The 72,089-nt window shown below is 45.2% G+C and overlaps 1 protein-coding gene across 1 annotated transcript; it reads right to left on the reverse strand.

Annotated features, from left to right (window-relative positions):
* Nucleotides 1-717: 717 nt before the first annotated feature.
* On the reverse strand, nucleotides 718-57,951 carry LOC142761773 (monocarboxylate transporter 1-like). The gene is made up of 4 exons (XM_075888213.1): nucleotides 57,710-57,951; nucleotides 27,668-27,811; nucleotides 16,829-17,363; nucleotides 718-970 (listed from the first exon to the last, which is right to left on the reverse strand). The coding sequence occupies exons 1-4, from the start codon at nucleotides 57,927-57,929 to the stop codon at nucleotides 718-720; spliced, it is 1,152 nt and encodes a 383-aa protein (XP_075744328.1). The 5' UTR covers nucleotides 57,930-57,951.
* Between the last annotated feature and the right edge of the window lie 14,138 nt (nucleotides 57,952-72,089).

Here is a 72,089-nt window from a genome sequence, read left to right on the forward strand (position 1 = left end):
TACGACACAAGAGGACGTTATTTTTAAAAAAATGCAATTGATCGAAGGCGAGGTTTATGAAAACAGGATGGACGTCACACGTACGGAAGGAGAGAGACGATCGCGCGACTACGATCGCGTGTTCTTCGGCGGCGCTTTATAGTAATAAAAGCGCCATTTTGGCGCACGCGCATATTCAGAGGCTTGGCGACGGAGGATAGACAAGGATGCTGAGTAGCTTGCGCGCAGGGCGGTGGCAGCTCGTGCTAGAAGAAGGGACCCCGACGTACGGGCACGCGAGGCGAAAACGTGCCGCGAAGCCGTGCGGCGGCGTCACGCAGACCCTGCAGTGCGACAACAGGAGGCCGATGCGACGCGGGATTGGCGTGCGGACCCAGCCATACGTGAAGCTGCACGGAAGCGGCTTGAAGTGGATCTTCAAAATTTATTGAATAAATATATACAGTGTTTGTCACATCTTCGATGATCTAGTGGGCGATAATTATGGATGGTTCACGGTTTAGCGATAAAACCCTCCAGCGCTTCGCCCAAATCAACATCATCGTTCACTACATGGACATGCGGTGCTTTTCTTTTCTTGTCTCTTCTCTCAGTTACGCCACACGCAGGACAAGGTTACACTAAAAGGATCTTCGCTTCTGAAACGCAGTCCTAGTGAGCGTCTTACGAGTTGATGTTCTCGCTGTCACGCCCAAGACAGAGCCTGGTGCCAATGGCTTAAGCCTTGCGATCGTCCAGGTACTCAACAGCAAACAGCGACTGCCATAGCTCGTTGGCGGTAGGGCCAGTGATGCGCCCGGGTTGTGCCCAGGCCTGGAGTGAAGTCGGGCGCCATCCCGGTAGAATTTTAGAAATGACCTGTTGCCTGGTTCCAGAGTACAGCAGGCAGTACCAGATAAGGTGCGCCAGGTCCTGTCGGGGGTCGCTCTGACTGCAGATGCCAATAGTTGGGGTGCCCAGGTCTCGATATCTGTGAAAACGCTGCACAAGGAAGAGGGTAAGGAGAGTTCCCATCTGTATCTGTCGCAACAATTTCTGTTGCCGCGCGTACCAGCGCTTGAAGGAAGTGGAGGTATATCCGAAGGGTTAGATACATCGAGAAGATAGTTCAACCGGTAGCGCTTTACTTGGGCTGTTGCTTCCATGGCATCGTGCCAATCACTGTGTTAAATTTTTTCTGGTGCGCTGCGCAATATGTGTTCGGGCGGTTTCGACAGCGTGGACAGTAGCCATGCGCGCACCAGTCGATGTGGCCACTCGTTTCATTCTTTATCCATGTGTCACAGAAGCCAATGCAAATCATGCACTTGTTCCCACAGACGACGCACGTAAAAACGTAGTTGTTAACGACGAGAGTGGTAGTGCGATAGAGCTTGCGAGCGCGAAATGCCTCTTGGGAGTCATAAATACTCTGTAGAAAATTTTCTTCTCACTTGGTAAGATCTGAGTGGCGTAATAAGCATGTTTGGCAAAATCAAGGATAGCATATAGTTCGTCCGTAGATGTATAAACAACGCTAAGCGCTATGTGCAGCTTGGTCTCTATTTCGGCGTCCTCTAGGTTGGTCCATGCCCTATATAGCGAACATCGGTGGCTATTCTTGTTGCCCGATGAATGCGTCCACGTACACTATTTAGCAGGGGCTATAGGGGTGGTTGGTATATACAGTTGTTATATACCTACCGCTCAAGAGGAAGGCATATAGCAACTGCAACTTGCCAGTACTTGCCTACGGAGCAGAAACTTGGAGCCTTACAAAGAGGGTTCAGCTTGAATTGAGGGTGACGCAGCGAGCAGTGGAAAGGAAAATAATAGGTGTACCCTTAGGAGATAAGGAGAGATCGGAGTGGATCAGGAAACCAACCGGGGTTAAGGATATAGTTGAAATCAAGAATGGCGAATGAACACTGACAAAGCATCTAGCACGTAGGCAGAATAAACGTTGGTCCTTAAGTGTCACAGACTGAATTCCCAGAGAAATCAAGCGGGTTACGGGGAGAGAAAAGGTTGGGTGGGCAGATGAGATTAAGAAGTTTGTCAGTATGAAGGGGCAGCAGCTAGTACAATACCGAGTCCACTAGCGGGACATGGCAGATGCCTTTGTCCTGCAGCGGACGTAGTCAGGCTGATGATGATGATCATGATGGTGATGATGATGATGGTGATGGTGATGATGATGATGATGGTGGTGGTGGTGGTGGTGGTGGTGGTGGTGGTGGTGGTGGTGGTGAGGGGGGGTTGCTACTGTGTATTTCCTGCGCGTATTTTTCGCGGCTTGGGGCGTGCGCCTGCTTCCTTGCCGAATGTTCCTTTCCCATCTTCTTGAGCAGAGGTTTGGGGTCTGCAATTTGTAAGTGGTACACTCAGCTGAACTTCTATTGGTTGCTCACGTGTGGGACTTAACGGCAACATGGGTAGTCTTTATTAGAGTATCAAAACACATACTAAGTGATGTATTACGCAAAATAAAAGAAAGCTATTTCATTGGTGTGAAAGGCCATCGTTGCCATTGGACAACAAAGCAGTTTGTGCGCAAAAAAAATGTCCCAGATAAAGCCAGAATTCTTACTTAGTGCATATGAAGCTCCCGCAAAATTCCAGTGTCATAGGCACCAACTGCATTTTTGTATGTGTTTGGCTTATTGCATGAAAAGGCAGGCTATTTTAAAATGTAGATTTCTAACAACTTGGCAGTAAAACAGCGCCGCAAACAAGAACAGACGAGACGAGAAGAAGGATTGACTGATATATGGAGTTTAACGTCCCAAAACCATAATATGATTATGAGAGACGCTGTAGTGGTGGGCTCCGGAAATTTCGACCACGTGGGGTTCTTTACGGTGCACCCAAATCTGAGTACACGGGCCTGACAACATTTCCGCCTCCATCGAAAATGCAGCCGCCGCAGCCGGGATTCGAACCCGCAACCTGCGCGTCAGCAGCCGAGTACCTTAGCCACTAGACCACCGCTGCGGGGCACGAGAAGAAGGAGACGTACATGAGTCGTACAGGTTACCACGTGATGCACTGCCCTATCTCGTGTAATTTAAGCTTCCTTCTTCTGTTTATTCAAGTGAAGGCAGCATTTATTATGTGCAAACACTAAATAACTTTGAATTGTTAGTCTGGCTTTTATTACGTGTCCTACTCGCACCGTCTGTTATTGTATCCGGTGCTGTTTTACTACACATACGAATTACCTAGCCCGAAATTGCCTCTTGATAACAACTTGGCTTTTAGACATGGCTACAGTACACTTAAGTACATTTAGGCACAGTACATTTTTTGTTCTCATAAATGCACTTCCATTGAAAAAAAATTATTGAAATTTTGCAAGCGTTCTTGCGAACCTTTTTTTATATCAAAACTTTACATAGACAAAATAGCTATACGCGGAGTTACCAGCAAACTCCATCACATGTATATCTGTGGGCAGATCTCGTTTCAGCGTAAAAAAAAGTTTTTAAAGTTGATGTTCATGTTTATTTGTTGTGTCTTATTCCAGAACGTTATGCAGCAAACACCAGATGCTCACTCTGAACTCTAATTTCACTGTCACGTAAATCGAGCTTTTCTTAAGCCCGGAAGTATCATTTTCATTGGCCCAGCCCTTTTCTGATGAATACGAATCAATATTTCTGGGCATATCTTAAAACGAAACGGAGTGTTTTTCAGTTGTGTGTGTGTGTGTGTGTGTTGTGTGTGTTGTGTGTGTGCGTGTGTGTGTGTGTGTGTGTGTGTGTTTGAGTGTGCGCACGTGTGTCTGTGTGTATGTGCGCTTGTGTCTGAGTGTGCGTGCGTTTCGCTGTGAGGTTGCACTAAGGATTTGTGCTAATGCACGGAGAAACGTACAATAAACGACCGCATTTGCTGTAAATCACCAGTTGTTGAGAATTGCGTAACGATGCCAACAGCAACATATATAACAACAACACCAGAAGCGATAATTAGATATGAAGCGCTGGTTTTCGCGAGGATGGTAGCCCTGGACACTGCTACAATAACTTATAAGCGGATGACACGTGACTATATTTGATGTTAAGTCGATGTGACGGCTCTACGTATGTAGTGTTATAAAATTGGAAAGCCCACAGCTGACGTTTCAGGAACATTGTGGTCTATTTGACCAGCAGTTCTCAGACCTGGCGTGCCTCTGTGGGAAAGCACTTGATATCCACGCTGAATGCTAGGGTTCTATTCCAGCTAGGACAATGACATTTATTGTTAGCGCTCACACGGTTAACGCTGCCTATGTCCTCTTTTTCTTAACAATAAAGCGTTCAAATTGCCTATGCGTGCTGTCACCGTTTCTGGTAGATATAAAATGTCATACACCTGTGGCACATACCCACTGTTTCTTAGGAATGTGTTTGACGACGTGCGCGAAGGGATTGTGAGTGACATCATGCATGTCATGACCAGTAAGTCGTATTTGCCAAAACATTTTACCCTCCCGTAGTACTTCTGGTGCTTCTCTAGTTAAGTGGGTGATCATGATAGCACCGACACGTAAGCGGATAGATAGATATTGGCGTCGTCTGGATTTTTATTACAGGGATAAGGATGGGGAGGTGGTAAGGAAGCGCTACATCGCGGTTGATGGAGGGGGAAGCGATCATGTAACATCCTCATGGCGCGTGCGGCCTGATGGTGTTAGATAGATAGATAGATAGATAGATAGATAGATAGATAGATAGATAGATAGATAGATAGATAGATAGATAGATAGATAGATAGATAGATAGATAGATAGATAGATAGATAGATAGATAGATAGATAGATAGATAGATAGATAGATAGATAGATAGATAGATAGATAGATAGATAGATAGATAGATAGATAGATAGATATGCTCAATGTCGCTGAAGTTCGCCAAAAAATGCTTCGCATTTAAGAGAGAAAACACGATGCTAGGTATGTAGGATCACACAAAACGAGACAAGCACCAGTTGAGTAGAGAGAATAGCTGATTGTGTTCAAGTCCGATTTTATTGCGAGGCATAATTGTTCCATGGTGAGATATCTCAGCACCCCATTTTGAGAATTACACTATTTATTTGTAATAGCAACTTCCCTTTTACGCATAGTATATATATATGAGGAACACCGCAGTGGAGGGTTTCGAAATTTTCTTACATGGGGCTCTTCAAAACGTACCTTAATTTAGGTACACGGGCCGCTACTACTTCGCCTCAATCAAAATGCAACCACGACGACCGGTGTGGCACCCGTGATTTTTCTGTCAGCGGCCGAGCACCATAGTCCCTGCACCACCGCAGGAGCTCTTCGATGGCTCGCGCAAAAGCGTTCATGGTATTTCCGTGTGGCCTGCGTTCTTTGGTGAGTTCTACGTTCCACCGAGTACAGGAGTTCACGGATGAAGTCGTTTGATGGGGCTTTGTCGGAGCGCCCTGGCAATTTACAGAGAGGTGAATAATTTTCTGTATTAATTTGTTGTCTTCCCCAACCTCACAGTTGTATTTCGCATAAACACAAACGTAACGATCTATTTTAAGCAGATATCTTCTGTTTGCATATCTTTGGATTGAGCAGGCAACCACGACTTACCAACGTGCTGTCTAGTTAATGAGGCCAGTTCCACTCACAACCCCTAAATCTGGAGATTCAGATGATTAAAATTTTCAATGCTGCGTTTAAGCATATGAACGCAGAATAAATCAAAATCGTTTCTTAATTTATAGGAGCCCTATTCCTACTGCGAGATTGGGAGCTTTTTTGACTTCATTGTCTTGATAACTAAATGTCCAGCAAACAAAGCAAAAGAGACCATCAGTGCACCAGCCATGACGAAGAAGAGGTCGTCGTAGAAGCCCCACATGTCCCGAAATAAGCCTGCAAAGAAAAGAAACAACAACCGTGAGCTTCACTTGTGGACCGAGTATAAACGTTTTTTAACCTAAGGGTTGAGCGTAATGTGTCAAGCGAATTTTCTTTTCGGGAACGTCATTGAACGCGTCAGCGAGGGTTTGCTATAACTTATAACGTATCATGTACGACAGTTAATATAGCATATAGTCACTACGATCGCAAGGTTGAAGATACTATATTACTTTTGCACATTTGGCATGTTTTGGCGACCATCGGCTATTCATTATATTATGATTTCTCAGTAATATGAAGTGCCTGCTTTCGATTCGGACCATCTCAATGTATTTAATATTCAGCTTATTAGTTTAGAACTTCATCCAGGTAGAATAAGGTCCTTAATATGCTTCGGCTTGCTTATAATTATGAATTTTAAAAACGTTTGTGCCTAGAAGTCTATGTAAATGACTGACTTTGGGCATTAAGGAGGTGAAATATTTATTTAGGCTTACTAGGTCAGTCAATGAGATATCTTCTGTCCTGCTTTTCTGACTGTGCCACTAATATGTTCATTGCTCCTTGAATTTGAGTGGTTACCAAAGCTTCCGCTGGCATCAGTGTTCGGATAATAATTACCGCGCCTTTCGTGTCTATTCACAAAGGCAAAGTAATGAATCTGAGTGAAAGACGTCAGTGACATGTTTGTGCAGTCGTAACCCGCTCACTTCGAAAAAAATATCATAAAATATACAGGGTGTGCTAGCTGCCAAAGACTAAGACGGTGAAGAATTACAGCATCCCAATTATTGCGAAAGCTGAGTAGTTGCGTAGCACAGACACCCCAGCGATTGCAGTTCGTAGAGATCAGGCTGCTGCGTTTACCGAAGTGTCGATGACGGCAGTGTTTGAGGTTGTAATGTATGCAAGATTTCCTCGGTATGAATAAAATGTTGTGAGGTAGATTTTCAAAGTTCTTGTGCGACATATGCGCTCATTTTTACTGCGTTTTATGAACTGCCCATTTGTTACGGCAGTTGAGATACGTGTCCCCTGCAGTGTGTTTCTTCAGATTGCGGTTGTTTCCCCCATCAGATGTATAGCGACGCAGTACCGGCCCAGATTGGGGGGGGGGGGGGACGACATCCACTAACTTGGCGAGGTTGTGGCACCCTCTCTCACTGCACGGGAATCAGTCTAACGTTTTGCCCCGCCGCGGTGGTCTAGTGGCTAAGGTACTCGGCTGCTGACCCGCAGGTCGCGGGTTTGAATGCCGGCTGCGGCGGCTGCATTTCTGATGGAGGCGGAAATGTTGGCACGTGTGCTCAGATTTGGGTGCACGTTAAAGAACCCCAGGTTGTCGAAATTTCCGGAGCCCTCCACTACGGCGTCTCTCATAATTATATGATGGTTTTGGGACGTTATACCCCACAAATCAATCATTGATCAATCAGTCCAACGTTTTCAGACGTTTTGGAGATTTTGGGTTCTATAAAGTGTTGGTTGTTTCTGTGATTGGTATTATTTTAGACCTTTTTTCGTTTATTTTAACCTGGTTTTGAGCATTGCCAGTCTTGTTGCCTGTATTGAGCGCTTTACTGCGATTGTGATCACGCCGCATGTGATGTATGGATGGATGGCAAGACAAGCCTATGAAGGGATCCGCACCTAAAAGAGAATAGCAAAGGAAACCTATCATATACACAACAGCTGCAACAGTGATTGTAAACGTGCCTATGGGAGATATCTGAGCGGGAGATACATATCAGCCAAAAAGGGAGGACGTCAGGACCGCACATTAGATAATTTTAGTTTAGCGTTAGTGGGATAGCGAGAGTTACAGGAATGGTGATACTGTGCCACAAGCGTTCATTGCAGACAGCAAGTTTAAATATAGCGGTGTAGTGAATTCATGACCGAGCTGTGACTGCAGCGTGACCTACCAGACGATGAATGCTTGAAAAAATTAAAATAAAAAACTGAAAATGCTCGCTTGTATCTCTGCATGCGACTTTTCATATATTAGTAAAGGTAAATAAAGAAAATGCGCACCAGAAGCGAAACCCTATATGCTGCTGATCTATTTATACTGACATTCTTGTTAGGACTAGGGCCGTTCAAATTAGAAAATGTTCTCACAAACTCCAATTACTTATGAAAATTTGGTGGCTGAATCTGCAAGCGAATTCCTTTAACACCGTCCTTGAAAATCCTTCAAAAGCAACGCCAACTTAGTTCGATGCGGCCGTGAACCCATATAATATTTACGTGTCCTACGTAAACCACCCAAGCGCGGTTGCGCTAAATCTGACAAAATAGTGTTTCTAATATAAATGCTACGGTTTGTCTAGTGCATGGCTCATGCGTATTTTGTTCCCGCTAATCCACTAAGTTCGTTAAACTATTACTGCTTATTTGTGACTGACTCATCACTGACTAACAACTGGAGATTTAAGATCACATCAGCGCACCGCGCCTGACCATCCTTTGGGACCCTAGGTGTCAGTGGCGTAAGCCCACGCCAGGGAAGCTGAATACGGCGACCTCCGGATGTGAGGTCGCTGTCACGCGAACCAACAAACGCCCTCCACTGCTGCCTTACAACGAAACGTTAAAGCCTGTTTCTGAAACCGCCAACAGAACGTCCACTGCCATTACCGTTTCAGTCGACTGTTATCCGGCGACTGCGCTTGTCGACACGGGATCTGATTATTTAGTGATGAGTGCTTCATTGGCCACCCGTCTACACAAGGTGCAGACAGCGTGGTACGGCCCTCAACTAATCACCGCTGGGGGACACCTCGTATACCCTATGAAAAGGTGCACCGCCGGGCTGGAGATTTCTGCGTCGGCTTTTGTGGCGTCATTCATTGTACTGCCCAACTGTTCTCGGCCGATCATTTGGGCATGGGTATTCTGCAAATATATGGAGCGATAATTAATCTGCGTGATTTTTTTGTCAGTTTCGCCAGCTGTGTTTCCCCAGGTTTCAAGATCAATAACGAACATCGTGGCGTGGCCTTACGCGTAGTCGATGATTGTGTCAGGATGCCATCTCGCAGCAGTATCTTCGTGCTTGTTGAGTGTTTACTGGGACAGTCAGTTACGAACATCGCCGGAGGTAACCTCACGTTATTGCTTGATCGGGAAATTGTCATTGATTGAAGTTTCGTTCAACTCCGAAATGACCAGACTGCGTTTTTAGTTATGAACTTCAGTGGCGAATACAGGCATTTAGCGAAACGTACACCCATACCTTACTATACGTACTACGAAACGTACAACCGTAGGGATTGGACGAGATGGACGCCTTCCCTCTGATTACGACCATGTCGACTGAGAACAGCTGTGAAATTTACGTGACCAGTCGCCTCAACGTTAATCACCAGTTAGAACAGCCTAAGAGGGCAAGGCTCCTCAGTCTCCTCTCATCATTTAGTGACTGTTTAGCCACAACGTCGAGAGGCTGGCAGACCCCTCTAATGAAGGACAGAATCATCACTGAGCCCAACTTCCGACTCATGCGCCAACATGCTTACCGCGAATCGCAGAAAGAGCAAGATGTCATCCGTCATCAGGTGAAACAAATGCTCGACGACGACGTAATTCAACCATTGACGAGTCCTTGGGCGTCACCAGCTGTTCTGGTTAAAAAACATAATTCACTACGATTCTGCGTAGACTACTGCAAACTGAACAAGATAACAAAAAATTGTATATCCTCTTCTACGCATCGACGACTCCTTTGATCGCCTGCGACACGCCTGTTACTTCTCCTCCATTGATCTCCGTAGCAGATATTAGCAGATTCAAGTAGATGAACGGGACCAAGAAAAAACAGCGTTTATAACACCTGACGGTCTCTATGAAGTTGGAGTTCTCCCTTTTGGCTTGTGCTTCACTCTAACCATATTTTAACAATTTATGGGCACAGTTCTATCTGACTTCAAGTGGCACTCGTGCTTAGTGTGCTTAGACGACACAGTCGTCTTCTCTGCGACTTTTGAACAGCACATTGAGCCGCTTGAGGCGGCTCTTCTGGCTATTCGCACCGCCGACCTGTCTTTGAAACCGGGAAAGTGTTCTTTTGGATATGAGGAACTCAAATTTTCTGGCCATAATCTCAGCAGCAGTGGTGTTCACCCAAACCCTGAGAAGTAGAAGGCTATAGCAGTTGCTTTACTCTCGATACCAAAGACAAAGCTTGGTGTACGCCGCTTTCTGAGCCTTTGTGCTTAATACCGCCGCTTTGTGCCAAGTTTTGTTGAAGATCACTGACCCTCTACAAACACTCGTCGAAGACGACGTCGCTTTCGTCTGTGGTCCCAAAGAAACCGACGCTTTTCGCGACCTTAAGCAACGCCTACAAACGCCGCCGATCCTTGGTCACTTCGACACCAAAGCAGCACAGAAGTCCTCACTGACGCGAGTAACCTTGGCCTCGAAGCTATTCTCGTGCAATATCAAGATGGCGTGGAACGCGTCATTACCTACGCTAGCCGCACGTTGTCATCTGTGGAGAAGAACAACTCGACGACTGAAAAGAGTGTCTGGCGGTTGTATGGATCATAACGAAATTCAGGCTCTACTTGTACGGACGCCCTTTCCGAATCGTCAGTGACCACCAATCTCTTTGCTGGCTAGCCAATCTTAAAGATCCTTCGGGCCGTCTTGCAAAATGGAGCCTTCGGTTACAAGAATTCGATGTAACGGCGGTTTGCAAGTATCGCCGGGAACACACCGACGCTGACTGTCTTTCCCGCGCACCCGTCGATATCGCTGCAGAAGGAAAGAATGAAGACTACTGTTCTCGCATCCATAACTGTGGCTGAGCGGTAACGCAAAGACTTGAAACTGCAATCACAGATCGAATACCTGGAGGGACGTAGCCCAGAATCCCCGCGTCAGTTTGCACGTGACTTTGTCATCTTTCTGTCTACGCCAGGACATCCTCTACAAGCGCAACTTTCATCCAACAAAAACTGTTTATTTTCTCGTCGTTTCTACTGCTCTCCGCGATGGTATTTTGCGTGCTTGTCATGACGAGCCTTCGTTAGGACATCTTGGCTCTGCGCGAACTCTAGCGTGGATTAAGGGCAAATACTACTGGCGGAAACTTACGAAAGCCGCCCGGCAGTACGTCAAGACATGCACATTATGCCAGTGCTGCAAAAAGTCAACGACGAAACCAGCCGGTCTGTTTCAGCTTTTACGACCCCCTAACGCACCTTTTGAAAAGGTCAGGATGGATTTACTTGGCCCATTTTCTAAGTCTACGGCTGGTAACCACTGGATTGTGGCAGCCACCGACCACTTGACCAGATACTGCGAAACACAAGCCGCCCAGCGAGCAACTGCTTCCGACGTGACTAACTTGTTTATCAAGAACATCGTTCTCGGCCACGGTGCTCCCGCTGTCGTTATCACAGGTCGTGGTACTGCTTTTATGGCGCAGTTGTTCCAAAAGATCCTGTTGCTGAGCGGAACGATGCACCGAACAGCAACTGCGTATCACCCACAGACTAACGGGTTAACCGAACACCTCTTTATAAAACGATTGCAGGTATGCTTTCAACATATGTCACCAAGGATAGAGAAAACCACCAGCTTCGCTCATTTTCATCTAGTTTACGGCCGCGGCGTCACCGCAATGCTTGACATCATGCTGCAACCAACTGTGCCGGACATGGATACCCCGGATGCATATGTCTTTGTTCAGCGTGCCGAAGACGCCCGGCACCATGCGCGCTTTCGCATTTTATCGCGGCAAAATCAAGATGCTCACCGGTACAACATCCACCACAGAGTAGAACCACCGCAGATATACGAACCAGCTGACCTGGTCTGGGTTTCAACAAGGGCGCTCAAAGAAATTATGTCGGTACTTCGGACCCTACCGAGTTCTTCATCACCTCGGGGAATTCAACTATGAAGTTGCCCCAGCAGACACATGCACCGTTCTCGCAGACCACGCTAATCAGAAGTGGTTTCCGTTTCCAGGATCAAGCCCTACTATTTGCATTGACTTCAAGTTACGAACTTTGTGATGTGGCACTTCCCTTCAAAGCAATTGTACACTTTTTTCTCGCTTCTTTTTTTTCAACTCGCCCTTTTTCTTCTGTTTTCCAGAGCCGCGTCAGTTATGCGATCCTTCTTTTCTTTTCTTTTCTTGGGGGAGAGGGTAGTGCCACGCTGTGTCGATGGCAGAAGAAGAGAGCGAAGAAGTTGGTGGCTGCTGTGGCGGAGTAAACAGTCGTTCACTTCAAGTTCCTGTCTATCCTTTTTTCTCGCGACAATATAGATGAAGTCTTTGATCCTACATCTATAAAATCCGACGAGCTGTACCAAAGATCAGACTTCAACGACGAAGGTTGCTTTCGAAGCTTCAGTTCTCATGTGAACGCTATTTCGTTTTCTGGGCACAGTTTTCCCCTATAAAGTGCTTCACCTTTGCCTGCTTAATTAGTATTTCACTGCGGCACAAGCACCCGAGAACACAATGCAATGCGCTTCCTCCCCATAACAATATTGTTACGATGAAATGAATTTGTTTACAAGGTGAAAATTCAGAAATGCGTAGCAAAGCGCAAGAGACAAGAAGGTCATCTCCACATCGGCTCACTGCTCGCGCGCCCTTCTACCTCCTCGTCTTCGCTTCGGTGAACCCCTACAGCATGACAATTTTATTCACAATAATAACACAGGTTTGATTAGTCTTGGGGTTTCACGTCCCAAAACCAAGTTATGCTTGTGAGAGACGCCGTAGAGCAGTACTCCAGAAAAATCACAACATATCCACGAGGTGAATGATGAAGAGTGGGGCGAAGCAGGCGGATGGATGAATGGACGCATGGACAGGAGCCCAGACGCACGGACGGACGCACGGAAGCACAGATGGACGCTTCGCCCACTCATCATAATTCACTACGTGTATATGCTGTGACACCGTTTGAAACCTTGAAACTGGCTACCACTATGACGACGAAGACACGGTATGTCTGTCTGCACGTCCGTCCATCCGTCGATCTAGTGAACACTACATTACCATCATCTCGCATCTTTTCATGATATATTTCTCATGTACAAGTACCACCATCTAGCGGACATTCTAAAGTATGAAAGAGAAGTGGCTAGTACAACGACGGCACGGGACATACTACCCATGGCGTAGGAAGCTTCGGCCCTAGAACTTTTATCACCTGGGATTCTTTAACGTGCACCTACATCTAAGTAGACTGGCGTCGTGCATTTTCGCCTGCATCGTGAAGGTGGCCGCCGAAGCCGGTATGCGATGCTGTGACCTCCGGGTCATTAAATTTTTGCATTTACGAGTGCGATATAGCTTTTCTTATTCAAGTTCTTAATTCAAGGCTTTTTTATTATGGAGAGGTCTCAATATGCAGTGTCCGACGTCTCAAAGGCAGTGCGGACACGCTGGTGTCTTTCAAGCTTGCATGGCTTCATATGTTCGTCTGTCTCTTCCAAGCTGCGTACCCTGTACATCTGCAGTCTAATTATAAGTGATTTCCATAATCAAATGCACATTGACAAGATATCGTCGTTGCGCCGGTGCACTACTGGCACATTCGAACTGCAACACTTACGCGTGCATCTGCGTCCCTCATAATCATATCGAGGCTTCGGCAAGCAAAACCATGACATGCATGTATTTTAAATCGACGGTTTTAGATCGTATAGTAATCTCACCATTTGGCCGTTAAGCAACTTCTTAAAGCAGGAGAAGTGAGCGCATTATTTCCTTCCGGGCGTTTATCGTCTTTGCGGCACCATTCATGACACGAGCAGTGTGCTCACGTGACCTCAATACCTAATGAGCTCTCGACTGGTCAATATACGAACGATATTTGTTGTGAATTGATTCGTACCTTGAAGTGCGAATCGATTGAAGTGCGCTCTCTCGCATGACTATCATGCTCGATAAACTGATTGCACTTCAATTTTTTTTGCATTTGTTACTGCGCAAGCTGAAATAACAGCATGATGTCGAAATCCTGACTGGCTCAACACTTTGTGTTGACTTTCTGCGTGTTTTCTGATTTCATTGGTTTGTGGAGTTTAACGTCCCATACCATGATATCATTATGAGAGACGCCGTAGTGGAGGGCTTCAAAAGTTTTGACCCCCTGGGGTTCTTTAACTTGAACCCAAATCTGAGGAAACGGGCCTACAACATGTCCGCCTCTATTGTAAATACAGCCGCCGCATCCGGAATTCGATCCCGTGACCTGCGAGTCAGCAGCCGAGTACCTTAACCACTAGATCACAACGGTGGGGCTTTGTGTTTTCTGAAAAAAAACAAGTGGCGAGAAAGTGTTAGCGCTTGTAGGAATCGCAGTGAAGGTGAGAAGTTACTGTAGTCTCTTTCAACTAGGTGATCCGAAAACGGTCAGGAAGGAAGATGGAAGGAAGGAAGGAAGATGTCAGATGTAAGATGGAAAGTTACATTGAAAAAATCCGCAAACGGGGGTTGTGTTCTCGAGCCGCCGTTTTGAAGTGTCAACGTGCCTACTTCAAGGCTAGAGCTGGTCTTGAAGAAGACGAGTCCACTCGTCGAAACGGGGCCTCCAGCACACAACCCCTGTTTACGGATACTTCCACCTTTGACCTCGGTGTGGTTTAAGGGTCTCTCAAGGGGTCATATGGTAGACAGGGTTATAAATAGCTTCAAAACATTTCCTACATGAGGGTTGGCCACCTCCGGCATGCAGGGCAGTATTGCCCGTTTTCCGCCATGACATTAGAGGCAGGCTTTTCCTACCCATGCCACTTCCTAGCCGAAGGCTGACGTGGCAGTATTGGCTTCAAACAGTGTGTATTTTGTAACTTGTATTTGCAAAGTGGAACTTTCTGCCATGCATGCGGAAACAACGCGTGATACCTATTTGTTTCTTCTCATTTCTTCTTGTTTTTTTTTAATTTGTTGTTTTAGGGGCGAAGCTCCTTAGGGCGTGGGCTGTGCGTCCCCTGTAGCCTGTATGTAGCCACCTCTAGTTTAGTTCTTGCAGTGTTCACTAGATGGCGGTACCGTCCCCTGTATGTAACCACCTCTAGTTTAGTTCTTGCAGTGTTCACTAGATGGCGGTACCGTCTCCTGTATGTAGCCACGTCTCGTTTAGTTCTTGTAGTGTTTACTAGATGGTGGTACTTGTAGCTGATGATGAAACGATGCAAGATGTTATAAACTAGAAAGCGGTACTTGTAGTTGATGAAAGACGCGAGATCTTATAAAATAGGAATGATGTCACATATGGCGCGTGTCATTGGTTGAAGGCAATCGTTCGATTTAGTGCGGCGACGTACGCTAGGGGGAGCGATGTAATAAAATCGAGTGGGCAAAATGTACAGATGATTCATGGTTTACCAGGTTTACCTCCGGAGCTTCGCCCACTCATCATCATTCACTTCGTGGATATGGCGAAATTTTTGTCAATTCGCGCAGCCCCTGCTACGCTGGCTTCATGCAACTCAACCCTACACCTCAAAATATTGGCCACCGCTGCCCTAGATTAACATCATTTTTGCAAAAAAATATATCCTATGCAAAACTACAATACTCTTTCATGTCATCATTTCCAGTGTAGTTTCTTTCTTCGTTCCAACGTCCTTAAAAAGCTTTTGTTTTGAGTAATAACACGAGTACAACCGAATGTCATGTGTTTGCTTTTCAGCCTGTCGTGTACCTACCTCGTTCAGTACTAATTTGGGAGAAGAAAGACGTTTTGCCGTGAGCGTTCTCGGAGAACGTTTACGCAAAATCTACTGATGCATCGAGAACTCGGTTAGTGTCAGAGAAGTGCAATTATTTCAGCTTCCTTACCTGCACCACCTTAATATAGTTTTCCGGCTTAGCAAGTCGACAGATGCGAACGGCGCTAGAGAAGCAAAGCTTATGAAAAGGTATGGAGCTTAACTCGGCTAAGTCCAGTTTGCTACCCTACACGTGGGAGAGGATAATGAGAGAGTACAAGAAATAAAAAGAGAGGAGGAGATGGGCATTGCACGCCACATACACACCACATTCTCAAAATGTGTTCAACTGCAACAGACATCTGTACCTTGCAGCAGGGGCATAGGCAGAAATTTTTTTGGGAAGGGGGAAACATTTTCAACCTGATGCAGGGGCCCGACAGGGATGTTGGTCGAGCTCTATTTTGTGCGCTGGAAGGGTTGGGGCACAGGCCCAGTGCCATACCCTGGTTACGCCGCTGCCACATTTTTAGCGGCTTGAGGTGTACACACCCTCCTAAAAACATTTTAGCAAAGCTCATACGCTTTTAAGGTCGGCGAAATGATATTTACCTATTAGGGTGGGTGTCGTGAACGACCCTACTGCCGCAGCGGCAGACATGAAGCCTAGAGCGATAGGCAGGTTGTCTTCTCCAGCTGCAGTAGACAAACTTTCCGAGAGGCCAACATTGATATAACCGCAAGGTAGACCCAAGGCCAGCGCGATGATCCAAAAGTCTATCTTCTTTGTTAGAAGCGTTAGGCTAGCGGCGAGCACCGAGGCTACGAGGTATGAGCTGGCCAAAAGCACAGGAGTTGAGAGTACGTTGCAGTCACTAAGGAGTGGGATGACAAGCCTACACAAAGCGTCTGTCACCGAGAAAAAATTGAGTACATGGAATGCGTCACCTTGGTCCACTCCGCTATCTACACAATAGTCTACGATCACTGTAAGGTATGTATCCAGGAAAAAGCAGTAAGCCCAGAAAGAATACGCGATCATATAAAATTGAGGTGTTCTGGCCACATGTGCAGCGCTTTTACAAATAGTCGTCCATCTTGACAACCATGAGCCTGTTTCGATTGAACTTCGCCTCTGAAAGTCATTTAGTTTCACGGGATCGACTTCCGCGCTTTTTCTGAACGGAATCAGTGCTGGAAGTGAAGACGTCATTATGTCATGAAGCTGTCCAAGGCTTTTTTGACTAAGCGTATTTGTCTTGCATGGCCATGTCCCAAATTGCGGATCGCTTGACCTTGGGCGAGAACTTGAGATTCCAAATGCAGTATTGCTGTTAATACCGTCTTTTATTATCCTGCTCGTTTCCGTTCCTCCCACGCCAGGGATCCTAAAGGATTTGCTGCTCCTCAGAATAGAACTGCGGCGTAAGTGGTCGTCTGAATTGCTTCGCGAGAGACTTTCCACACTTTGGCAAATTGTGGGTGGGGAGCCGTCTTTGTCGGTGTGATGCGCTCTTGACGATGGCGATAATTTGGACTTTGTCGTTGATACATTGGTCTCCGACTGTCGCCACGTTTCTTCTGTGGAACGGCGAAGGCCAGTGCGAAGCAGGAGTCCGAGTACAGGAATGTTAAGCATGTATGCTCCCGTGAGCAGGAGTGTGCCGCGTAGTCCGTGCTCCTCGAGAGTGTAGTTGAATATTGCGGGAAATATGAATGACGCCGCAGGAGCCCCTGTCATCACGACACCCAGTGCGAGTCCTCGCCATGACGAGAAGTAGTCCGCGAGACCGACCACGCTGCAATTGAAGATTATTCCTTGTCCAGTACCTGCAAAAGACAAGAACTTGCCATAAGAACTACTGCACCGTCTGCTTGCTGCAGGATGTAGAAGAATGAGGGAATATCACTTCATTGTGAGCGATCTGTAGTTATGCATGACAGCGCATTATTTCCACAATAACGTGTTTATCATTTCTGGCCGTGGTTTTTTTTTACTTTTTTAGTCAATTCGCGCAATATGTGCACCACGTGCTCCTGTTTGACCTCTGTGAAGCAGCCCATTGAAGAGTGAGGTGGCCAGGTTTTCTTCAATCTACTCAATGCGGCTTTTTATACCTGGTAATCCCCGCAACTTTCTTCTGAGTAAACTCGAATGTAAGTCATGCATGAGTTCGCATGTTTTCGGAAAGTACCACTAATCTAGAATGTTAGAAGCAAAGAGAGAGAGAGAGAGAGAGAAAGATGTGAATAATTCCTTTTCTAAGTATGACGACGCGTGAATTTGCATCATGACAATGGTACTCTCCTGCTTGTAACAGCACATTCCACAATTTTTGTACAATTTGCATTAAATGATATTCACGTTCTGTACGCATGACCTGTTTTGATTTGCTTGGTGCCGGAAGCTACGTATGCATAGAAACATACTCGATTCTACGGAGACGAGGAGACGCAAGGGGGGTACGAGCCCCCCTCCGATCCCCACCGAACAAAGTTTGCGGATTGTAAGGCTTCCTTTTTCCCCTTTTGATATTACTTATTGCCGGCTACATGCTGGGAAATGAAGAACTGAGGCACAACTTTCTTTCCACATAGAAATCAGGTAATCCTGTCATTACATTTGCCCTACAATTCTGCTGTGGGCAATGTCCACCGCGTTTACGTCCTCGGCGGTGCAAGCTGCGGGGGCTACCTGTGCGACACTTTCACGTTCGCGCTGCAGCATTTCGGAGGAGGCTGCCGCTGAACAGAGGCTTTATAACGCTACAGCATTCTGCCATGCTTTCATGTTGCTTTGCGTGGCTTGAAATTGACATAATCGGAGACGCAAATATGGGCGAAAACCAGAAACATTTTATTAACCAATCAAACTCTCTTCTCGTTTGAGGAAAATCAGTTTTATTTCATCGAATGTGAGTAGCGACGCGGCTGCTTAATATAGTTGCTGTGAGTTGATGAGTGGGCAGACGTGCTGACTGTGTCGGTTTGGCCGAGTCAGAAGAGCTAAAAAAAAGGAAGGGGGGGGCTTTGCGTTTTAGTGTCTAATTTATTTGCTTTTCTTTCCTTGTTATAAGGTAGCAATCGCAACGTCTTGTAACAAGGGGATAAAGGGCACATTTTGAAGCAGCTTTTCGCGCAGCTTGATCTGCTGGATCAGGAGTATGATCAGGTTCCACGGTTTTCAGGACTACGAATTTTTAGAATGGTGACATGCGAATACTTGCCTCTGCTAATAATAATGCTTATTTAAGTCTCAACAAGGATGAGTTGACTGACTTGCATGCGTGCACAAACAGCTCAACATCGTTAGGCTACAACTAAACAAATTTGATGCATACGCTCACGCATCCATTTCGCCAGCTGCTACAAGTAGCCTCTACCATTGTGCTTGGCGGGCCTTCTTGTCTAATGATCAGAATTAGTCACTCTGCAGCTATTTTAAGTACGTTTATGCATTGTTCAGCATAGCAACGCGCTTTTTAGTCTCTGCGTGCAATCTTCACTCTACCGCCGAGTCGTCGGAGATTTGCGACGTCGTGAAACAAGCAGGTGACTTTATGGCACGCCCAATTTTTCTGAGAATAGCGACGGACGAATGACCTACACTATGCCATATTTAAATTCAAACAACACGGCTCATGCACACAGAAGCTGCTGTGTGCATGACGCAGAAAGTTTGAGCAATCATAACAACTAACGACCTAAATGGAAGGAAAACTATGTGGGCTAGTTGAACATCATAATCGTCCACACTTCTTCAGCGAGAAACATGAGACTGCATTACTTGTATAGCATATTCACCCGCGAACACTGTCCAAATAAATACAAGCCACACTAGTGCATATTTTGTGCAAAGAAATAACGAGGCAAAGGATCATGATGAAACGGTGTGCTGTCAATCGCAAGAGGGCAACAAAGGTTACCTGATGTATATATTCCTAGTCATTCACTACCTACGTGAAAGCCTTCTGGATGTGATTTTCATTTAAAGAAAGCTGTTCAAACTGCATTCGAAGAAACCAAATTCTACCAATTATCCAGTTCAATGAACAAATTTTCATTTACCGGCAGTTACCCTTATAGGGTTAAAGGCTGCGATCAACTCGAATAAAAGAAGTTTTGATGGCTCTATTTACGAAGTTTTTTTTTGCAGAAACGATTGAGCCAATACAACTATTCAGGTAATTTTTTTTTACGCAAATGGTTTTTTTTTTGCTGGTGCGTGCTGTAACTCAACACAATTAAAATGGCCAAGGCATGGTCACCCAACAATTTTCGTTTTTCAGGAAAAACTAGAGGCAGGCGGTCTATAGGTCGTAAAAGAACATTTTGGGCAAAAACAAGCCTGATGAGTGGCCGGGTGTAAACACCGCCCATCGCAGGCGACTGCCATTTTTCTATGGCGCGTGTGTCATCATGACGTGAAAGCAGTGCAGCCATCGCCTTCTGCTGAATTTCCAGCCGTTTCAAACTGTTTCATTTCAATTCAAAGCTGAAGTAAGCAAAAAACATCTCAATTTGAAGCACTCGCTGACATGAACCAATATCATTTGCCGTAATACAGCTGCTCGCTCAGCCAACACCTTGTAACGTCATGGTTCGAGAGTGCATCAGTGTAGCCCGACTCACAGGCCAATGGCGTACTTATAATAATAATGAATTCTAAGTCGAGTGCTTTTGTCAAATGAGCTGAAACGTTGCTACCTTATTTGTGAATGTGAAACGATTAACCAACTTAACACGCAATATGATCAAACTTTGGGTACCATAGTTCTTTTAAATGATTGAGCCAAACTATTCATGGCATTACTTTTTATTTTGATGAGGTTGCTCGGCACAGTCGACCGCTATTTTTCACATGAAATGCCTTTCAGTGGCGACGGCTTGTTGCTTCTGAATATACTCCCACAGTAACGCAGCAATCGCTTTCTTAATTTATTTGTCTAGGCGACATATGACACTGACGAACTTGCCGTGCTTGGTGGCACGTTGACTGCCCTCATTCTCCCTGTGTTTGAATATTGGGAGCCTTTTGTAGCCTCACGCAGTCACGTATGTGTATACCACATCTCTATAGCCCGGAAATGGGAGAAATTCATGCTCGGGCATCAATACTTCCCGGTCTTTATAAACGTTTCAACTTGTTCTCTGAACCATTGTTTAAATATTTACGCGTGGTCCTTTAAACAACATTTTTTCACTTTTTTGCATTTGCTCTCAATTACTACGCGGGGGATGGTGCTATAAAAGGGTATCAAAACGGCGTAAATGTCGTAAATTTATTTTTTATAAAGCTGAGCCTTCGACCAGAAAATGTTTTCAAAAATATGATTGACAGACATGAGAACACTTGAAGAATATCAGACAGTAATAAACCTCGATGTTGCGCCAAACGCTCTTATTACACTGCGTGAACATCCGTATTTCGCATTTACTAGGCTTCGAGTCAACCCCTCAATGATATCTTCCTTCTGATCACTATAAAAATGGCTCCTTGGACGCCACCACACATCAAACAGGCAACTAAGTTGCTGAAGCGTTGTTGTCTATAGGCTTTGACAGAGCATCTCTGACTGAGGCAGATGGCACTAAGATACTATACATACTCTGAGTCAAGTGATTGAGCTTGACAACCCTGCCGCATCCGTTCTTTCATACAAGGGCTTGTACCTATTATCATCACTGAAACACTGTTGTTAGATGTTTTATTGGCTTGCCATCAAGAAGTCCATGTGTGAACGACGAGAGTTCATGCGGCATCGAACTGATCAGAATGGGAAATCGATATTGAGATTGAACTTTTGTTTTCAGTAGCACCAGATGCGGCTGATATATTGGCCTTCCCGCGATGGCCCACGTGCTCGTGAAAGACGGATGAATCGGAAAATGTCGTTCATGACTGAACTGATAAGCTGTTTATTCCTGCATACGGCACAAGGCAAAAAATAATGCGACTTGTTTGAACCCGAAAGTACGCTGGCAACCGGTCTTTATACTTGTTCACACCCACTCTATTTTGTTCTATTGCTGCATTTCTAAAGCGAAGCTATCTTGCTATATAAATTATCTGGTACCTATTATGCTCTGTATATTACCTATCGTCTATCAAAGAGAATGGCAGCTGCGGTAGCTCAACTGGCAGAGAATTTCACGCGTTATCGGCCGGTTTTCGGTTTGGTCCTTGCAAGCGGCTAGTGGTATTTTCGTCTATGGCAATTTGGTTACAATTTCATGATATTTACAATATTACAGTTGGACCTGTATTTTCCTCTAAATGCGCATATATATTCTTTCTTTTCATTACGCTGTACATAAAAAAAGGAAATGAACCCTGACCGATTCCCTTCCAACATTTTTTCCGTGAAAGATGATTTTTTTCGAAACGCTTAGAGAAAGATTGACTACAGAAATAATCCACTTGACAAATAGAATGCCAGTATGTGGGACAATTGCTGCTTTTTCATTCTCTTCTTACTTCATTAAAAGCATTATGATTGAATATTGTGCTCAGGCAACTATGAAGAACTTCCGGACCTAACACGTGGCGTGAAAGCGAAGTGGGCGCTTTATATATGGATCTGCCACCTAGAGTTTTCGCCAAGCAGTAATGACAGTAGCAGGACCACGGCAGATTTCTAAAACATACTCATAATGTAATATCGGGAGACACTATTAGTTCAACGCCTTCAGTTAATGTTCTGGAATCTTTGGAAGTAACAGCGCAAAGTCAGAGACCAGATATTAAGGCAGTGTAAATTCGCAATGAAACACATAGGTGGGGAGTTCACCAATGCAATGTTTGCAAAACATCCATCGAAAATAGTTGTCAATGTCACTAAATGAGGGAGCAGTCGTTAAATTCTTGCATTATTCAAATACACAGCTGAAACTATGAATATGTAAAAGAAATGTGATAAATACCACGCAGCATGCGACGCAACAAGAAATGACATATTAAATGTCATAAGAAATAGGAAGACAGCACAGTTAAATAGAGCACAAAAATTCGCCAGATGCCATGTCTTGCCAAAGTTTCATTTATTCAAAATGTTCAACTAGTAACCACCATGATAGATCCTCCTCTTTGAGCCAAAAATTACGATTTCTATGGACGTCAAGAACGATGCCAAACCCCATCATCACTTTAAGACGCCCCCTAAGACGTCGTCGTGCCGCCATGTATTGCCCAAAATTTATGACGTCATCATGACGTTACATAACATGACATCAAAAGATCACGCGATCGCATGCCATCGCCACTTGGTCAAACTTGCGCCGACAACGGAGGCAGTTTGAAACAAGCTCGGCTGCAGAATTTTCGCAATGTCTACAATCGTCGAGGCCGCACTGGACCACGTTAGCTGCAGAAAGCAATTAGAATGGGCGGGGTACGATTGATACACCGTTTGAAAAAAGTAGAGCGAATTGGATCGCGCCTTTGAATCGTCTTCGGGGAATGCATTGAAGCCCCTGGAAGTTTGTTTGTTTTAGTTATCATTACATGGTGTTCTGATTGCCTGCTTAAGGGATACAGTTGTGACCTCGTAGACGTGGGGCTACACTTGGACTTGCACATTAACAGCAACATATACAAAGAAATATTGGGCGTTAATAGAGGCCGGCTACCTTTTATGCGGGCGCCAAACACGATAGTAATGATGTTAGTCTAGTCACAGACGTGTGCTTCGTCACCCGCAATGCGCTGCACTTACGCACGCGCTCTGACGATCACACACGGAAACAACCCTCTTTCCTCTTTATGCGAGAGTTCACAGGGCGCTACGGAACGTCATAATCTAGAGGTCACCTCAGTCGATTACTGCGACGCAATGGTAGTGGAGCCTAGACGCGCGGAAAAGCTGTTCCTGCTTCCTGCGCTGGTCCCTGGATGGGCAAAGAAGGCACCTCCTGTTGCCCGGAGCTTCGCTGGATCATTTCTGACGCAGGCGCTGATCGGAGGTCTCCGAGGCCTGCGTCTAATCACATCAAGGACCCGTGTGGTACCACTAAAGGTGCTGTGTCTGATTGATTGATTTGTGGGGTTTAACGTCCCAAAACCACCATATGATTATGAGAGACGCCGTAGTGGAGTGCTCCGGAAATTTCGACCACCTGGGGTTCTTTAACGTGCACCCAAATCTGAGCCCACGGGCCTACAACATTTCCGCCTCCATCGGAAATGCAGCCGCCGCAGCCGGGAATCGAGCCCGCGACCTGCGGGTCAGCAGCCGAGTACCTTAGCCACTAGACCACTGCGGCGGTGCAAAGGTGCTGTGTCTAGTTTGTTGTAGGCTTCAGTCAGCCAAATATCAGGCGTCGACTTCTTCAGTAGACTGCGAGGTCATAGGTTGTCTGCATGAACATACCACTCTTCGCTTCCCGTATGGACCAAACAGATGGAAATACTGACGCGCCCGAGCACGATTGCTTCCAGCCAATTTTTCTGACCCGGCCTTGAGCCATTCACAAAAAGAAGCTATCTTTCCACGAATTCTCGCCATTTTCCTCGGGTTTCCTTTGCCGTATCATTCCTCCTGTCTAACGTCTCTCACATTCGTTGTTCAAGTTCGGCGTGTAGAAGGCTTAGCCATGTCCGAGGCTTCCGCGACATAAAAACAGCAGGGCTGGTGTTTCCCCTTTTGTTCCAGTTGGCGCATTCCTGCACGTGAAGATGAATTGACCAATACGATGGTGGAGTGACTACGGTTCACCAGTTTGTTTTTCCTCTAAAACTTGTTTTGCGAGGTGTCACTTTAATGTTTGCACACAACGCTCAGTAGTGGCATTCAAGGCAGGTTGGTAGGGAGGCGGCTTTGTATGGCGAATTCCATTTCGTTTCAAGAAGATCTCAAAGCAGGCCGAAGTAAACTGGGGACTATTGTCCGTTACTATTTCTTCAAGAAAACTGTAGACAGCAAGCAATGAACAGCTTTTTTACCATCTTTTCAGTGTTACTTGTGTTCATAGCAAAAGCTTTCGGGTGCTTCGAATGAGCGTCCACCAACACAAACCACTATTGATCCCGATAGGCAAAGTAGAAATGCACTCGCTGCCACCTGCGTACAGGCTATCCGCAAGATAACAGTGGTACTCTTGATGCTGAATTTTGTGTCATTGACGAGTGAAGCAGGCAGTCAGCGTTTTATCGATGCCTTGAGTTAAGCCAGGCCACCATACGTGGCTTTGTTGCAGCCGTTCATTTCCATTTAGCTTTCTTGCTTACGAGGTGGTACAGTGCCTCTGTTTTGACTTGTTTGGAACAAACTTGCCATAAACATTTACCAGCCCGAGGATCAATCGGAGCCTTTGCCTGTTTTCAGGTGTTGGTGCTTCCTTAGTTGCCTGCTTCTTCTGGTCACTGATCTCTCCAAAACTTGCACTTTTCTCTCTGTGGTTTGATTCTTCGATCATTTATAATTTGATATGTGGTGTGTAACGTCCCAAAACCACTATATGATTATGAGTGGAGCCGTAGTCTACAGCTCAAAAAATTTAGACCACCTGAAGTTCTTTAGCGAGCATCCAAATCTGAGCACACGGGCCTACAGCATTATCGCCTCCATGGAAAATGCAGCCGCCGAAGCCGGGATTCGATCCCGCGACCTGTGGGTCAGCAGTCGAGTACTTTAATCACTATGCACACCATGGCGGAGTTATTCCTCGATCTTTGAACCTTGCTACTAGGCATTTCACTTTCTTGTAACATTCTTGCAGTGTTTGCCCTGCTATAAAGACGTTATCGAGATAGCATGACACTATCCAAACCCTTGAGCACTTCATCCATAATTGCTTAAAAATTGCTGGGGCACTGGTAATTCTGTACAATAGTCACGTGAGCTCGAACAGTCCCATGTAGTATTAGTTACTGACAAGCTGTAGGGAGATCCAATACTGTGAAGTATTTACATCCATGCAAGGTTACGAAGATGTCTTTCATTACGGGTAGCGGGTAATGGTCAGTCCGCAGCCGAGGATTCACCGTCCCCTTGGACCTCGCCAATCAGTCTTGAAACTACAGCAGTGGCGTTGACCAATCGCTCAGCTGAATAAGAACTAGCACTCCGCTTTCCACTAAGGACTATAACTTTTGCGCAACAGCATCTCGCAAGGCGAAATCGACTGTACGGGCCTTGCAGAAAGTTGGTACCATACCCTGTTTCAAGACCAGCTTTAACGGATTGTCACTTAATAATACCAGTGCTGGCTCACACACTTCAGAAAACTTTTCTATTAGTGTAGCCAATTTATTTAGACTTCTACCACGCACTTTCATTCAGTCTAGTTTTCACGCCTCCAGCCAATCTTGACCCACCTGCAACGTTTCGAATTTTTGTGTTGTTCGTACCACCACATTAGGTAGGTTCACTTTCTGGCTGCGATGCTAAACCAACACTTCACACTGACCTAAAATATTTTAGATGAACACCGTCATAAGTTTCCCACCGCCCGCAAGCCCAAGGTGCGTCGAACCAGAGGCAAGTCAGGCCAGTAATTTTTATAATCACCGCTTGTCACGACAGAAACAGACTCCTCAAAATCAATTTGCATTTTGTACATTTTTCCCGGTCACTTTAACGGTCGCCATGCAGCTATGAGTTCTATTCTCACAAAAAAAACATGTTATGAACCAGAACGTCACTTTCATCGCGAGCTTCCGTAGGTTCGGGGCTGTCTTTCACATTCTGTATTGCCCTTGACGTTTGGCAACACCTACTCAGATGACCCAACTGGTGAGAAGCACGGCACCAGTACTTCCGAAATGGGCAATCGCTGGTGGCCTGGTTTTGTCCGCATCGGAAACAGTCTTCTGCACTGTGTTCCGGGCTTACGCATGCATTCTTTGCCGCTGTTTTTTTTTCTCCATAGGCATTTAAATCAGACTTTTCGCCTGGAAAATGCCGCTTTACCACGTTTTCTGTATCCCTGGCAGCCTAGATGACTTTTATTTCTGTGCAGGCCAGATCAATACTCTTCGCAACTTCACACGCGTCGACAAATGAGAGCTTACTCCTTTTCAATAATTCTGCTTGTGTCACCTGATGTCTTAATCAAACAACAAAACTGTCCCGGGAAGCCACAGCTGAAAAATCATCGAATTCGCAAGACGTGACCAGATTTTTTAGTTTCATCACAAATGCTTCCTCGGGCTTATTTTTTTGTACTCTGTGGTTACACCGGAACCGTTCCATGACAACCATCTCGGAACCTTAACGATTTCTGGATAATTGCTGTTATCCCATTTTTCTGGGTGAAGCAGGTTCTTCAGCGTTTGATATGCTTTCTTTACAATGGCCATTACAAAACAAGAAGCGTTCAGCTCAGCGCTCACCTCTGCAGCTCGTAGGTAGTGTTCAAAGCGCTCGACGTACGTCTCGGCCTTCGTCTTCGTCTTCGACGAATGGTTCGAACCACCTTTGTTGAACGACGCCGCCGTCTTCCACCCCAAAGATCTGTAGGACTCCCAATATAGGTAGCTCAGTTCGACGGCAATCCCATCATTGTCGCCACTATTGTGACCTCAGTAGACATGGCGCCACACTTGGACTTGCACATTAACAAGGGTTTAGAACAGGAAGAGGTACAAAGAAAGGATGGGCGCTAACATAAGTTGGCTGCCTCTTATACGGGTAGTAACCACGACAGTAATAACATGATAGTCAGTCCATCAGTCTTTTTGTCTGTCTGTTCGTCCATCCGTCCGTCAACTATACGAAAACCACTGACGCCATGTAGTGAAATTATTTTGAAGGACATATACGCGCAATGCCTATTGAGCAATTCATAAACTAGAGCTAGCTACATACTTACGGCAGAGGAAGAAACGACTTACACCTAACAAAGCTTCGCCCCTGAAAACAAAGGTGGTATACTTCTGTAATTCTCTACTCGCTGATGCCATTGTCTTGCTGAGCAAGTAAGGGACAAATTTCAACCCACAATCATTGAAATTCAGAAACGAAGCATTATTCTGGGTTTAAGATGAACCTATATGCTTAATTAGGATATTCAAAATACTGGGCTAAGGTAAGTTTACTTCAGAATTTTCGCAAATAAGAACCACGATCAGGTCACCCTTTTCTCATTGTGGCTTGTGTTCATGCACTACGTCTGACAATGCAGGCTCAACTTACCTCCTAGAACACCAAGTACAGCTGTGAGGAAGGCTGTTCCGTTGACGAAGGAAGATGCTATGAAAGTGGTGCTGAGCAGGATACCACCGGCGACTGCTGCTGCCCAAACAGTGAGGACTTGTACTACTGTGCCTCCTAGAAGCGCTGCACAAAAAAATAAAAAAAAAATAACAAGCTGTAGGAATCACCCTCATAAAGCCAGCTACATAACATATTAACAACCTGTGAGGGTATAACTTTACTTACTATAACTTTACTTTTTTTGTAAATTTGTAGTTTAGATCTTTTTTTCTGGGTGAAGAGGCCAGTCAAGCGGTGAAACGCAGCTTTTTTCCCTTCGCACCAAACCACGTATACAGCGTATTTTCGTGTACTTGTCACGTGGTTGAATAAACTCTAACTCAAACTCAAACTCAGTTCGTCCACATTGACGAGCCGGAATTTCGACAAAAAGTCAGCCGAAGGCAGTGCCTCTCAGCGGATTTCACGTCCATGCTTGATCGCCCAGAGTTGATGTTCCTATTCTGGGCTGAACGTGGTGGTGCCGCCAACGCGCCCAAACGTCCTCAGTCAAAGCCGCGTCCAATTTTTGCAAATTATTGTAGAACATTCCCGGATAACACGAGCTACAGTAGCCCCATTCGTTCATACTGGCATGAGCTCTTCGTAACTAAGTAGGAGCAAATGCGATGCACGATATGGGCTTATTGTAGGTGCTTCTTCATAGTTTTCTCCATTGATCTTACTGGGCCCGGTTAAGTTTGTAGTGGCGCGGGGGTCGTTGCCTTAGCTGCATTTTATGCTGGTGAGCCAAATTTGTGAAATTCGTTAGTATGAGAGCCACGCTCTCAGCTGCACTATGAGAGCTGAAAGACTGCCCTTTCAAAAAGAAGAAAATTTCGGAGCCCTCGCCTACGTGGTCTTCGACATGAACCGCACTGAGTGCGTTGTTGCGGTTGTTCGGGTAACTGGACTGAGTACAAAATGCGGCCGTTTGCGGGCGCTAGCACAGTGCAGTACTGAGATGGTGCCCGTCTCTTCCTTTCTTTTCTTTGGGGCGAAGCTCTTTAGGGTGTGGGTCTGTACGATACAATAGGGTTTGTTGTTGGTGATGTATATAGCTACCAGCGGCACATACTCAATCTAGAGTGGGTTTGTGCGAGCGACGGCAGTACTTGTATGTGCAACTAGATGGTGGTATTTGTAGTTGATGATGCTTGCACTAAATGAGGAATTCTAGTATATAGAAATAAGGCACCTGAGAATTGATCCCTCAATGTACAACTTAATAGAACGCAAATTAAAGAGGTTGAAACCATCCGAAGTCTGCGGGCCCGCTTCAATGATCGGAGCACCAACTGATTTGCTTTACATAAACTAAATACTTCCGGCCTACAAATCTCTCGCATGATTAGTCGGGTGGCTAACCGACAACGAGAGATGAAAGAACATGGCATAATGCGACTCATTCAGGCATTTTTATCAGTCGCAAAACCTATAGTTTTCTTACGTGATGGTATTGAATACAGACGAGCTCAAAACAGTCATACTTGTGACTCTCGAAAAGGCTCCTGACCTTCCCCTGTGGACGCTCACAGAACGTCTGCTTCAAATGGGGCTCTGCGATGCCGCATCAGAACTATTCCCTGCACACCACGAGAATCAAGTCAAGCGCGTCGTCATCACTAAAACGGGACGGAAAACACTATCAGAACTTGGCATCGAAGTCCCCATTGAGAAAAGGGGAAACAACGTATTCCACATGAATGGAGGCAGGACTTCATCATGAAACCACTACCTCGCAACAGGCATCCTCAGTTCCACGAACATCGACGTGGGGCACAGGCAAAAATTTACGACTACTACTCAGATACTGAGGGCACCTTCTTTGTCAATGCAGCTGAACCAGTGAACAGCAAATATACAGCAAGCGTCACTCATCGGGGAAAACAGGTTGATTGTATATTAGTCCAGGACACAGACACAACTAGTAAAAAGAAGCAGGAATTGACCTCGCCCTACGGAATTCATGGCCCATTTTCCTTCTAACAGATTCAAAAGCAGCCTAACAAAATTTTTGTAAAAGCTACATTGGCCCCATTGCGCATTGACTGCTTATACAACTCTCGTCCCAATGCTCAGAGGGCGAATGGAAACAGCTGATATGGATACCCGGTCACTGCCTAGTTAGACGCAATGAGCTCGCCCATGCGTCCAAGAACTGCTAATCCGGACCTCCTACCCCTGCATATCGCACCCACCCTCGGCTATGCATATGGACCCGCTCCTAACACACACAGATATTGTAGAACATCAAAGACTCGAACGACAGAAACTTCGACTTCCGGGTCTAAAGCTCAGTAAAGAATCTCCGGTAGCGTGGCGTTGACTGCAGACTTTGTAATACCCAATCCATACAAACTGTACAAGATAGATTCCTACACACGTGCACCACAGTGCAGGTTCTGCGTCAATAAAACAGCCACCCTGTACCACATAGTATGGGAATGCCCACACAATTCGCCTCTACAACCCAGAATACAAAACAACATTGTAGGGTGGGAGGCAGCTCTGTCCAGCTCGGATCCTAACACCCAAGAGGCCCTCGTGAGACGAGCAAGACAGCGGCCCGTGCCAACGGGATCCCGGACTAAGGATCCCACTCACCTACATTCCTTCCTTGGTCGCAAATAAATGTTTTATTCTCTCTCTCTCTCGCTTGCATGCGATAAAATTTAAACATAGTACAAGAATGCACCGTTCCTACTCGTTGGTGATTTCAACGTTGATATCCCAGACACGACCAATAATATTTCGCTTATCGAACATGTCGCCTCTATATATGCAATCATATGTATATCGTATGACCATGTTAAACCAACCACGATCTGAGGAATGTGCATTCACCTAGTATTTGCAAATTTTCCACTGCAACCTATACAGAAAGCGCTCAACTTTCATTTCACGGGCCATAAAGCGTCATAATAAAGGGCTATCGCAAGCCATCCATCATATGTAAGAATTAATAAATGTAGATTTTTATGTATACACACATAGTGTTTCTCATGATGTTTTTAGATCATGATAGACTGGGGGGCGAATTACACGCGGAAGGTTCACGGTGTTACCGATAATTCTCTCCAGAGCTTCGCCTACTCGTCATCATTCACCCCGTAGATATGCTTTGATTTTTCGCCTACTGTTGTCGATTAGTTTTCTTCTTTTTCATTCCTTCACACACTCGCTCCCTTCCCATGTGAGGGGTAGCAAACCGGATTCTATTAGCCTTGATGTTTTCCTTTATCTTTATTTCTTTCTATTACACCGTTTACACAACTTCGTAGCGCCAATTGTGCGTCTCTGATCGTATTGCTACGATACTGGGGGAGCACATGAAAAAAAAAAGAAGAGAACGACGTTGGCTCGGACTGCAACCTACTCAATTTCTAGGTTCTCGCATCCAACATTTATTGTAAATAAACGCATCTCATCGTAACAGGATTGGTGAAGGTGCTGGGCACACCAGAGCGATCCCGAGCGAACGATCACGAAGTGCCACATCTCGATCTACGCCAAAGCCACCGACTGGCCCGACTGCCATTCAGAGCACCCGGTTGCTGGCGGTGAAAACACGCGGTCTTCGTCTGGCGCTTCGTGGCCACAACACATGGTGCCACGAACCTTGTCTGGGAAAGTCGGAGATGTAGAAGAATAGCTAAATCACTACAATTAGGTGAGTGAATAAAATTATTGGAATTCAGTCTCCTTGTTGACCAACGTTCGATTGATCCTCGAAGGTGCGGCCTTTTAGAGGAAATAGTGAAGCCTTCTAGAAGGAAAAAGTGAGCTGCTTCTGGGAACCGTCAACGAAAAAGTGGGATGAACAAACTTTAATGCAGCGTGCTCAAGTCACCGGCGAGACTCGCACAACCTACATTTAGCAAATCTTGAATTGGTACAAGTTCGTAGACCTACGTATGAAAGAGGACAAACTTGGCCATCTCCTCAAAGGGATAGCTGAGGACGTTACAATTTTATTGTAGGCAAGGACGCCTTAGAGTCTGTTTCAGACGCAGTTCAACACTGCCGCAAGGTTTGAGACTTTGAAAGGCCAGGTGCATTACTCCGAAGTTTACTTGAGTTGCCCACGTCACCACCATTCCAAGTGTCGACATCATCCTAACACCATCCAGTGATCTTGCCGCACTGATTAGACATATACGCAAAAAACTTCGACGCCGTGACGACCCTTGCCTCCCGGCATGAGCACGTGCCCATGATGCGTCTTTGTCATACTAGGCAATGAGTGCAGCCGATGATGCAACGGTGTATAATTTTTCCCCATCAAGTGCACCGGAGTGACAAACCGTCCACCTGCGTCGTCACAATGCTCTCAGAAACATCTTGAACAAGCCACCTACAATGGTATCCTCGCACGTGGTGCCTCGTGGAAGGCTTATCGATGTGCATGAGGCCCCTGTGCGCTTTTACTGCGGTTTCTGGGAACATGTGGCCCAATCCCGCGCTCAGAGGGGTCACGAAACACATTACCACTACGGGGGACCGGCGGCTTCTCCTCGACAAAACAGCTGGCATGGTGGTACGCACTCGATGCTGGAAACCTTCGTGAGGAACGGCTTGCAACAAAACGCCCACAATGAACCGCACTCCAGGCACAAATTTCACCTGAATTTCCGCAGCACTCACACTCATCCCTCCTCCTTACGAAGCTTGACGCCCCCAACTGCACGCCGGCACTTCACCGCATCTCACCATATTCGTGAGAGCTTTGGCCCCCGTGATAGCTACGTCCTGCGTGATTCTGTCATGCCTTTTGTTGAGCTAAGCAATGAATATGCATTTGGGCGTATTGTCTACACACGCCTAAGCACAGCGGTGAAAGTTTCAAAAATGCGTCGCATCGACAAAAAACGCCTCCTTGTTGCATCCAAAATTTTGAAGAATCGCTCTGGCTTTTCTGATTTTTCTGGCTTTGATTCTACGAGAGTTGTTGAGCCTTTACAACTACTTATGACAGGATGGCTATGTTCTCGACGACAGAAAAGTAAGCCGTTTGGTGTCCCTCTTGAAGCAGGGATAATGCCATTTCGACTTCACCTCGTACCGTCCAATAGTCATCTCTGGTGTAAGGATCATGGAACGCATAATCCTTGGCCGCCTGGTGTGATATCTTGAAAACTGCAAGATTTTCCTGGACTCTATGGCTGGCATAGGTTACCAAACTTATTCAGAAGTGAGTGTAACTCAGACTCACTCATAATGAAATCGAACCGTGAGCCTGTGTGTGAGTGAGGCCGGTATAGTGACACCTTCATTAGTTCGAATGCGAATGAATCCGGCTGAAATAAATTTTGAGGAGCCTTATAGTCCGAGTGAGTGCGCGTGAGGAAAAGCTTCGAGAGTGTGACTAGTAGTCTGTCTGAGTGAGCTCAACACCTTTGTGCGGACTTACGCAATCACCACTGAGCTACTGCATATTTATCAGCCTGACGTCAGCTCGCATATATACTCCCGTCTACTCACTCAGAGTGGGCTTCATACCCCAGCTAAATAATTATTGTTCAGAGGCTTGAGCCATGGGTGGGTCAGGTGCCTTGATCCGGCAAGCTTCGACGGAAAAATCTTGGTCTGTCTGTCTGTCTGTCTGTCTGTCTGTCTTTCTGTCTGTCTGTCTGTCTGTCTGTCTGTCTGTACATTTGTCTGTTTGTCTGCCCTAATGATACCTCAAACGGCATCAAACAGACAACCCTATCCGCAGCACCCTCCAATATTGCTCAAGATTTAGCGTTCATAGTAGCGCAAGTATCAATTAAAAAAGCAAATATTACGCGTATCTGAGGCACCATAACAACACGTCTATGTCTGCCTTTATACTAGAAGAGCCACACACAAGTAACTCTAAGGACTGCAGCGTTTATCGCGTGGCGCTGCGAGTGCAATGCGATGCTCAAGAAGGTGTTTTCAACGCTTTGCTACGACGGCATGGTGGTGGCACCTGCCCGTCGCTTTGCATTCTACACCTTAACACCTCCAAGTCTGGTGCGCATCTTTCTCTGCGGTCGCGCACGCCTTAGTTTTCGAAGATAACGGCCAGGTGGCGCTCGTGTGTAACGTGCCTAGATGCGCTTGCTCGCCTCCGCTACACGCTCAAGGCACTCTAACGCAGCGCCTTCAGAATACCATTCACCGATGTTCTTGCGCAGAACATCGAATAAACGTTTTGTTCACTCTCTCCAGACGTAAGACTATCGTCTTTCGACGACATTTACAGTGTAACGTGTAGAATTGGGCCAATGTTTTCTCGGGATTCCTTGATAAAAATATCTTGTGGGTCATTTTTATATAAATATGTTCCCAATGCATAACAACGACAGATAACTCGTTTTTAAATGTACGAGATCAAAAGGAGTCTAGTGGAACACTGAATATGCCAGACATTTTTGTTAAAGAGCACTGAAAATTTGGTCTAGAAGGTTTAATATATTTCAATGGAGTCGTGAGTTGATTTACTCAGACTAACTCAGGCTCAGATAGAGCTTTTCGTCTGAGTCTGAGTTAGTCCGAGTAAGTTATAATAGGGCAAGTTTGTGTCTGAGTGAGCTCGGTTGAAAAAGAATGTAAGGAGTCTCAGTCCAAATGAGTCCGCGGGAGGAAACGTTTCGTGAGTGCTAGTCTGAGTGAGCTCTAGAGGCGAAGCATATCTCATGAGTTAGTCTCAGTGAGCTCCACATATTTAGCCAACCTATTAAGGCTGGTTTCCGACATGACCACTCTTCCATCGACAATGTAGTTGATATCGTTTCATGTGTTCAACACAAAAAGTCCCGTGAGCGATTATCTGCAACGTCATTCTTTCATCTGAAAGGCTCTTTGGATAACTTTGTGGCGGTTGGCCTCAGTGGCGGAGATTTTTTGTAGGTTGCAAGTTCTGCAAGGTCATCCTTTGTTTTAACAAACGACGGCCCTTATACGATGCTATACGTACGTCAAAAGAGTTAACTATTGTGATTGCTCGTAACCATCCAATGCAAATTCACTTTGCGGTAAAACAGTGGAGGTCCTGAGAATGCATTTCAGACATTTTGCATGTGTTCCTTGTCATAACCTTGCCACACCGCCTTCAGACAGGCGCCAAGCATCGCTGTCTAAAATTATTGTCAAATACAACGACAAACTTCTCTCAAACTTCAACACTGAATCTAAACCATCGATGCATTGGTGTTTTATTTGGCCCACAGAGCATCTTAGTGTGCCATGAATCCGGAAAAAAATTTCAAAAATTTCTAATTTTCAAAATTTTTTTCACTCGCCTCTGCTGAAGCAACAGGCTCAGCTTGTTTATTTTGAACAATAGGTGTGCGGACAGTGTACATACTGTGTCGTCTTAGTTTCGACGGCAGTTATTCAAAGCGAGACCTCGGAAAACGAACTGGCAAGCACGTATTCATATGACAATGCTAATAATGACACTCGGTGATGATGAGGACAGAGAGACAAACCGATTATGGGTATTGTATTCATGCCGAGGCGAAGTAAATAATGAATGCCCACACTAATCTCAACTCCTTGTGGAAACGGACATCCTGGCTGCCGTAACTCAAAGTGACGAAGAATGTCGCGTGAAAAGTTTTATGCAAAAGACGTAAAAAATTTCGGTGCAGCGGTAACGCCAGTCTATCGAGAGGACAAGTGCTGTTACGCGATAATTAACAGCCGAAGTCTGTTCCAAAACTATGTCTGGCCTGATGACGCACGACTGAAATTCGTCACAGAGGTCAGCAGTACGATGTTCTCTGTGAAGATGAGAGTAGCGAATCTAACTTTCTTGTGTATTCATAAAGAAAAATGCGCGAATTCTTCGTTACCTTTGCATATTGTTCTTTTTAGTATGTTTTTATTCTATCTATAATACGTCACCAGAACGAAATCATTCCGGTGGCGTAATATGTAAATAAAATTTGTATTGCGTTCATGATTATTGCTTATGAGTGAATGTACAGGTATTTAGTTTACCCTGTCTCTTTTTGTAACACAACTCTAATTTATGATACTGTTCTAATTTTTTTGTTATTTCTCGACCCATTAATGCACTACATTTGTGAAAAGCCTCTATTCCCAACTGCTGTCATGTATGTGGGCACTCAGGCATTCTCAAGTGGTTCTTTCTAACCGCTTTCCGCCGGAGGAACCCTAACTTTTTAAAACAAACATGTTGAATATGTTTTTGAAATAAAACTGAAATAAAATAGGCAAAAATGAATCGGTATTAAAAACAACCTCTCATCTCCTAGTCAGAAAGATAAATAACTGATAAATGAATGAAGAAATGATAAATGAATAAGTGAAATAAGTGAAGAAAGATAAATATAAATGGTCTTCCACTCTTGTTGTCTCACTGCAGCATTAATGAGAGCCAGACGGCGAGACTGGGCTAATCTGAAAACGCATTATTTGCTAAAAGGCTGACATCAATGAACATTGGTATTATGAAAGAGACGTCGAGGGAGGTGGCAGGAAGACATCCGTAGACGACGTAGAATGGCGAGTAACCAGTTTCGTGCTGAACAGCCGTGTTTTATGCGAAGGCCAGGAACGGTAGAAAAGTATCACAGTTTTCGTGGTTGTGTTGGACGTAAATCACTATCATGTCCGCAAAAGTACGATGAAATCTTTCGGTGAGACAATTGGTTTGAGGTTGGTAGCTTCAAGCCTTCTTGTGAGCAGCTTAAGAAGGGCGCAGTACTTTATTTGAAATTTGCTTCCACGGTCATGCTTCCACGGTCAATAAGCAGTGCACGAGGAGCCCCATGACGCAGGATGATAGCGTGAAAAATGAAGTCAGCCACTTCCGGAGCTGAGCCAGTGAGGTTTCCTTAGCGTAGCGTGTCAGTAGGTCTACGGTGGTCGCTATTCATTGTCTGCCAGCATATACATTCGGCAAGCACTCTCAAATTATGACAGGCAGATTACCACTATTCCTCGAGAGGAAGGTATATAACAGCTGTATCTTGCCGGTACTTAGCTATGGAGCAGAAACCTGGAGACTTACAAAGAGGGTTCAGCTTAAATTGAGGACGACGCAGCGAGCAATGGAAAGAAAATTGGTAGGTGTAACCTTAAGAGACAAGAAGAGAGCAGAGTGGATTAGGGGACAAACGGGGGTTAAGGATATCATAGTTGAAATAAAGAAGAGGAAATGGACATGGGCCGGGCATGTAGCGCGTAGACAGGATAACCGCTGGTCATTAATGGTAACTAACTGGATTCTCAGAGAAGGGAAGCGGGTTAGGGGGAGACAGAAGGTTAGGTGGGCAGACGAGACTAAGAAGTTTGCGGGTATAAATTGGCAGCAGCAAGCACAGGACCGGGTTAACTGGCGGAACATGGGAGAGGCCTTTGTCCTGCAGTGGACGTAGTCAGGCTGATGATTATGATGATGATGATGATGATGATGATATACTGATGGCTCCACAAATATATCGTTTTCATTCGGTAAATTGGTTGTACCAGCAAGAGCTGACCGCCCTTTGACCGCCCTATGATGTTGACAGCTGTGGGACCACTGATCTGCGCACTGCACCTCGATCAATCGGAAACCACCTCAACAATTGTCGATCTTCAGCGACTCTCAGGCTCACTATTTGACCGTGGCTAAAATGCGTTCTTGGGATAGTTGATGCATGGTGTATAATATATATATATATATATATATATATATATATATATATATATATATATATATATATATATATATATATATATATTATATATATAAAGTAGATCCTTCGTGAGCGTTCACAGCGTGGTTTATTTCGACGTTTCGGCCTAGAGTCTGGCCTTCATCAGGATTGTAGTTCTGCAAGGTCATTCTTTGTTTTAACAAACGATGGCCCCTATACGATGCTGTACGTACGTCAAAGGAGTTAACTATTGGGATTGCTCGTAACCATTCAATGCAAATTCATTCAGCTACCATCCTCAGCTACCTTCCTCAAACCTTCAGCTAGCAAATTCAGCTACCAACCTCAAACCAATGGTCTCACCGAAATCCTGATGAAGGCCAAACTCTAGGCCGAAACGTCGAAATAAACCACGTTGTGACCGCTCACGGAGGATCTACTGGACTATATGCAAACGCTACGGCCACTCAACCACCATGCCTGCCTATATATATATATATATATATATATATATATATATATATATATATATATATATATATATATATATATATATATATATATATATATATATATATATATATATATATATATATACATATATATATATATATATATATATATATATATATATATATATATATATATATATATATATATAGGTACTCGGCTGCTAACCCGCCGGTCGCTGGATGGTATTCCGGCTGCGGCGGCTGCATTTCTGATGGCGGCGAAAATGCTGTAGGCCCGTGCGCTCAAATTTGAGGGGAAGGTAAAGAACCTTAGGTAGTCGAAATTTTCCTTAGGTAGTCGAAATTTTAGGAGTCCTCCACTACGGCATCTCTCACAATCATATTGTCACGTTACACCATAACTGCAACCTGTAGGTAAGAGCACTCAAGGATGTCAGACTGGATCGATCAACGGCAATACGACGTTATCCTCTTTTCCGCAAGCGCATCTTCGTCCTCTTTTGAACTGTCGCACATACAAGCCTGCAAGCGTCTATGAAAACAATACTAGCAGAACTCGTACTAGTGGCGTTACCCCCCTTTCCAAAGAACATCGTCACGATGTCACAACATAATTACGAAATAAAAATAAAACACATGCAATGGCCAGTACAGGAGGGGGTGTTCACAATCGCTGTAAGTCTAGTCAACGGAGTCTGACGAATAGTCAGCGTTGGTAAGAAGGTTTCATTCTTGAAACATTAATGACTTGTGGCTGTTGTGAGTGGCGGGATCGACGAGCCGCGTCCTCGTCAAGAACTTCGTAGTTCACTTCGCTGAGACGATGGAGAACTCTATAGGGACCAAAATAGCGGTGTAACAACTTATCCGACCGGAACGTTGTCCAATGGCAGTCCACACCCATACTTGTTGTCCAAATTGGTAAGAGACATCACGACGACCAGCGCTGTACTGCAGCGAGTCGATGCGTTGTTGCTTATGGATTCGTTCGGCTGCAAGCTTACGAGCTGCGACCACTAATCTGAAAAATTCATTCATCTTGACACTAATCTGGTGCCTGTCTCGTAGAAGCATGGCATCCAGCATTGTAGTGACCTCCCTGCCATAAAGCAATCGGATTGGTGTAAATACAGTTGTTTCTTGCTCAGCGCTGTTGTAAGCGAGTGCGACGTAGGGGAGGATATCATCCCAGTCTTAGTGGTCTTGGACAACGTACATGGATAGCATCTCGGCGATTGTCTTGTTTAGTCGCTCTGTGAGGCCGTTGATTTGGGGGTGGTATGTAGTAGTTTTTCGATGTACTGTTCCGCTAAGCTGCATAACGTCTTGTATCATCCGCGCGGTAAAAGCTCTGCCACGATCAGGTATCACAGCTTTTGGTGCTCTATGTCGGAGGACGACGTTCCTCATGAAAACAGCGGGCAGCCTCAATCGCGGTGCCACGTTGTAATGCCTTCGTTTCGCAGTAGCGCATCATGTAATCAGTAGCGACTACAATCGAGTGGTTGCCGTCATGATACCGAGTAAAAGGTGCGAGCAGATTCATGCCAATTTGTTTAAACGGTTTCGTCGGAGGAGTGACGGGCTTCAAAAAGCCGGCTGGGCGCTTAGGTAGTGCTTTATGACGCTGGCACTCGTGACATGTTTTCCCGTAATGCTTCACGTGCCAATTGAGCTCAGGCTAGTAGTAGTGTTAGAGAATCCGGGCCAAGGTACGCGTGAATCCTAAGTGGCCGGAGGAAGGCTCATCGTGACAGGCGGACAAGACATCGGCTCGTAACCCTGGCGTGACGACGAGCAGGTACTCATTCGCGTAAAAGTCGAAGTTTCTTTTATAGGGGATATTTCTTCGAACGCACGATGGTGATAGCGAACGTGCGAGTGCTGGTGGTGGATGCGGACTGCGGCCTTCAATATTCTCACAAGGAAACGTGTAATTGGGGATATTTACGATGTTTACTTGCGATGGCGATGGCCGACACACTGGCAGGCTGGGACCAGTCTCTATCCACTTCGTAGACTTTTCTTCCAAGCAGAGGCCCTCTACCGCTTTATGCCCCAATCCTACTACTGCCTTGGGGCACTGCCCACGGCGTTAAAGCGCCAAACCGGTGCTTTTCTCTACAGCGGAGTGTTGGGGCGACATATAAGGCTTCAGTCCTACGACGCACACAAGAGTAGATGGTGGTGGCGTTGAGTGTGCTTCATCGACGACTCGCTGTATATTGAAGGTGAGGTTAGTGACCTCGCGTAGGAGTTTGTATGGTCCGTCATAGCGAAATAAGAGCTTTGCTGAGAGGCCTAAATGACGACAGGTGGTCCACAAGAGTACTAGTGAGGCGGGTGCATACAAAACTTCATGGTGGTGACGATCGTACCGATCTTTCTGAGAGGCTCGAAAAAGTGTGAGTCGTTCTCAGGCAATCTGTCGTGCTGCGTCGGCTCGTTCTATCGCATCGCGGGCGTATGTGACAGGGGAGCCTGAACCAGCGGGAAGGAGTATATCGAGAGGCAGAGAGGGTTCACGTCCATAAAAAAGGTAGAACAGAGCCTGCGGTGTCATGTCTGGAGGAGTTGTAAGCAAAGGTGACGTAGGGTAACGTTGCATCCCAGTCGCGGTGGTCTGGAGAAACATACATCAACAACATGTCGGTGATAGTGCGAATCAGGCACTCTGTAAGTCCATTAGTTTGCGGATGGTATGCCGTTGTGAGCTTGTGGTTCGTGTAACAGGAACGTACAAGATCCTGAACGACGCGAGATAAAAAGTATCGGCCTTGGTCAGTAACGAGCTGTCGAGGAGCACCGTGATGCAAAATAATGTCGTGCAGTAGAAAGTCGGTGACTTCGGTAGCACAGCTGTTTGGGAGAGTGCGGGTGATCGCGAAACGTGTCACGTAGTCGATCTCCACGGCAACCCATTTGTTCCCGGATGCACAAGTGGGAAATGGCCCGAGAAGGTCGAGTCCTACGCGGTAGAATGGTTCAGAGGGGACCTAAATAGGGTGAAAGAGGCCAGCTGGAAGCGATGCCAGTCGTTTTCGACGTTGACAAAGGTCGCAGATGGCGACATTCTTTCGCACAGAGCGATATAGACGTGGCCAGGAAAAACGGTGCCGGACGCGATCATAAGTGCGAGTGACTCTCAGGTGACTCTCAAGTTCATCGTGAAGCTGTCAGAGAACATCTACGCGCAAATGGGAAGGCACGATGAAATGGCGGTCAGCACCATAAGGGCGCATGTTGTGGCGGTAGAGGACCCCTTAATGAAGGAAATACAAGTTCAGAGAAGTGGGTGGAGTAGCGGAACTCAGGCCGTCTATGACGGGAAGTAAATCCGGGTCGTGGCGTTGCTCATAAGCGATATAAAGAAAGAGTGACATTGATAAGACGCACGCCTCAGTAGCTCTCTCTGTGGCGTCTGGCGGATCCACTGGATACCGTGACAGGCAGTCGGCATCCTGATGGAGGTGACCAGATTTATACATGACTGAGAAGTTGTATTCTTGGAGGCGGAGAGACCAATGACCAAGACGTCCCGTGGTATGTCTGAGTGATGAAATCCAGCAGAGTGCATGATGATCGATTACAACAGTAAAACTGCGGCCGAAGGGGTACGGTCGAAATTTAGTGACAGCCAATACAAGAGCAAGATACTCTCTTTCGGTGATGGAATAGTTTTTCTGGGCAGGGGACAAAAGGCGGCTGGCGTAGGTGATGACGCAGTCACGTCCATGCTGACGCTGAGCTAAAACGGCACCGATTCCGCGGCCACTCGCGTCAGTATGAACGTCTGTCGGTGCGGTCTGATCAAAGTGGGCTAATATTGACGTAGTCGTGAGGGCTGCAATGAGCACCGAAAATGCAGCACGTTGTGGCGAATTCCAAGTAAATGGGACGTCTTTTTTAAGAAGCTGAGTGGGAGGTCGCGCAACGTCGGCAAAATTCCGAATGAAGCGGCGGAAATAGGAGCCCAAACCAAGGAAGCTTCGGACATCCTTAGCAGAAGAAGGTACGGGAAATGGAGTCACTGCGCGAATTTTGTCCGGGTCGGGCTGTATTCAAGATGCGTTAACGAAGTGACCAAGTACAGTCATTTCGAGACGGCCGAAACGGCATTTCGAGGAGTTCAGCTGGAGACCACCGTTGCGGAATACTTGGAGAATACTGGAGAGTCGCTCAAGATGGCTCGCGAACGTCGGTAAAAAAACAATTAGATCATCCATGTAGCACAAGCAAGTAGACCATTTAAAGCCGCGCAGTAAGGAATGCATCATGCGCCCAAAGGTGGCCGGCGCATTGCAGAGCCCAACCAGCATTACGTTAAAATGATATAACCCATCGGGGGTTACAAATGCTGTTTTTTCTCGGTCTCGTGGGTCAACAACGATCTGTCAATATCCAGATCAAAGATCAATGGACGAAAAAAACTTTGTGCCCTGAAAGCAATCAAGGGCGTCATCTATTCTTGGTAAGGGGTAAACGTCCGTTTTAGTGACCTTATTGAGATGTCTATAATCGACGCAAAACCGCCATGCTTTATTCTTCTTCTTGACAAGCACGACCGAGGATACCCACGGACTAGATGACTATTCGACGACGCCTTTGGCGAGCCTTTTCTCGACCTCTTTCTGGATGACAGAGCGTTCGGCAGCGGAGACACGGTAAAGGCGGCGATGTATTGGGTTGGCATCGGCAGTGTTGATGTGATGGGTCACAACTAATGTCTGGCCCAAAGGGTGGTTGTCTAGATTGAATATATCTGCATAGGATGTCAACAGATGGTGAAGGTCTTGTGCTTCAGAAGGCGAAAGATCTGGCACTATCATTTTGGCAATGGCAATGCTTGAAATGTTAGGCACAGTGAGCAAGTTGACATGAGGAGTAGGTTGCTCAGCTGACAGTTCAGAGATATCACACTCTTTCTACGACGACACGACGCCTAGTTTCATACCAGCAGGCAGCACGTGCGCGGAGAAACCATAGTTCAAAAGAGACAAATAGGTCTGGTTGTGCTGTACTCTCATGACAGTGTGCAAGACAGCAATGGAATGCTTTAGCACAACGTCGGTAGTGGTGCAACGACATATTCACCATGGCGCACAGGCTGATCACACACGAGCTGCACGTAAGTCTTGGCTTGTGGTAGAAGATGCAGGAACTCGGTGGCACAAAGGCGACTTTAAGCATCACGCGCAACAGCGGCGTCAAAAGGCAGTTCCAACTGAAGAAGGCCCGTCGAGCAGTCGATATGAGCGGAGTGTGCAGAGATAAAGTCAAGACCGATAATCAAATCATGTGGGCACTGCTCAAGCACGGTGAACAATACAGTGGTCTGACGGCCAGCAATACACACGCGAGAGGTCCACATGCCGAGAACGATATATGTGCTCCCATCGGCAAGCATTACGGCACACGTAAGAGGAGGCGTGATCACTTTTCGCAGTTTCATACAGAGAGCAGTGCTCATGACTGAAATTTGTGTGCCAGTGTCTATGAGGGCTGTAATGGTTACGTCATCCACCAAAAGGTCCGAAATATTGCGGCGTGTAGGAATCGTCAACAGAGGATTTGCAGACCGGGTCGTTAATGCAGCGTCACCTCCGGGAGCTGCATGGTCTAGTTTTCTAAGGTTGAGGACCCAGGTCGAGCAGGAGACCTGGATGGAGGAATCATCAGCGAGAAAGATCGGCGGCCTTAGGGTGATGGTGACCGGCTGAACCTTCGGCCCTGAACGTAAGTAGCAGTAGGCTGGGGATCGTACCGAGTAGAAAACCGAGGAAAGTTGTCTTCAAAGCGGCGCCATGTCCCAGTGTTGCCGGATGAATTGGACGTTCCATGATTGCGAAAGTAGCGTGCAATGTGTCCGGTGCGAGAGCAGTGAAAGCAGATCGGTCGATCATCCGGCGTCCTTCATTCAGCAGGGTTCCGGTAGCGGGAAGGGTGGCGTGAAGGGTACACCGGGATCTGGTTAACCGAAGCTGAACTCTCGGTAGTGCGAACAGCGCAAACAGGTGCGATGCCGAGATTCGCTATTTCTTGGCGAACGACGGCTTGGATGAGGGAGACGATGGATGCATTATCTTGAGGGCCATTGGAAGCGATGGCTGCAGGAGCCATTGCTTCGAGTTCGCGGCGAACGATCCGGGTGACGTTTTCGGATGATGTAGCTCGCGTGAACCTGGGGCAGTCTTCGCAGGTCGAAGTGGCTGCAGTATTAGGCAGGCGCGCAAACTGGTGGGTTATACGACGGTTCATGGCGTGCTTGAAGCGCTGACATTCCTTCACCACCGCGTTGACGGTGGCGCAATCTTTAACGATCAACAGGTTAAAGACGTCACCGGCAATTCATTTTAATATCTGGGCGATTTTTTCAGTTTCGCTCATGTTCTCGTCCACCTTTCGACAGAGGCCCAATACGTCCTGTATATAAGATACATACGATTCCGTCGATGTCTGCACGCAACTTTCCAGGTCTTTTCTCGCGGCCTTCTGTCGCCCAAATGGCCTGGTGAACAACTCGAGAAGCTTCATTTTGCAAATTTCCCAGCTGGCGAACTCCGACTCATGCGTCTCATACCAGGTGAGTGCCGTATCCCGCAAGCAAAATAAAACGTTGGCCAGCATCAACACGGGGTCCCACCTATAGTATTCGCTCACACGCTCGTACAATGCGACCCAATCTTCGACATTCACCTTGTCCTTGCCTGTGCCCGAGAATCTTCCGGGGTCTCATGGAGGCAGGAGAATCAGAGGAGACAGCTGCTGCTGCTGCTGCTGCTGCTGCTGCTGCTGCGGCTGCTGTTGCTGCGGCTGCTGTTGCTGCGGCTGCTGTTGCTGCGGCTGCTGTTACTCTTGTAGGTAGGCCTGTCGAGCCATTGCAGGAAAATAAAGGTGGCGACCACTCCGAAGTTTCGGGTTGGTTTGCCGGGAGAGCCAGGTAAACCCACCGCGCACCTCCACCAATAATCTTACAAGGAAGCGTCCAAGTGCAGATATTTACGATGTTTACTTGCGATGGCAATGGCTGACACACTGGTGTCAGCCATTGCTTGTCTGGTGGCTTGTCTTGTCTTGCCTTGTCTCCTAGGAGATCTTGGCTCATACCCACATGGGGGATGGGCCACACTGTACCTCATAATAGATCATTTTTACAACGCAAAAAATAAAGAGAAATTAGATGGGAACAATAATATTGTTCCTTTAAAAAAACGTGAAAGATTGCAGAAGAATGCGATAAACCAGATTATATAAAACAAATTAACAAGAATGAGGAAGGGGGAGAAAGAATTGGATATATCTGGCAGTACCACTAGCAGCGTATCCTTCCGGTTGCCTGAATGAATTTATGTAGCGCTCACAGAATAGCACTGCGGCCCACACCCAACTTACTGGCTCCAAACGATAATAGGGTGGATGTATTGACTGGCAATCCGAGCATACCAATCGGTCTTTCAAGAATTATTCGGCGCTGTGAGGCGAAGCGGTGGCATGTGAGAAGAAAGTGATCTATTGTTGCCGGTTCATTGCAAACTACACATAGGTTAGTTAATGAAAATCCTGATTTGTTGAGATAAAAATTTAACAGAGGAACTCTACAGCGAAAGCTTGTGAGGTTAACTGGTGGGCTGGGAGCAGTCTCTATCCACTTCGTAGTCTTTTATTCCAAGCAAAGACCCTCTACCGCTATATGCCCCAATCCCACTACTGCGTTTTGGCAATATATTCGATAAATTGTCGAAGCTCGGAATCGTTCTTCTACTGTTCAGCCAAGTCGGAGACACTAACGGCGCAGGGAAAACGGCCGTCGAGATCGTGATCACCTGACGCTGTCGGAAGAGGAGCTCAGGAAAGGCAGTCCGCGTCGGTATGCTTTCGGCCAGACTTGTACACGACTGTCAAATCGAACTCCTTAAGGCGCAAGCTCCACCTGTCCAGACGACTGGAAAAGTCTTTGAGGTTCGCCAACCAGCAGAGCACATGACGATCCGTAACAACTCTGAACGGGCGGCCATAACGATATGATCTGAATTTAGCCATTGCCCAAACAGCTAGGCACTCCTTCTCAGTGTTTGTGTAATTCGCCTACGTAGATGATAAAACCTGGCTCGCATAAGCAACAAAACGTTCGACACTGCCTTGCCACTGGACGAGGACTGCAGCAAGGCTGATGTTACTGACGTCTGTGTGTAGTTCAGTGTCGGCATCTACGTCGTAGTGCACGAGTAAGGGCTCAGTCTGGAGACACTGTTGGAGCTTGGAGAAAGCGCGTCTTTGCTCAGGGCCCCACATGGAGAGAACATCTTCTTTTGTCAGATGAGTGAGGGGTACGGCAATGTTTGCAAATTATGCCCAAAACGTCTGTAGTATGCGCGGAGGCCTAAAAATTGACGCACATCACGTTTGTTGGCAGGTGGTAGAAAATCTGCGACAGCCAATGTTTTGTCTGGGTCCCGCCAAATGCTGTCGGGGCTAACAAGGTGGCCGAGGAACATTAGTTCGTTGTAACCAAAGTGGCATTTTTTCTGGTTTCGGTGATAGGCCTGCTGTGCGAATAGCAGCAATCGCAGATCTAAGTCGCTGCAAGTGCTGCTCAAACGTTTGTGATAACACAACGACGTCGTCTAAGTAAATAAGGCATGCTTCCCACTTGAGATCAGACAGCACTGTATCCATCATCCTCTATAATTTCGCAGGAGCAGAGCACAGACCGAAGGGCAGCACCTTTAATTCGTAAAAACCGTCAGGCATTAGGACTGCTGTTTTTTTTTCGGTCACGTTCATCAACTTCGATCTGCCAGTAGCCGCTGCGTAAATCCATGGAGGAGAAGAATCGGGCACGTCGGAAGCGGTCTAGTGAGTCGTCGATGCGCGGAAGAAGATAAACGTCTTTTTTTGTCACTTAGTTGAGTTTGCAATGTGGTAATCGACGCTAAATCGAAGTGTGCCGTCCTTCTTCTTTGAAAGTATGACATGGATGACCATGGACTATGCGAGGGTATGATTACGCCGTCTTCGAGCATCTGTTTTGCTTGAGAGCGTATTGCCTCTTGTTCATTTTGTAATACTCGGTGGGCACGCTGACGTACGGGTCGTTCAGCATGGTCTGTGACAATGCGGTGTTTTACGGTCAGCGTTTGCTTTATCTTGGATGCAGACGCGAAGCAGTCGCTAAACATGTGGATAATACAGCGGATATGCTCTTTCTGCGCACATTACAGCTTCGGATTGACATCGATTGTATTGGCTACCACGGTGTCATTTTCAATGGCTGCAGAAATTGGGGCCATTGTCGTACACGCTTCATCGTGAATAGGTTCGAACTGAGCGATAGTTGTTTGCTTGGCCAAATGTTGGTATGATTCACTAAAATTTGCGACCAATGATTCAGTCATCCCACGTTTGAATTGAATTATGCCACGGGCAACGCAGATTTGCTGAGACAACAACAGCGAAAAGTTGGCTTCAGGGATACCACTAATGTCCCTATGTCGCCTTGTACAATAACGAACGTGCTGGTTCGTGGTGGAAGTGTGAAGGTGTCGTCGACAATACAAAGCCCAGTCCTGTGTGGATCGGTATCTCTAGGCTTCGGAGCATAGTCGTCCGCAAGTGTTACGAGGCAGTCTCGAAGATCTATAACAGCACCGTGCTTACGAAGGAAATCTATGCGGAGGATAACTTTCCTAAAGCATTCGGGAAGCACAACGAAACAAGCAATGAACGTCGACTCACAGATTTGTAGCCTTGCGGTGGATCTCCCGATCGGTGTCAAGAGATGACCACCTACTGTCCGAAGGTTGGGTCCATGCCCCCAAGGAGTCGTAACCTTCCTGAGTTCAGCCACAAATTAAGCCTAATAACTGAGTAGTCGGCGCCGGTGTCAACAAGAGCAGTTACCGGAGGGTTGTCCACAAGAACGGAAATGTCAACAGAAACGGGTCGGTCGGCGATGAGAGGTGTCGACTGAAAGTAATCGTTGAAGGTAGGCAGATGGGTTGGAGGAGGCTGTTTTGACGATTGCTTAACAGCGGTCCAAATCCCGGAGGCCGCTGATCATATGGTAATTTTGGAACGTTAAACCCCACGTACTTATCAATCAATTAGCACTGCGTCGTGGGCCATATGAACAGCTCTTATTTTAAATTCGATATCTTCTTCATCCATCATGTGTGAACGGACAACACTTAACCATTCAGTGGCTTCCAAGTTACTGCGGCGTCATGTGGAACGATTACGCCGATAATACCACTCGGGCAGCTCTTGAAGGCAGACAGGAAGACACGATACCACTTTCGATATCTGATTCTGTTAGTCGTCTTCGAGGGCTTGCACAGGAGGTTAGGCTCTGTCTATGGTGCCCATCAAAAAGCCAGACCAACTGGAGCGATCGTCAATGCCACCTGTGCTCTTTGATTCATCTATCACTGTGTTCCGATTCTTAGACAGCACGTAGACAGTCTACGCAAACTGCTTAGAAGACCGCACCGAGCCCATGCTATCCGAGAATTGGAACAAGTTTAGACAGTTTTTATGCAACAATGTGCCACCTCACTTCGAGAAGAAAAAGCTAAAATAAACAAACGTAACAGTTGTATTTTTTGGCTTATTTCGTGTTGAAATCAAAAACAAGTAAACGTTACTCACATTGAGCATCTGGGAAAGCGTCTGCTTGTGTGCAGACGACCATTCTGGTGATATTTGATTTATCTGAGCGATTCACTGAGCCGTCATTTTGTTTATACAGCAAAGTAACCTGCATCGTATTTATCTACGATGAGGTCTTCTCGGAGCTGTCTATTTCACCGGCTACAGGAAAATTGGAATGGGACTTAAAATGGCCACCGTCCATTTACCTGTCTATTTAACCGCCTACGGTGAGTATTGAAACACACCTTATATATTCCAACTGAACTAACTCCACCTAATAGTGACCACACTACCTTATCATTTCAGGTTAAAAATAACATTCACGAAGTTTTATGCTTTCCTCACTGTAATGGCTGAAAACGCTTCCTGCAATACTTGTCGTGGCGAGAAGGCGCTAAGCCACATTTTGTGTGACTTGTCCGGTCTATAATATTCATAGACAGTGGCCGTCATCCATTTGACCAACTCTTTATTATATTCAAGTGTATATTGAATATGGCCTTGCACGTATGTGACATACGACATCACAGCTGAATGCGACCAAAGAACTACTGAGGTTTACGAGATAAACATGCTTCGACAACCGGCTTTGATGGTGATGTCGCGCACCGCGCCAGAGGGATGAACTGTGACTGACTACGTTTGTATGTGCTGTGTTATGTGTGCTGTGTTACTTGCTCTATTTTCTATGTTGCCTCTCCCTCTTTCAATCTTCCCATTCCGTTCGCGCGTGTAGGGTAGCAAACCGATTATCCTCGGCTGGTTAACCCCGCTACCTTTCCTTCTTTACCATTGCTCTCTCTCTAGCTTTGTTGGGTTCAGGATGCATGTTCTTTTTTTTTTTGCTGTTTGTGACAGTGGCAGCGTATTGAAATGAACGTGGAGAAATTGTTGTCACGGGGTCGTGACGCTGATAAAGGCGGGGACAACGTTTCTAAAATGAAACTTCTCATTTGACCAAACTTGTCACCGATAAACAGAAATTCAGATTACAGCGACGTACACTGCCACTGATAGTGGCGACCGTCGATCATCTGACAAATGCTCACGCGCGTCGGTACTTATACATGTGCTGTCGAATATTTCAGCGCTATCGCTAGTGGCCACGTAAGTTCCAGAGTCAGAAGCACGAGTTGTAAAAGTTGGTGGATGCTCATCGTGGAATATTTTACAGCGCAATGGGTTACATACAGACAGAGAAAGGACACTACGCCGAACTCACAACTGCAATTGGTTTGGAAAAGGAAGGAACATATACAGAAAATTTGACTCATCAAAACTGTGCGCATGTGCACAAATATTACAACATGATTTATGTCTTATTTAAAAGGTATTTTTTATACTTATTCTAAAAGAGTCATATATGGATGACTTATGCACTTGTTATTCAATCTACTGAAAAATGCTTCAGCGCTGTGCCCTTTTCTGCCCGTATCTAACATGTTGCACTTTAAATATTCTACGATTAGGTTCGAAAATAATCTGTAATGTTCCCGTCGGGCGCGTAACCTTTACAAAATTATTTACTACCGTACTGAAGCTTCTCAAGCACTGCAAAGTTGTTTACGCTCAGAATTAGTTACATTGTTACGGGGCGATAACAAAAGTTGAAGAAGGAATGTGGCAATATGAAATGCATCGTATAACTTGAAGTTATGATTAACTTCTCTGTTTCTATTATAAAAGCTAAGAGATTGTTCTATTTAGTTTTGATCATTACAACTTACAACAACGCGAAAGTTAGGAGGCCTGCAAGAAGAGAAAACTGCGTGCATCAACGTGAACTCAAAACAATTATTTCTTTTTTGGAAGCCTTGCTATGACTAACAGCCAATCCATTGAATCAGTACTATCGCCTGCGTGATTATCTTGCTGGTCTACCGTCTTTTCCGGTGCTCTGATTTCGGAGCACATTGTATCAACTCACAAAAACATTACATTTATGGCCTTTTGTAGACATGATGTTGATGCGGTCCGCAATGCTTCTTGATGTATACGGGAAAATTTCATACCATGAAGAATAGACTGTTCTTAAAGTTGGTAATTTGAGTGAGTTGGTCCACGTTTTCTGTGCACTTTCTTTAATAGTAGAAAGCTGTATGTTGAGCGAGTTACACTCTAATTAGCTTTGCACCCTTAAGCGTGTTTTGAGCAATCAAAATATTTTTTCCCATACAAAACTTCTCAAAAATATGGTGCAGCAGTTTTTTGCTTACCAAACCCACTCTTGCATGAATACAAAGGTTCCATCTCAAGCACCCTTTAGGAGGGAAAGGTGTGTCGCATTCTCAAAACACCCACGGCTTTTTTTGGGAGCCTTTTAAAGCGCGCACCTTGGGTGCTGCAAGAGCATGTCGCATACAAGGAGCAAAGGCGCAGCCGACGGAGAAAGTCGAGTCTTGACTACCACTCAATTTTTTAAACTGCTTGTGTATACATACGTGCGCACACAAAGGCATAACGTATACTAAAATTTGAGTTTAATTTTTACAGTGCAACAAAACAGACGCCTATTTCCTGAGCGTGAAATCACATAGCCAGTGCCTCTCCGTGTGCACACAGCACAGCCACCACGCATCCCCTCATTCGTTACTTACGACACATGAGAAATACAGTTCAACAAATAATTTTACGAGTGCTGCAATCTAAACTGTTACTATAGCATGGACAAAAACAATGTAAAACTCGCACGCGATACAAAGCCGAGTGACGGAATGACTTCGAACGACGCTCAAAAATGTGCAATCATACTTCCGTCTTTTAGCTGTCTGGCTGACATAGACCAACTGCACAGATAGAGCTGTCAAGCTGTCGACCTCCTAACACCATTCTTTCTTACCTTCTGTTCTACTTTCCAGATATGTCCTAGTGTTTCATTGTATTGAACGCTTTAGAAATGCTTCAACCTGCACAATACACTGATAACACAAAATAACGTCATCAGTGATGAATATGCGTGGTTACTTCCAACGCTGCCTTTCCTGAAATAAGGATCAAATAACACTCGTTAAAGAGTAAGGCAAAATAAGGTGGTGCACCTGCTCCCCACGTGACTCCTCGTTTCTCCCACGGCCCTTTCTGCTTTATCATGTTACCTTGTCTACTCTTTATTGCAATGTGTATTCCACACTGTTTCAGGTACACATTGCGAAAACCCCCGCCTGTACTCTTATATGACGTGCTCTTCTCGGAAAACAATATTAGAGGATAGGTATGCAGATCCTGTTGAGACAGGCATGTGTGCTAGTCAAGTTATATCCGACCCAACAGATACCCGGCAAAATAACAGGAAAAAATAACGCCAGGCCTGCGCGGAGATCACAGCACAGTCAGAGCGAAAGCTAGAAGAGCGTCAATGCTAGAACGCGTTGTAAACTCTTTTGGGGCTGCTATAACGCTTGCAAGATACCCACTACTACAATAATTGATTCCGTGGCTGATGACTATGCAGAATTGTAGCTGAGCCTTCTCTAATGGGTTGGAAACATTAATTGACCCTCCCATATTGCCATTCATATTTTTTTTATTCTTAGGTGAACTTTCATTCAATTGTCTTGTTTAGAGTTGTGTATATTTCTTGTTTGGTAGGTTCATTTCAGTTCTCTAAAGCTCTTTTGTGATCTTGGGAGCTTACATTATCAATCTTCAATCAATAAACATTTCATTGTCAACCCGTTTCCTCAATAAAGCAATTAGTGTACTAATTAAGGCACCGTTCGATATGGCCTATTCCCCAGAGTGGGTTGTGCCAAGCTATTGCGTAGCCAACCAACCAACACCTGGTCACTAAATTAGCCTTCTGTGGCGTCTGGTTGTTGCAGTAGTCTTCTACCCCGCTATATTACACATGTTAACGCGGTTCCTTACCGACATAAAGCTTGTGTAGGTTTTTGTCCGCCGGTGTTTCGAGCACCAGCATGCCTCAGTGGTAAAATACTAAACTGGCGCAGAGAGGACTCAGGTTTATACCCCCTTCTATTCTAGATATTTTCATTTATTTTGTTTTTTTTGTGCAGTGGCAGTTACGGATACCGATGGCGGGCAACTACGGCACCCTTGTTGTGATCTCATAACAGCTTACGTTGTAAAATACTGAAAAAAAAGGGTAAAAGGAAAATAGGAGGAAAAGAGCAGCAGTTAGGTTAACCAGCCTATAGGCAGCCGGTTTGCTACCCTGCGCATGGGAAGGGGATGAGGGAGACGAAAGATAGAGAGGAAAGAGTTGAGAGAGATAAATACAGCACATTCGGCAGCACACGCACGCATACTCAGTCAGAGTCCAGTAAAACACTGAACTAACCGACAAGAGGATGGATGCAGCTGCAATCATGGGCACAGTCATTGACAAGCATTGCAAGGCATGTATCTGACGTACATGTGTCAAGCTGACACGTGTTTTCTGTCTTTTTTAATGATAAGGCTGCAATGAGAACAAAACAAGGGTGCCGTAGTTGTGCGCTGCCGCTCTCGCCGTTGTCCGTAACCACTATCGCGCGAAACCACAAAAAAGAGCGACAGAACAAAATATTCATCATAAAACGGGGCTCGAACCTGGGTACTCGCCATGGCAGCCAAATGTTACACCACAGGCAGCCATGCTGTTTTTTATTGTTTATTCTACCAATAAAATTGAGAATGGGTCGCCGTTTGATGTAATAATGCTTATCTCTTTACATTGTCTATGGGGAGGCTGGTTTTCCCTGCGACCTGGACAGGGGACCTGCACGGGTGCGCGAGAGAATGGTTCAGTACATGGACGTACTGAAAGAATAAGACTTTGTTATATAAAAAGGCGGGCTAGTTGGTTTTGCTGCATACTGAAGCTTTAGCGCACACACACAAGGACCGAGACGATAGGGACACAGGGAACTGTGCTGGTCCCTGTGTTTCTATCATCTTTGCCGTCGTGTGTATACGCTAAGATTTTGAATCTGGTTTGCTTTCCAAGGTTGAGCCTCTGGCTTACCTAAAAGAACTTCAGTAATGTAACTGTTCATATGTTGGTTGACTAAATTGACACCGTTCAAGTTGTGTCTATTACTGTTGAAAGTGTCTGCTTTTGATGCATGTGGCGTGTTCTGAGGCATGTCGGTGCTCGAAACTCATGCGCACGCAAACCCTAAACGACGGCTATGTCAGGAAGAAACCGAGTTACCATACGTCATATACAGCCTGCTGGAAAAAACGACCAGGCGACACTAAATGCGAATTGTGTAACCAGGCATCGCACAATATATATTGCGTAGCGAGTGGGTCATTGAACGCTTCCAACCTATTACGAAGAACTTAGTCATCATTCTTCATCGTGATCGGCCACCAAATCAATTATTGGAATGGTGGGTACCTTGCAAGCGTGCTTCTATCAGAAGGCCCAAAAGAGTTTTCAACGGCTTGTGTAAATGGCTCTCTTCAAGCTTTCACTGTGGCTGCGTGGAGCTTTCTTAGCATGCCTGCTTTTTTTTCCTCACTCAGACCTAAGGTCATTTGCATTAATGTTGACTTGTTCTAGCATGCAGGTTACATTTAACGATGAGCGCGGGAGCAGTATAATTTATCACGTTTTACAATGCTACTAGCCAGGAGAGTAGTCAGAGGGGGAGGGGATTCAAACCCCCCGAAACGGTACAATTTTCCTTGCGTATATATACACCCACACATACAAAGGCACACACAAACATGCACAAAGTAGGTTGAATCCTTCCCCCCCACCGCCAAACCCTCCCGACAAAAGATTTTGCCTACTACTCTACAATCTGCTGCAAAACACAAGCCATGCTTCTATTGAGGGGAACAGTGCAAAAACGGGATGAAGAAGATTGAACACACGACACAAGCGTTGTTCAATCTTTCTCCGTCCCGTTTTAGCAGAGCACTGTTCCCCTCAGTATCATGTACCAACTAGCCCTTCAAGAAACCCTTCTGCATTGTTTTTGTTCCTTACATCGTGATGGTGTTCCGGTCAATACTACTGAAGTTGGTACACACATAGCAAACCCGAGAAAATAAGCTACCTCCACGACAGTGAGCTTACTTTCCGCCCAAGTGAACAATGAACGCAGCAACTAAACGAGGGCTTACAAAATGTAATCTTCGTCAAAATAAACATCAAAGAAAAGGCATAACCCAGCGAGATATTTTTTTTCCTTCAGTGGCATAATTCTCATGCTGCTAATATATAAGGCTTCAAAGAATCCGCCAATATTGACTCTCGAAGCTGCCACTGGGATAGCATATTCCGCAGCAGCCACACTCTTAGCAGACGGTAAAAGAGCTCTTGCCATTCTGCCAGTAAAGGATAGGTTCCGACCACAAGCGAGCGACTTTAATGCACTTCCTTATACTTGTATGATGTTGGAGCACATGTTTCAGAAATGCATATTCGCATTGGCATAAATCAGGAGGGGGGCGCAGGAGAGAGAGGTCAGGTGGATCCGGACCCACCTTGTGCTGAAAAAGGGCAGGGGGGGAGGGGGCTGATACCCTTTGACCTTCAAATTATGCGTTAGAACTTCATACATTTGATTTACTTGAACTTTCGGTAAAGCACAATAAACTTTTTTTAAGCTGGTTGTTCTTCAGTGTGCGCCCGTGTTCAATACCACTCAGGTGTGAGAAACTATGACAATCACAACAGTCATCGGCCTCTTCAATTAAGGCTGAGTAGAAAAATTCAGCTACTCGAGCTCGGACCTTATACTTGTTTTCAGAATTTTATTTGAAATCATGATTTATTTCTCACGTAAATAAACGTGCAAGTAATGTTTAGAAAACAAAATGGCCGCCATGGTCTTATTAGTGCCTCGCCTCTTGGATTTTATTTTTTTTTGGGAGGGGAGGTGATGTTACCACACTGCATGCTCGTACAAATTAGTACACACCAGATAGAAAAGTGCCCGACATTGTCCTTTAACTGCTTTCTTGCGAACCATTTAATTCTATCGTTGATTTTTCAGATAGAGTGCGCCACGGATGGCAGCTCACAACTTCATAATAGCTAAACGTCAGCTGCTCTCGTAGAAGCGAAGGGGCATCACCACTGCCATGCTTACTTCAATTTGTTTATAGCACACATAGTAATTACTGCATACAAAAGGCGCCGACATTAAAAGAGGCTTATCAACAGCTCCAATCCTATGCTGCATTTTTATTCCTAATTTGACCATGTTTTTTTCAAACCGTGCCACCCATCTTTCCGACAACATGATTCCGCGGGATCATGGTGCTTTTAATATTTTCCAGCAGATTTCCACATAGCGGCCACTGCTTTCCCAAACAGTAAAAATGAGGTAAACGGCGAGTACCCCAACACTCCGTTGAGAGCTATTCCCGAATTTCGCACACTAGGATGCACTTTGTAATATAGGAACACTATTTTTGGTCATACAATGCACACTCAAAGAAAAGAAACTAGAAAGTTTGGACAGACGCTCTCTCACAATACAGAAATTACTTGGGCCGTGGCCTGAGAAGCATTTTCAGAAAAAGGGTGGACAGTTGCTATATATATTATATATATATATATATATATATATATATATATATATATATATATATATATATATATATATATATATATATATATATATATATATATATATATATAGACCGCAAACACAGACGGCAATAGGACCGGAGATCGTAGCTACGTGGCATGTGCCTATCCTGCACGTGCGGAGCTTTGACACGCGTAGCGCTTGTTTGCTGTTCTTCTCTCCTTTCTTTCCCTTTTTTTCTTTTTTTCTTTTTTTAAATTTATCACATCGTTCTGACGTAGCCCTCCTCACCAGGCTTCAAGAGCAACTATGGAGGGGAAAACAGGTGGAATGCGACAGCGACAATGATCGCAAGGAATGTACTGTGGTATTTTTTAAAAGCTGCCGGGAAAGCTGATGAGAGGTGAACCTGAGGAGTCAAACTTCTCATCACTGGAATTTGCTTAATTTAGCCCCCTGGACCAAAAAACTTGCATTGATTGTATGTTATTTACCACTCGTTTATTTTTTTACAAAAGGCACCTGCCATTAATAGTACGCAAACGTGGTCGTTTGACTACTTATCAGTGTATAATGGGTAGTATTGCCACTGGACCAGGTGCGTTTTCTTGTTTTTTTTTCTCTTTTTTTCTTTTTTTTTTCTTTTTAATGCACGTGCTATGCGTAGTACGCACACCTGGCCGTTCGGCTGCTTATCAGTGCATGATGGGTAGTGGGCCACTGGTATATGTAGTTTTTTCTTTTCTTCTTGCTTTTTTCTCTCGCTTTCTTTTTTCCTTTTCTTTTTCTGTCGCTCTCTCTCGGCGGGAAGTTGGCATAAAAACGCGTCGGAGCCTACTGAATTTCGTCTGATGGAGATCGGTCTCCGATCGAAATGTCATTAATAAATAGTTTTTTAGAGGCGTATACTTATTTTTCCTCTCTCTCTCTCTCTCTCTCTCTATATATATATATATATATATATATATATATATATATATATATATAATACATATATATATATATATATATATAGTGTGTTAGTCTATACACTCAGGGCAAAAATTGGAAATGAAATTGGTGGGTGCGTCTGGACGTTGTATTGCCCTCTGAACTCCCACACGTGAACTGCACATATTGCTTTTGAAGTTGTTTCGCTCTGCTACGCACTTTTTTTTACTTCGGTCGCATCCAAAGAGCACCCAAGAACTTTATCAAAGCCCTCATTGCCATTGAGCCACGCAAGCAGAAAAAACTCTAACGTGTACTCTCGTTCGCGTCATGCTGTAGTACTACTGTAGCTCTCAGCACCTAAACAAAACCGCAGCCTGGCAACACCGCAACTAAAGTGAGTCGATAGAGTTGTAGCATTTCTAAGGTAATAAAATGGGTGACCTTTAGGAGTGTCCGTGTGAAACAGGTACCAGTCAAGTCTGAGAAACTACCCACTCGACCACTTCACTGACGATAACGTCGTTTAACATCTCCACATATCCATAACGTTAACTTTACAATTGTGTTTCTTTAAATTGTGTTTCTTGCTGATTTTTACCTGTTTGTTCTTCGTTTTCTTTTTTAATATTTTAAGAAGTGCACTTAATTGGCATGTTTGTCATGCTGGTCCTGTTATTGTAGCGGCAGATATGACGAGTCAAGCCGTCTAGACACAGCTTTTGTGTCATCACTCTTACTGCTTATGCTGGTTCTGTACCTACGTAGCAATAAACTTCAAGACTTCAAACATACCTCCGAGATGGAAACAGCCTCCATAGACGAAAAGCGGCAGTGCAGCCCTTTCTCTTGTGACCAGAAACGTGCCCATGATTGAAGGGTAGAAGAGCGCAGCATTCCGAAAGAAAGCACTGCTCATGAAGTTGATGGTGAAGCACGCTCCCAGAACGACCCATTTGTTCTGCGCAGGCTCGGGAGAATCTTCCATGTTGCCGGCAAACTTGGGAGCTGTCATGACTCACAAAAACCTTCCTCTCTTATGCGGCTTCTGTAATAAAATGGCATCGTTTCATTATGTATTTTTCAGTTTTTTTGTGAAGCAATCTAATGTACCATAAAACAGAACCATTGAGTATGTCCTTTGACTGATATGTGGAATTTAACGTCCCAAAACCACCATATGATTATGAGAGACGCCGTAGTGGAGGGCTCCGACAATTTTGACCACCTGGAGTTCTTTAACGTGCACCCAAATCTGAGCACATGGGCCTACAACATTTCTGCCTCAATTGAAAATGCAGCCGCCGCCGCCGGGATTCGATCCCACGACCTGCGTGTCAGCAGCCGAGTGCCTTAGCCACCAGACCACCGCGGTGGGGCGAGTCTGTCCTTTATGCAAGCTTTAAGTGCGAAGCATTTCTTCGCGTACTGCGCCATTTTTGAGCGTCAATATGAGTACCTATCTATCTATCTATCTATCTATCTATCTATCTATCTATCTATCTATCTATCTATCTATCTATCTATCTATCTATCTATCCGTCCGTCCATCCGTCCGTCCGTCCGTCTGTCTGTCTGCCTGCCTGCCCGCCTGCCTTCCTGTCTGTCTGTCTGTCTGTCTGTCTGTCTGTCTGTCTGTCTGCCCGCTTGCCGTCCTGCCTGCCTGCCTGCCTGCCTGCGTCGGCTGCTCTCGTGATCACCCCCTTACAACGGTGTAAGCTAAAGTCAGTATGGGATGGTAAAACAGTTGGCCAAATATGACTCGCTGTCAAGACATTATATTGCGTAGGTCGTTAACCTTTTTCCGCCTAACGTGCGGCACGTACTCGCGGATGTGTATGTGCCGCGGGTATGTGGGTATGTGCCACGAGTGAGTGACAGTTTACATCCACCCAGGAACGGCGAGAACAGACATGGGTAATTTTAACGCGTGAGCAGTAAATAAGAAAGCTGACATCGGTCACGTTGAGCCGACCAATGCAAGGATTAATGTCAGGGTCTCAGCCGAAACAGAACCTCGTCATTCTGCGTGGCAATCAAGTCTTCTACCACAGAACCACGCCAGGTCTCCGACGTAGTTTTCAAATAGGCTTTATTGTTCGTGACACGTCAACTGTGGTTGAAGTTCTGACTATCTATCTAATTTTATAAAGTCCTCTCTTCTTAAGTCCTCTTTAATATTTCTAAGTTCTTAAGTCCTCTTTATGAAGCGCTTGTCTTCTCTTCCTTTCTGTTTATTCGTGTGCTTGAACTGACAGTTATACCATGCATATCCAACTAGCCCAACTATCGATTCTGTTGTAATTTTATAAACATTGCATATGTACTCCCAAGATGCAGCGGTCACGTCTGGTTAGCGTCATTTCGAGTTAGGCACTGTCCACTGAAGTTTACTTAAGTAGCACTGTCCAGAGCTACTATCCTCGCGAACACCAGCACTCCATATCAGCTTACCACTTCTGGTGTTGCTAATATCCGAGTTGCTGTTGGCATTGTTATGAAACCGCAAACACTTCGTTATTTAAAACATAGCCATTCATTTAACGTATGGCTGTGCGTGTATTTGCACATATATTTAGCGCCACATCGTAACTTCTTGCGCAATATAAAGTACAACACATTCACCTTCCATTGACATGCTTCGCAGAACATCAACTCGCAAGGTACGTGGAATCGACCTATATTTTTTTTTCATGAGTGTTAGTGAAACAACTTTACTTGGTCCACAATGGGCGTCAGCTAATTTGATGTCACTTGCATTTCTTGGCATACTCCAGGCACTTTAAGCGTTTATATCTAAGTATCTGCGTGCTCTCACGATCACCTTCTTGACTTGGGCCACACCAAACTTTTACGGGCGATAAGAGGGTTTCCTAATTATGACAGTCAGGTCATGACATGATTAATGTGGAAATCCCATCGAGTACAACGCCGAACCTCCTGACACGTGTGGCACGTACTCGTAAACCACAGGCAGCTATGTCCGTGGTATACGAGTACGAGTATCTGTCACAGATATGCGCGCATGTGCCATAGGTGATTGACACATTACATCTACTGAAGAACGGCGAGAACATATATTTGTAATTCATACTCGAGAGCATTAGTAAAAGGTTACATTACCAGCGTTGACTCGAGGGATGAAAATATTACGTATTGCGGTCCCAGCAGAAATCGAAATTAACCGTTCCGCGTGACAGTCAAGTATTCCACCATGCACGTGCCAGGTCTCGGAACCACATGCTTTGTGAAAATGCCCCATACAGGTGTAATGTAGGTGAAACGTCGTGTGTGGTTGCAGTGCTCCCCAACTGATGTTATAAGCATTAAATGTGTAGTTGAATGACACAGGCGTCACGTAATCTAGGCGTCATTTTACTTGGGCACCATCGCCTAAGTTTCTCTTCATAGCACTAGCTATACGGCTACCAAACTCGCAAGCACAAGCGCTACATTTCCGCTTACCGCTCGTGATGTCGGTAATACCCATGTTGTTCTTGGCATCGTTACGCAGCAGTAAAAACCTGGTTCTATAAAACCGTTGCGACTGTTCAACATACATGTCTGTGCGTATGACTTTCTACAAATGTTTGGCGTCGTTTCGTCACATCTTTCTCATAAACATTAGACTACCGTCACTTTCCCTCCGCATCCTTCGCTTGGCATCGATTGTCATGGTACGTGGGAAATGTAAATTTTTTTACAGCGAAAGCTGCTTTAAGATCACAACTCGGGTCACGCGCCACCGTAGTTGTCCGCCGCCGCCGCTGGTGTCCGTAACCACATCGCAAGAAATTAGACAAAACCTAGCGTTAATGACACAGTAGGGCTCACACCAGAGTCCGCTGGGTGCCAATCCAGTATTCTACCTTTGAGCCACGCCGGTGCTTGGGACTTGGTGGCAAACTTGCCTTAGGCAGGCTCGATGTAGGGAAAGCAGTCGGGTTAATACGACTTTAAAGCATTTTAAAATAGCGAAAAAAACAACCGGTCGGCGTACATTGCGAATATTGTAACAAGTGGGTCGTTTAATGCTTTACCTCCTTTCAAAATCTTGTCTATGTTCGCCTGATAACTATGGCGCATACCCCCTTCAGGCATGATACCTCACCGTCATCAGCCACTGCATGAACAATTGGCTCAAATTTTCTTCCAAATGTTTAGCTGATACCACACTTCTCAGAATAATGATGAAAAATAGCATAGCAATTGCCGGGCTACTACCGATTAATATTATCAATAATGCCGTAATGGGTATCAATTAAGTGTGCTTGTAGTAGTTACCTGATTTAGAAAAGGCTCTAAGAGGCCGGTCTTCTCGCTTTCGCTGTGACTGTGCTGCACCTTACGCGCAGGCCTGGCGTGTTTAGAAAAAGTTTATTCTATCATGGGACGCAAAAAACCTAAGGAACGAGCGTCTGTACAACAAGCACAATAACACACAAACGACAAAGCACAACATACATTACACATATAAACAAAAGTGTCCAACTCCGTAGGATGTCCATAGTCCATGGTACTAATAACTACATAGACTACATATAAACACTTATCATGATATGGACAATGTACATGATGATATATGTACAGAATTTACAAGACTTTGTGAAGATGTTAGGAAATATGTACAACAGGTATCAAAATTCGTAACAATGACATAACTTACAGCGTAAGAATGAAGTGCATATATACAAGAACTCACACCTGTACGGGACATACACAAACACATGGAAATAGTATACACATACAGATTACATGCACCAATCAGACATTGACAGGTTACCTGGCTATAGGAACCAGGCCAGGTGGAAGACTAATCGAACATGTCTGTCAAATACGGAAAGAAAGCGGCACGACCATTGTCGCAGAAATTCTTCCACCCAAGGAAGAACAATTCCTCCGACAGAAATGATAAGAGTTCAGAGTAGAGGCGTTCCAGAATCGGAAAGAGAGCGCGACGACGATGACCTGCCGCAACAGCCTCGCACTCATTACGTCACAAGCAAACAGCTCCCGCAGCTATTAGAAGGTGTGTAAAGTGACTACGCGAGCAGTGATCATATGTTACAAAGCGATTAGCACCTAGGCCACGAAAACTAGTGTTAACGGACTTCCAAAACACCTTTTGCAATGGCACATTGCTTCAGCATATGCTGCTTAAACTCCTGTAACGGGTAGTTAGGACAAGTGGAATATGGGACCATGCCCCACTTCTGCACTCTGTCCCGTGTTGGGAGTGCTCTCCATCCAAGACACCACATAAAGTCACAGAGGTGACCAGGCAAAAACAATGTCGTTATCGCGCTCCACGAGACATGTCTCGATTGTGCTAGACGGGCAGGAGGAACCAGAGGAAGCAGAAGAGCCGCCGTTGTATCTACAATGCGGCTTTCGAGAATGTCCACATCGGAACAAACCTGCTGCGCGTGAGGGGCGAAACTCCTTAAAGCGGCACCCGTTCGTGTCTCGTCGTAGTCGTAGTGCGTATCCAGTCTTAAGCGTTGACCTGCAAGGTGGTGCCGCTGAGAGATTTCTCCTGTGAGTTGTTGAAAAATAAGAAAATTCGCAGCATGCGCATTAACTAAAAGGCGAATTCCGCGGTCTCTCATTCTCAATCAGCAGCCATTGGCATGTACATTGAGCACTATCTGACTAGAAAGGGTTGCTAGGTTATACTCGCTGGGTGTAACCTCTCTAATTTTAGAAAGGTTTAGCGAGCGTTGGGCCGCAGTGCCATGAATTGTTTGTTTGTTTGTCCTTTTTATCCTGGTGCAACTCACTATGGGGATCGGCCATGAAACGAACGGTGTCTTGCTAATTAAAAGGAAATGTTCATAATTTTGAAATGTTACGTTTGCAACTATTATGCTTGATTTTGATAGTTTTTAGACGATGAACTTAGCATTCTATTCTTCTCGTCTTCCGAAGGAAGTCGCAAACGGCTTCGCAAACGCTTTTCTGGCTAAAATCCAGCACGGTAGCTCCAAAGGAAAGAAGAACCAGAAGGGATAGATTTAATCTCAACTTTCGAAGCGGTTCGTATAGAAGTCTTTTCCTCTGATTGGTGAATAATGAGCACGTTAGAAAGAAATGATCAAGAGATTCACACTCATTGCAATGAAGGCATAAAGGTGACCGTACCAGACAAGACCTGTGTAGGTGAAAATTCAGTGGGGGGACTCGGCATCGTATTTTGGTAACTGCGATCTCGGTCCTTCTGGAGGAACACCATTGATTCTTCCAACAATAATTGAGTTGAGGGAACTCGAAACTGACAACGCAAAATTTGCGAAGTTGTCCGATACGGCAAATTCTTCTAAACGCACCGCAGTTTCAAACGCCAATATCGGCAAAGTAGACATTATCAGACCGTTACATAATAAAAGTGCGAGTGCATCCGCTTGATCATTTAGAGGTATACCTTTGTGCCCTGGTACCAATGCCAAGTGAATAATACGTATATGTCTTGAAATGAGGGGATGAAATATTTCTAAAGAAATTGAAAAAGTTGGTGCAGTTAAAGAGGAACAGACGGATAGGCTGTCTGTAAGAATGACGGCTTCTGATAATGATTGGGGTAATTTCCGTAGAGCTAATATAATGGCAAGTAATTCCGCATGATAAATAGGAGTAAAGTCTGGTAGTCGAATTGAAAAAGACCAATATAGATATAATGATGCCATTCCCACGCCTGCCTTTTCTCCACAAACTGAAGCGTCAGTTGCTATCACTGCTGCCGTTTCTAATCTAGATAAGTGGTCCTCCAAAATGCAATTCAAGTATCTACTGGGTAAATGTTTGCAATTCTTGAGAAATATTTTATCAAATTCTATTCGACTTGTTTGTACAGATCTGCTTATGATTAGTATCTCAAGGAGCTGCACTTGTAATGTTTCAAATTGTGTCTGTGCGAAAATAACTTGAGAACACCGTAATCTTGGCCACAGATGGCCGGAAAATTGCGTCTGATGATTAAGAAAAATATATTGCGATCCCCTCAATGGCGATGCTTAGAACTTTAGAAATGTACGCACCGGTTTAATGTTAAACCGAGTACGAAGAAAAGGCAGACGTGCTTCTTTGTATAAAATAGCATTTGATACAAATTTTGGAAGTCGAAGACATAATCGTAATGATCAGCGTTCCAAAAGAACAGTGGTCGTAGTTTGTATGCAGGTGCACGAGAAAACAAGACGCAGCCGAACTCTAATATCAGGCGAATATACATGCAGTAAATCATGATGAGAACCTTACGGCGTAAACCTGAACGTTTGTTTCTGAGTCTACGAAGCATCCCCCGCGCACGTGTTTCTTTGGCAGCCATGTTTTTTATACGTGGACTTTAATTAGGTTTTTCAGTATAAGTGATTCCTATATACTTAACAGATTCTGCCTGCGGGGATAACGTCTTGTCGGTAATGTAAGGCGATATGGACCGGAACACTCAGAGGAAAAACTACCATCGCACGTTTTTGACAATAAGTGACCAATTTATTTTTTCTAATCACGTTTCTAGAGCGTTCATTTACGTCTGCAGACTTCGATAAAGTGAATGTATACCTGCAGCTGTAGCAAAAAAACGCGATATCGTCGGCATATACATACACTTGTACGTCCATCTGTACTGGAAGAGTGCATCGTAAAATATTAAATAATAGTGGCCATAACACTAATCCTTGTGGGAGACCTCTAATTTGTTTGTGTCTTAGAGACAACAAACCAGATTGAGAACAGTAAAATACCCTGTCGTTTAAGAAGGAATCTACCTATGCTAGAAAGTATTATGATAGACCTGGCTTTTTGAGTGAATTGATTAGTTTTGAATGTTCCACGCTGTCATAAGCTTTTGTGATATCTAGAGTTACTAAGGCGGCATATTGCCCCGCCGCGGTGGTCTAGTGGCTAAGGTACTCGGCTGCTGACCCGCAGGTTGCGGGTTCGAATCCCGGCTGCGGCGGCTGCATTTCCGATGGAGGCGGAATTGAAGGAGGCCCGTGTGCTCAGATTTGGGTGCACGTTAAAGAACCCCAGGTGGTCTAAATTTCCGGAGCCCTCCACTACGGCGTCTCTCATAATCATATGGTGGTTTTAGGACGTTAAACCCCACATATCAATCAATTAGGGCGGCATATTGTTTCTTACAACGGGCAAGCCGTATTCTGCTTTCTAAATCGACATGGGCACACCAAATTGAGCAACAACGCCTAAAGTCAATTTGGCATGGGCTCAAGACCAAGTTTTCATTCAACCAATTATCTATCCTAATCTGCAAGAACCTTTCAATTAGTTTTACCAGATTAGATGTAAGTGCTATAGGCCCAGTGGTATCTCTCAATAAACCAGTATCTTGTTTTTTTATAAAGGAATTATCTTAGCCATTATCCATTCAGATGGAATCCATGAGTTCTGGTTAAGCAATGCCAGTAGTTCCTGAGGTAAAACCTTATGGATGATTTTTTATTATCGAAGTAGTTATTCCATCAGGACCTGGCGCAGTATTGGGCAAGTTTCTTACTATTTGTTCCAACTCCGAAGCAGTGATCTCCTCAAAACCGTTACTTTTCTCGGGAGATCGCGAGTGGTTTGACAAGGCAGACGTAAAGCGACTTTCAAGTCCTTTTGCAATACCTTCGAGAAATTTAGACAGTTAACTTGGAGTAGAAACCAATGATTCAATGTTGTTGGATGAAGGCATAAGCTTTTTGGTTCTGAGTAAATTGAAGAGGGATTTTCTGTTCCTAGGTTTTGACAGAAACTCAGAACGCTGACTATCATAGCTGTCTTTCGCAGCGGCAACTGTTCTCTTTAAAATGGCAGCCGCATTTTTGTAATCACTCCAATTTCTAGGGCATTGGTTGTAAAGTAGCTTATGCCGCGCAGCTCTTCTTAGCTTTTAATCGCGTGCACAAGCTGAATTCCACCAACGATTAGAAGGACCTTTGTTAGATCCCTTTGCGTTTACGTTGAATTTCGATTTATTTAACGATTATTTTATCGCGTTACTTAAATTTATAGCAGTTTGCTCTTCACTTTTAACTATTTGGTTTGAACAGGCGGCCCACAGTGATTTTTTAAATGTACTAAAATTTACGTGAGGTATTGAGTGGCTGGTTACAGAGGTCACCGGACAAACAATCTCAAAATATATAGGCACGTGGTCACTACTTGTACCCAAGTTCAGGGTATACCATGTAGAGATAGTCAGGTTAGGACTGTAGAAAGTAAGGTCAATCGAGGAACGAGACTGACTACTAACAAAAGTGGCCGTTCGTGGGTTACTTGTTGCACTGTGAAACCAGATCTCACAAACGCTTGCCATTACTATCGGTTCTGAAACCCCACGATGTATGGTGAGAATTGAATTAGCCCGCCAATACTACTTGTTTCTTGCACGACTAAATTACAGAATTGAGCACAGAAGTATCTTGAACACAGGCTGGAACATAAGCATGCACTGATGAAAAAGGGGGACATCCCGGAAGAGAGATATCTAACGCTAAAATTCCATTGTATAAATTCATGATTTGACCTGTAATTTTAACTTGATGAGCAATTTTTCAAGTAATAAATATGACTAAGCCACCACCCCTAGAGGGCCGGTCTAACCTAAAGATGGTGTAATTTTAAAAGACGATCGTCTTTCTTGGGGACCTTCGACGCCAAAATTTTGGTCTGTCTGTCTGTATGTATGTCTGTACGGTTGTCTGTTTTTCCACTTTTAACGGCATCGGGTACTTGAAACGGCCGACGCCATCTGCAGCACCCACCTATGTTGCTCAAGGTTGAGCATTCATGCTTGTGCAATGGTCAATTAAAAAGCAACTATTGCGCATGCCTGGGGTTCCATAACAACACGTATATATTCTGCACGTGCGTCTCTTACTAGAAAAGGCATACGTAAGCAATTTTAAGGACCGTAGCGCTTATCACGCTGCGCTGACTATGCAACGCTTGCACGGAAAGGCGAGTGTTTCCAACGCTTTGCTAAAACGAAACGGTTGTGGCACCTACCCGTCGCCTTGCGCTCTACACCTTATCGCCTCTGAGATGGGCGCACACAGCCGTCTCAGAGCCACGCGCTTTGTTTAAGAAGACAACTGCCAGATGGCACTTATGCTAACGTGTGACGTGACTTGATACGCTCGTTCGCCAAAATTCGTGGCAAACGAAGTAGCTGCTGCCTCGCTACAGTGCGAAAATATTACTCGGAAAACGTTTGCATGCGTCTAAATCAGCCACCGAATCTGAACGAAGGTGGACGAAAATTCGAAAGAAAGTCATGGCGATTGTGTATGGATGCGAAAGATTACACCATTTCACATACTGTCGTAAGACTTTTGTAGAAACAGACCAGCGCCCACTGGTAATGTGTTCTGAGAAAGCAATCAGAGACACACCAGGCTACAACGCTCCTTTTTTGCGCCCAATTCGATATGACTTAAAAATCACGTTTCATCCAGGGAAACATGTCCTGTAAGAACAAATACCTAGGAAACGTTCTAGAAATCCTGGGCAAAACGCACTGATTCTCGGCCAGCTAAAACCGCTTGACGAAGATGTGTAAGTTTGTGATGCCTGCTAGCACGAACAGTGCAGTAATAGAAAATTAGACCATCTCCCGCAAAAGGAAACCATGTATAGATGCGAAGCAGTGGGCGCTGATGCCTACACTGGCGCTGCCACTCATTGCGATGTTGCGCAGGGGTGAAAGCTGGGGAAGTGCAAAGCATGCGTAGTGATGAATCAGTGTTTTCTACTGGAGCATGAAAATCAATCCTAATTGGCAATGAGAGACAGTAGACTTAAACTGCACAGAGAGAGCTGCAGTCCACTTTTAGTTAACGTGCACGCTGTGATTTTGATGTTGTTGTTTTGTAGTTCAACAACGCACAGCAGCAACCTTCCACCAGTTACATATTGGAGGTGAAATTCCCGTGCCTATATATGAGGCGTTTTTTTCCCCCTCTCTAAAAGAGCCAAATGCAGAAAGCGAAAGCAGGCTTTATTTCTGTGGAAGATGAAGCATGCCTAACTATATTCTATTTCTAGAACAGTTATAATCAAAATGGGGCGATTCCTTATTGTAACATGAGCCCGAAAAGGCAGTTTCTAATCAAAGGTGAGCCAGGTATTTCGACTGTTCCAATTAAAGTGAGCCACATTCATTAAACGAGCACTGTGCCAACAAACATGGTCAAAACAACCAACATGGTTCTACTCGAAATGTTTCATTTGTTTCTAAATTACTTTGCTATTGTGTTTACGTTTCACAATTAGGTTTTTTAGCGCGAATAGGTGCTCACTGAAGGACATGATGTTCAATGATAAAACTCAATTCTAAAGAGTTGTTTTTCGTTTTTCTTTTTTTCTTACTCATGTTCTGCGCTATGAACCACATGGTTTTGTCACATGGTTATTGTCTAATCTATATATTTTCGCGCTCTGCGCAATAAACTCAGTTGGAAGTTAGCACTCGCGTCTTTCATGTCCTTCTTGTCTCTATGTCGGCGTTTTGTTCTCGCGCTATAACTATCGTCATTTAACTTTTTGTTTCGTTTCCTTATAGATTTTTCTTTGGCGTTCTTCTGTGCTTTTGTTTTTTTGTTTTTGTTTTTCTCTTGCTCATGTTCTGCTCTTTGTGCCACATGGTTTTCGTCACATGGTTACTGTCTCCTCTATATATTTTCGCGCTCTGCGCAATAAACTCAGTTGGAAGTTAGCGCTCGTGTCTTTCGTGTCCTTCTTTTCTCTGTGCCGTTGTTTTCTTCTCGCGCTATAACTATCGTCATGCCATACCCACTAGCGCAAGCTGCCACACTTCTAAGAAAAGTAAAGATAATATAACGACTTGCGCGCACTGAAACTTTCGAGAAACCTTAGTTCCTTCTCGGACAGGGACACGGAGGGCTTGCTAATGCAAGTCACCTGTTCGCGTGCCATCTGCGCGGCCTCGACAATGACTCGGGTGCATCTTTGTGCTTGTACAGCGTCGCTGTATTCTTGAAAAGGGGCACACAGTTGCACTCAGTGCAGTGCTGCGCAAGAAAACCATCCTTCCCGTTTCTAACATTGTTAGCGTGTTTTCTCAGCCGATCGTTCAGACACCTTCCGGTCGTTCCGACATAACAAGCACCGCATGAAAGGGGGGGTTATAGACAACTTCCCGGGAGCATGCCGCATACCTGTTTCTATGTTGAACTCTGCATTCCGTTGATGACTCCGTTTTCAGGGGGTTTGTAGATGTGGTGAGGCTGAATAATTAACGGTGCCGAGAACAGGACACGAACTCCAACTCGTTTCCGATTTTCTTGAGCCTGTGTGATATTTGGTGTTTGTATGGAATCACGGCTATCCTTTCACGCTCTGCATCCGTGTTGCTCGGATTCTGTCACTGCCTCTGCTCTGCCTTATTAGTCCCCATGATAGTCTCAGCAACGGAAGCGATAAACGCCTCGAGGAAACCCGAAGCCTTAAGCCGGGAAACATGAGCTTTGAAGCTCGCAGAGATATTGTGGGCGCACACCTGTTTAAAGCAACCTCAAGATAGGTTCGTGTTATGCCTCGCTTAACTAACTCTCTGTGAGCGGAAGAAAAGGAGGTGGAAATTTCTGCGCACCAAATCACAACACCAACAGATGTGCTGTCAGCTAAAAAACAATCTTAAATCCAAAAAGCGTAACTTGTCATTCTCGGGCATTTCATGTGTCAACACAAGAGGCTTTGAACAATCTTCGAACACACCTATCGTTTGAGTCGCAATCGAGTGGAACATAAAAGAATCACAGTTTAGAAGAACCAAGAAATCATCCACGTATCTGAATACTTTGACGACATGCGAGCCTTCCAACTTTTTCTGCAGTTTTTGCCCATTTTTGCCAATAGAAGATCACTGAGTAGAGGTGTTATGCATGAGCCGATTGAAACAACCTTTTTCTCTAGATAAATGCAATCATTTCATTGAACAAAAGTAGAGGTAAGGTACAGCAAACACCCTTTTTTTGCAGATAAATGCAATCATTTCATTGAACGAAAATAGTGGTAAGGCTGTACCTTACCTCTACTAACTAGCCCAAATAGCTGTTCTTCTTCAAAGATGGTTTTCTTGCTCAGCACTGCACTGAGTGCAACTGTGTGGCCCTTTTCAAGGACACAGCGACGCTGTACAAGCACAAAGATGAGCGCACCCGAGTCATTCTCGAGACCGCGCAGATGGCACGCGAACAGGTGCCTTGCATTAGCAAGCCTCTCGTGTCTCTGTCTGAGAAGGAACTGAGGTTCCTCGAAGGTTTCGGTGCGCGCAAGTCGTTATATTATTTTTAATTTTCTGTTTCGTTTCCTTATAGACTTTTCTTTGCCTTTTTTCAGTGCTTTTGTTTTTTTGTTTTTGTGTTTCTCTTACTCATGTTCTGCTCTTTGTGCCATACGGTTTTTTGTCACATGGTTACTGTATCCTCTATATATTTTCGCGCTCTGCGCAATAAACTCAGTTGGAAGTTAGCGCTCGTGTCCTTCGTGTCCTTCTTGTCTCTGTGTCGTCGTTTTGTTCTCGCACTATAACTATCGTCATGCCATACCAACTAGGCCAAGCTGCCACACTTCTTAGCTGGAACACTTTTCAGGGCATTCAATATATGCCAGGAACAAGAAAACACTAATGACAATCCAGAATGGTACCACTCGCTCTTCAAGTCTAGTAATCGCTATTACGCTCATGCGTCTATACGGCACCGCGGGATCACAAGTATGATATGAATTATATCGCAAAATAGTTCTATACCGTACATTCCAACCGTTTTAGACCTATTTTCCCGAATATTTCATGTCAAAATGAAATGTTTAATATATATGAGTCAAATACAAACATTGCCCCACAATACTGACAATATTTGGCTATGTAGATTTTAGCAACTATCTATATTTGTGGTATATGAGGGAGAGGAACATACTGGCGACAGGTTGTTTGAGCAGGCCCAACCACATTGTCAGTAGAAAAACGTGTGCTTTGTCAGTTTTATTTAAAGTACATTTAGCGTGCAAAATAAGCACGAGCAGCTGTTTTGTTGTTTTTATCAGAAAGTTTCCTAGCTGACGCTGCCTGCATCTGCATTGCGAGGCAAGAGAGAAGGGAGCGTGGAAGAGGGGGGCACACATGCGCAATGGGTGTGAGGGAAACCCCGCAGAGAGAAAGGGGCAGTTAGTGTAGACACCGGTGTAAGAACATACAGGTACTGACAGTCTCCCCGTGACGCATTGAAAAACGTTGTCCCAACGCCTCCAGACAGCGCTTCCTCCATTTTTTTCAGTGCCCGGGCGAAGGAGCGCATTTCAAGGGGAAGGGGCCGTCGGTGCTAGTGCGGCGATTTCGCCGGCCGCCGCAACTGGAGTAGAGATGCCACCGCACCGTCTCTCGCGCAAACAAATCCCGCGGCTGCAATCGAAGCTCTTATACGGCTCGGTTTTCGACGGTATTCTCATTGTTTAAGGTGTAATAGAAATTTGGAAATGAGACTCTTGATGCACTTGTTCTTTCAGACACCTAGCTCATTTTGAAGGCATGTGTCATTCGCAAATACTTGATCAAGGCGCTCGCGCGTCATCTACTAGGCCGATACCAGGCAGCTCATGCTAGCAATCTGTGGAAGATCGTTTTGTCACCGTGGTCTTCGCTTCACTGAGAGTTGCTTTTTTTGACTAACTGAGAGTCGATTTTTGAGAAAAGCCTTTGCCAGAAGCTAATAATAAAAGATTCGGTGCCTAATGTCCCCCGATGCTTTCCAATCTCTAGTGGTGGCACACTCTGCGCAAGCCTGGACTTCATGCACTAAATAGCACAAAATTTCGCTAGACTGCTTCCAGAGATAAAGGTCATCATCCGTTCTTTTCGCAATGCAATATAGGTGTTGCCACCGATAAAAAGCAAATGTCAGAAAGTGAGGAAGTATGACAGGTGATTTCACCATTTGAGAGCCTAAACAATGAAATAGTCGTGAAATAAACAAAAACAGGTTTATATGCGGCGCGATTTCTGCTATCATTGCCTATGTTTTGAACAGGTGCTGTTAAAGTCTGAAGTGTAATGCCGAATCTCAACTTGAGTAAAGACGACAGGCACTAAAAAATGTGGCCTGTGCCTAGTTGCTTGAGCTAATTGTCTGTGTATTCGTGGACGGATTGT

Source organism: Rhipicephalus microplus, chromosome 3 (genome assembly GCF_043290135.1).
Source record: "Rhipicephalus microplus isolate Deutch F79 chromosome 3, USDA_Rmic, whole genome shotgun sequence".
Classification (NCBI taxonomy): domain Eukaryota; kingdom Metazoa; phylum Arthropoda; class Arachnida; order Ixodida; family Ixodidae; genus Rhipicephalus; species Rhipicephalus microplus.

What these genes read in the sequence shown, in the direction of transcription:
- LOC142761773 (XM_075888213.1), bottom strand. Translation starts at nt 57,929, where the DNA reads ATGACAGCTCCCAAGTTTGCCGGCAACATGGAAGATTCTCCCGAGCCT. An exon ending in AGGCTGTTTCCATCTCGGAG is followed by an intron (nt 27,812 to 57,709) that starts GTATGTTTGAAG and finishes TTTTTTGTGCAG; the next exon opens with CGCTTCTAGGAGGCACAGTA. An exon ending in ATCTCAAGTTCTCGCCCAAG is followed by an intron (nt 971 to 16,828) that starts GTCAAGCGATCC and finishes GCGTTTTCACAG; the next exon opens with ATATCGAGACCTGGGCACCC.